Here is a 71714-nt window from a genome sequence, read left to right as displayed (position 1 = left end):
GACTGGTCAGATCCATGGGGTTGACAGGGTTCTGTTCTCCCTTTCTGAGCTTGGGGACTGACCATTCACATACCTGGGAGTGAGGGGCTCTGCCTCCTGGGCCGGGGACTATTTGCATTCCTAGGGGAGAGGTGCTCCTGTCTGCCACAACAACCGCCATCACCATCATCACCATCACCATCATCTGTCACCACCACATTCATAACCCCTGTCATTACCATCCCTTCCATAACCACCGCCTTCACCATTATCATCCCCACTGGCGGCGTCATCATCACCGTCATCATCATCACTGTACTGGTGTCCTAACGTGCACAAAACTTTCTATTAGGCCCACGGGAACATAAAATAAAGGTAATATATTCAGTTCCTGTCGCCAAGGTTTCTGTAATCTAATGAGGGAGATGGACAGACAGACACAACTAGAATGCAGACGATGGCAATAAGGTGGAAAACACAGATGTGGCCGTTAAACAATAGGTAAGGCTTTCTGTCCCCTGGGGCTCCTAAGGTGCCCCAGATTGATGATAGAGTGAAGGGATGGCATCACAGTTTTGGTCCAAGACACACTGTGGACCAGTTCCCACTTCACCATCCCTGGATCTTGGTCCAGGAGGATATGAAGAAAGGATCTCTGATCCCTCAACGGAGGAGTCTGTGTCTCTGGGGGGAGTCTCCTCTGCAGACTACCCTGTGACATTGGCTTTAATCTTGGCTCACAGTTCATTTTTCTGGCAGAATCTCACGGCGTTGTTTTCAGAACTGGTTTGGTCATGGCCGTGTCCACTGTGCGGGAGGAGGTGGTTTCATTACCAAAGTGTGAATGTCTTATTTCCTCCTTGCGTGCCACTCCTGCTCCCAGAGTTCCAGCTGTCAGAGCTGAAAGCCACTTGTCAAAAGGAAGAAGGACATTTTTTATCACTGATGCTTCACCTTGAAGTCTGAGTTTACGCCTCTGGTTTCCACACCTGATGATTCAGGAAGAAACCCTTTCAGCAGTGAAATAACAATAAGAATTTAGCCCAGGGCATTGATGATCAAATGGGAGGAACTCTTGGCCTCAAAAACCCAACTGCAAGCAAGTAATGCCCCACGCAGAGGTCAGGTCCCTGCCCTGGGATCTCCATGCGACCAGGTGCCTTTGGGGAAATGGAGAAGTGGGGAGATTGGATGGGTAATTCAGGGATGAAAAATCTGTGGGCTGAAGTGCCCAGGCAACTGTTTCTGATTGTCACTGATAGCCAGGAGACACCGAGGAGCGGCCGGGCTTAGTCTGCCGGTAACTGCTCCCCTTTCCAAATCTGACAGACGACCACACTCCCCACCTACAAAACTTTATTAAAAAGTACTTTTTCTCCAAGAGGTCTTTCCTAAGACCTCATTTCTTCTTCCACTCCCTTCTTTGCCACCCTTACAGATGGATTTGCACCCTTTAATCGTCCCCCCTGCAGCCCCACAGTACCACGTAGCCATAATTCATTCATTTATATCAATGCCTGTCTTGCCCTCTTGGCTGTAAGCTAATTGTGGGCAGCGCTTAGTACAGTAAATGTGCAGTAATCAATGTGCAGATTGATCGATTGAAAGAGCATGGACCTGGGAGTCAGAGGACCTGGGTTCCAATCTCTGCTCCTCCAGTAGTCTGTTGTGAGATCTTGGGCCAGTCTCTTCACTTCTCTGTGCCTCGGTTACCTCATCGGTAAAATAGATATCAAATTTATGTGGGACAGGGACTGTGACCAATCTGATTGTCTCAGTACAATATATACAACATAGTATAATGAGATTATCTGATTATCCAGCACTCAGTACAGAGTTTAGCACATAGCATATGCTTAGCAAGTATCATTAAAAAAAAAAAAATGGAGTGGGTTCCCGAGGAATGTTTCGGCATCTTCTTGTGTCATGGGATTCTTCCATTTCGTATGAAACATATTCTTTGCTTGTATCAGCCCTGCCCTTCAATATGCAGATGCCACCCTGAGAGCCAGCTCAGGTGAGAAGAGAGTAGATTAGGGAAAGATGACAAGCGAATCAGGGTGGTTTACTGGAAAGAGCATAGGACTGGAAGTCAGATTACCTGGGTTCTACTCCTGGCCTCATCGCTTGCCTGCTGTGTGACCTTGGGCAAGTCATTTAAATTCTCTGGATCTCAGTTACCTCATCTCTAAAATGGGGATTGAATTCCTGTTCTCCCTCCCCCTTAGCCTGCTCTTTTTTTCTCACTGGTCCTCGTTAAATGCTTAGTATATGCCAAGCGCTGTACTAAATGCCGGGGTGGGTACAAGATAATCAGGTTGGATACAGTCCCCTTCCCAGATGGGGTTCACAGTCTACGTAGGAGGGAGTAGGATTGAATCCCCATTTTACAGATGAGGAAACTGAGGCATAGAGAAGTTGAGCGACTTGCCCAAAGTCACACAGCAGACAGGTCCTCTGATTCCCAGGCTGGCGGCCTTGCCATCTTTGTATCTAGCTCAGCTGTGCTCCCATTAGCATCATTTCAATGCTTGTGGTCCCACAGCAAAGCAGGACGGTGGTGTTCATGATGCCATCCTGCCATTTTATCTGGACTGTCTGCCTTAGAACAGGTGAAACTGGATGAGTTGCCTTACCCGCCACTCATGTGGTGCCTTGCCTCAGAATGGAGACCTCGTCGGTTTTGGGAGTTAGGCTGACTCCCCTCTCTCTCCAGAGCTCAGGGTCTGTCCACGGTGGTCATACCGAGGCCTCTTGAGACATAATCATCGATGATATTATGATGTCATTATGACATTATTGTATTTCTTAAGCACTTACTACTTGTCAAGCATTATTCTAAGCGCTCGGTTATATGCAAGTTAACTGGGTGGAACACAGTCCCTGTCCTATATGGGAGCACACAGTCTAAGTAGGAGTGAGACCTGATAATAAATCCCCGCTTTTCAGTCGAGTAAACTGAGGCACAGAGAAGTTCGGTGACTTCCCAACGTCACACAGCAGACAAGTGGCAGACTTAGGATTTGAACCCAGGCCCTATGACTCTCTCAGGTCCGTGCTTTATCCACTAGGCTACTTAGCTTCCATTTTGTGAAAATGGCCTGTGGCTGCACACCATCGGTGGACACCGTGGGAGCAGAAACTCTGATTGAAGCAGGACTTCTTCAGGCCGGTAGTCAGAGCTCCACATACCATCTTTATTTGGATGATGCCCAGATCCACATCCCCAGCCCTGAACTCTCTCCAGTCTCGCATCGCCTCCTGCCTTCAAGGCATCTGGACTTGGATGTCCTCCTGTCATCTCAAACTTAACGTGTCCAAAACAGAGCACTCTATCTTCCCACCCAAACCTTGTCCTCTCCCTGATTTTCCCATCATTGTAGACAGCACCACCATCTTTCTGTCTCACAAGCCTGTACCCTTGGTGTTATCCTAGACTCTTCTATCTCATTCGACCCACATAGTCAATCCATCACTAAATCCCGTCGGTTCCACCTTCACAACGTCACTAAAAGCCGCCCTTTCCTCTCCATCCAAACTGCTTCCACATCAATCCAATCACTTATCCTATCCTGTCTTGATCACTGCGTCAGCCCCATGCTGACCTCCATGCCTCCTCTCTCCCCACTCCAGTCCATATTTCACTCTGCTGCCTGACTCGTTTTTCTACAGAAACGTTCAGGCCATGTTTCCTTACTCCTCAAGAACCCCCAGTTGTTGCCCATCTATCTCCGCATCCAACAGAAGCTCCTCACCATCAGATTGAAAACACTCAATCACCTTGAAATCACCTTGCCCCTTCCTCCCTCACCTCGCTTGATCTTCTTTTACAACCCAGCTAGCACACTTCACTTCTCTAATGCTAATTTTCTCACTGAACCTCAATCTCATCTATCTCCGACCCCTCACCCACGTCCTTCCGGCCTCTGGCCTGGAATGCCCGCCCTTCCCATATCTGACAGACAATTACTCTCCCCACCTTCAAAGCCTTACTGAAGGTACATGTCTTCCAAGACACCCCCTTTTCTCTTCTCCCACTCCCTTCTGGGTCACCCTGACTTACTTGTGGTGTAGTAAATAGAGGACAGGCCTGGGAGTCAGAAGGTCATGGGTTCTAATCCCAGCTCCACTACTTGTCTGCTGTGTGACAAGTCACTTAATTTCTCTGTGCTTCAGTTGCCTCATTAAAAAAAAAAAGAGGTTTAAGAGTGTGAGCCCAATGTGGGACAGGGACTGTGTCCAACCTGATTAATGTGTATCTACCCCAGTGCTTAAAACAGTGCTTGACACATAGTAAGCACTTAAGTACCACAGTTATGATTTTATTATCATTCATTCATCCCCCCTCCCAGCCCCACAGCACTTATGCATATATCTGTAATTTCTTTATTTATATCAGTGTCTGTCTCCCCTCTAAATTGTAAACTCGCTGTGGGCAGGGAATGTGTTTGTTTATTGTCACATTGTACTCTCCCAAGCGCTTAATACAGTGTTCTGCACACAGAAAGCACTCAATAAATAGGACTGAATGAATGAATGAACTTATGGACATATCTGTAATTCATTTTAATGTTTGTCTCCCCCTCTAGACTGTAAGCTCCTCCTGAGCAGGGAACGTGTGTACCGATTCCATTTTATTGTACTCTCCCAAGAGTTCTGCACACAGTAAGCACTCAAATATGATTGATTGATTAATTGATTGGACAGTTCACCATAACCCATGCATTCCAGCAGTGGCCAGGTGAGCTAACCTGTACATTATAACCATCACACACAGCACACTGACCCCTTTTCTTGTACAGGCAGACAGGTGTGACGTAATGGAAAGAGCACGGGCTTAAGAGTCAGAGGATCTGGGTTCTAAACGCAGCTTCGCCAACTACCTGCGGTGTGTCCTTAGGTAAGTCGCTGTGCCTTAGTTCCCTTATCTGCAAAAGGGAGATTCAATACCTTTGCTCGCTCTTATTTAAACTGTGAGCCTTATGTGGTATCTGATTATCTTGTGTCTGCCCCAGCGTTTAGTTTCCAACATTTACAGTGCTTGGCACATAGTAAGCACTTAACAATCACCACTATTAATATTATTATTACTATTATATCAGGGAACTCCGGTAGCATTCTTCCCATTCCCCATTTGTCTGCAGTGGATCATCGAGCTTCCTGATGAGCTTATATCCACCCCCTTCACAGGAACATCATCTAGGCTTTTCCTACTGAGTTTTAGCCTTAAGGGTTCTTTTTTTATGGTATCTGTTAAGTGTTTACTATGTGCCAAGTAGGCTTCAAGGTTGTCCATCACCTTGCCCCCTCCTACCTCTCCTCCCTTATCTCTTTCCACTGCCCACCCCACTAGTTCCACTCTTCTGCCGCCCATCTCCTCACTGTCCCCATTCTCGTCTATCCCGCCGTCGACCCCTGGACCACATCCTCCCGCGGTCCTGGAATGCCCTCCCTCCTCACCTCCGCCAAACTAATTCTCTTCCCCTCTTCAAAACCCTACTTAAAGCTCACCTCCTCCAAGAGGCCTTCCCAGACTGAGCTCCCCTTTTCCCTCTGCTTCCTCTACCCCCCCCTTCACCTCTCCGCAGCTAAACCCTCTTTTCCCCCCTTTCCCTCTGCTCCTTCCCCTCTCCCTTCCCCTCCCCTCAGCACTCTACTCATCCGCTCAACTATATATATTTTCATTACCCTATTTATTTTGTTAATGAGATGTACATCACCTTGATTCTATTTATTTGCTATTGTTTTAATAAGATGTTCACCCCCTCGATTCTATTTATTGCTATTGTTCTTGTCTGTCAATCTCCCCCGATTAGATTGTAAGCCCTTCAAAGGGCAGGGACTGTCTCTATCTGTTGCCCATTTGCACATTCCAAGCGCTTAGTACAGTGCTCTGCACATAGTAAGCGCTCAATAAATACTATTGAATGAATGAATACGAGATTTTGCATAAAGTCCATGTCCCGCAGTCTTAATCCTCATTTTGCAGATGAGCAAACTGAGGCCCAGAGAAATAAAGTGATTTGCCCAGGGTCACGTATCGGGCAAGTGGCAGAGCCGGGATTAGACTCCCGGGCTCATGCTCTATCTAGGCCACACTGCTTTCCCTGTCATGACTGGCAGAAATGCACGAGGGTGAAATGTAGGAAACTTCTCTGGATCACTTAGATTGGAGTCTGAGGGCGGGGTTGGGCGATCAAGAAGGTTGATGATGTGCGTGGTGCACCTTTCTGGGCCCACAAACCGTAGCAGGTCGGCAGTTGTGATGCCTCAGCATTTCATATGAGCTTAGCATCATTGGCGTTAGTCAGTGACCCATTTAGAGCCCTTACAAAACTTGCAGTGAATCCGGTCAGCTGTTGTCGGCAGCTCCTCGGCTTTTGCCATCTATCACTTCTCCTCCATCTGGCATGGTCTAGCTGGGGGCCAGCTATTTGGTGTGCGGGGAGGCCTCTCTTTTCCCAGCAGAGCTTCTGTCACCGATCCACACTCGATGCTGATTCTGCACGGTCTCCGCCAGCTGCTCGGCTTCACGATCATTTTCATCGAACCGCCCTTAGGGTTTTCTCTCGACAAAGCCAAGAATGTCTGCTGCCGCCTCATCTGGGCCGATTGTTGAAGCTCAACCGTATTGTCTCGAGATCTGTTTCATTTGGCGTATGAGAGCGAAACGAGATCCTATTCCGTTCTGTTGGCTGGCTCGCTCCATTTGGTGGCCAGACTCAAAGCTCACATGTTGACGTCTTTGTAGAGGGTTTGTGATAGTGGTGAAGTGATGACCCCAGTTTACTGCTGGCCACAAGATAATGATCAGATGGCAAGGCTGTCTCCTTCACAGAACACGTGACCACGACGTCTTGTCTATCCTACTACCTCGTAATGATCTCTTGGTTGCCAGCGAAGGGATTTTGGGTGTGTCCGTGTGGGCAGAGCTGCCGATGATCCATCCTGTGGGCCTTCCCCAGCCCGGCAGCCAAGACTAACCTCCCCTTCAGACCACACTTGGTGGAGAGACCTTCCTCCTCTCTCAAGTGGAGAGGAGAGCCTTGGTTTCCTTGCCATCTGGTCTCCCTGCTGGAAAGTTGGCCAGGGAAATAGGTGCTGTGCTGTGGAGAGAATTATTTTGTCGGGGCGGTGGGGGTGGGCTGCGGGGTGCCGCCGCTTCAGCTGGTGAGAGTGATGGCACCCCGCCTATGTGAGCTAGAGGTGGGGAAGGTCTGTGGTGCCCAGCCCCACCCACAGGCCACACCTTGGCCATCTTTGCTCACCGCTGCCCCTCACTACTACCTCCCTGACCTCTCACTGCAGCGCAGTGGAGGAGTGAGAGGAGGTGGGCTGCAGAAGGAGCAGCGGGAACATTCACATGGATATTGAAGTCCCTGAGGACCAGTGTAATAATGTTAATAATAATGTTGGTATTTGTTAAGCGCTTACTATGTGCCGAGCACTGTTCTAAGCGCTGGGGTAGACACAGGGGAATCAGGTTGTCCCACGTGGGGCTCACAGTCTTAATCCCCATTTTACAAATGAGGTAACTGAGGCACCGAGAAGTTAAGTGACTTGCCCAAAGTCACACAGCTGACAAGTGGCCGAGCCGGGATTCGAACCCATGACCTCTGACTCCAAAGCCCATGCTCTTTCCACTGAGCCACGCTATTTCTCAGTGTATGGAAGGAGAAGGAAAGAAGGAATGTGAGAAATGGATCAAAATGGTTCAGAAAGTTGGAGTTGGGCCTGGTGGTGGTAGATGATGCCTTCTCAGCCCTAAAGATAATTAAGACCAAAAAAAAAAAAAAGTTCATTCTTTACGGACTTCTGTTGAACGCCTGTGATGGACAGAGAACTACGGTGATAGTGAAGTTTTTGAGAATAATAATACTGATAATGGTATTTGTTAAGCGCTTCTATGTGCCAGGCACTGTACTAAGCACTGGAGTGGATACAAGCACGTCGGGTTGGACACAGTCCCTGTCCCACGTGGGGCTCACAGTCTCACTCCCCATTTTACAGATGAGGGAACTGAGGCCCAGAGAATAATAATAATAATAATAATAATAATGTTGGTATTTGTTAAGCGCTTACTATGTGCAGGCACTGTTCTAAGCATTGGGGTAGATACAGGGTAATCAGGTTGTCCCACATGAGGCTCACAGTCTTAATCCCCATTTTACAGATGAGGTAACTGAGGCCCAGAGAAGTGAAGTGACTTGCCTAAGGTCACACAGCAGACAAGTGGCAGAGCCACTCGAGACCCACTCCACATTTTCTCCAAGAGGGAGACAAAACTAACAGGAGCCAGTAACAGGCTTCACATGCATATAGCCACCCTTCATATTTGAGGATAGTAATAATAATAATGATGATGGCATTTGTTAAGCGCTTGCTATGTGCAAAGCACTGTTCTAATGATAATAATAATAATAATAATGTTGGTATTTGTTAAGCACTTACTATGTGCAGAGCACTGTTCTAAGCGCTGGGGTAGACACAGGGGAATCAGGTTGTCCCATCTGGGGTTCGCAGTCTTAATTTCTCTGTGTCTCAGTTACCTCATCTATAAAATGGGAATTAAGTGACTTGCCCACAGTCACACAGCTGACAAGTGGCAGAGCTGGAATTCGAACTCATGACCTATTTATTTTGTTAATGAATTGTACATCGCCTTGATTCTATTTAGTTGCCATTGTTTTTACGAGATGTTCTTCCCCTTGACTCTATTTATTGCCATTGTTCTTGGCTGTCCATCTCCCCCGATTAGACTGTAAGCCCGTCAGACGGCAGGGACTGTCTCTATCTGTTGGCGACTTGTTCATCCCAAGCGCTTAGTACAGTGCTCTGCACATAGTAAGCGCTCAATAAATACTATTGAATGAATTGAATGAATGACCTCTGACTCCGAAGCCCGTGCTCTTTCCACTGAGCCACGCTGCTTCTCTACACTCCTGATGGTGAGTGAGGTCCTATATTCTTCCGAGAGGGTGTGACTGACAGAATCTCTGGGTATAACGGACAGTTCGATCCCTACTGGGATTGGGAAAACGTGGACATCTGCAACCCAGATACGCTCCCCACTTGGCCCCTCCAGCCAAGATCCCTGAATCTGTGCCTTGGCATTGTAGTTTTCCTGAAACCTCTATACAAGAATGGGAAAATGAATGAATAGACGATTGCAAAAACGGTTTAGAGCTGGGACAGCTCTGAGTGGCTACTTGGAAGCTGAAATTCCCAGTTCTGCCTTCCAGTGGATAGTACAGTGCTTTGCACACATAAAGGACTCAGTAAATACCATTTATTGACGGATTGATTGATTTCAATGCTGAGCACGGTTCCCGTGACTGCTTGGGGCAAGGAAGGAAGAGTGGAATTGGGCTGGAAAGAAGAAATGATGGAACAGGTGAGGGCATTTCCTGTGCCACAACAACTGAGCCATTGTCCTTGTCCCCCACCTTCTCTTCAGCCCCACCCTGTGCTTGGCTCAGCTCCCAGGGCACACTGAGGGAAAGGTTTTACTGTGTCAGCTGCTACTGCGAGCTCCCAGAGAAGCAACAGGCAGGTCGTGGCTTTGACCGTTTCAAAACCGACGACGTACAGGAACAAAAAGCAGTCAAGGCACTGCGTGACTGTACTGAGGAGCTGAGCCTTCCCTGCGGAAGAGATGATTTAAAATGGGCATCTCTCAGGTCATGACCTGATTCGTCCTCTTCTGCCACCGTGGGGGTCCGTGCCAATCACACTGGCATCTGGGACTTAACTCTTTGGGATCCAGAAAGAACAGCCAGACGTGTAACTTCCTCCTGGCTCGGCTTCCCGGTTTTGGGACTCACCCGTCCCACCGTTCCTTGCTCTGGTGTCTCCAGACACACTGCTCTACCTGTGTGGGGGGATTACGTGGAGGAGGAAAGAATGCTGTATGGTGGGAAGGAAGTGGCTTCTTTTGATCCGCGATGAGGCAGCAAGGACATTCAGAACCAGGGGTGGAAATCCGGGCTGGTGGGCTGATATTAGTCCAACAAGTGTCACCTACTGGACAGAGAACTTCCTCCAGATCACTTTCCACCAGCTTTATAAGGGAATTCCTTCTCACAGCAAAGGACTGGGCACTTTCAGGCCTAAAGACCTGAACAATCAAGGGCCCAAGGTCACCTTTCTCCCTCTGGTTCACCGCTCTATCCCAAAGAGTTCATGGGAGAAAGACGGGTTTGAGACGCTCACCTGAATTTTCGGCTTTGGCTTGGAGGTTTGCAAGACAATTAATGCTTTTTGGTAGATTTTATTTTTCTTTTCTCATCATAGTGCTTTCTTATTGGTTTTAAAAGATTTACTGACCTGAAAGGGAAAAGTGTCAGAAGCCGAAGGCCTACAGTGCCTTGGAAAGACACTGAGGCTTATCCAAGTGCCTGACTGCTGTCTGGTAAGGGGGAAGAGCCCTGCTCAGAGCTTCTAATAATACTAATGTCGGTATTTGTTAAGCGCTTACTAAGTGCAGAGCACTGTTCTAAGCACTGGGGTAGATACAGGGTAATCGGGTTGTCCCACGTGAAGCTCACAGTCTTCATCCCCATTTTACAGATGAGATCACTGAGGCCCAGAGGAGTGAAGTGACTTGCCCACAGTCACACAGCTGACAAGTGGCAGAGCTGGGATTCGAACCCATGACCTCTGACTCCCAAGCCCGGGCTCTTTCCACCGAGCCACGCTGCTTCTCTAATGCTCTGCTCCTCACTCTTGACAGAAGACACACTGTCTGAGAATTCTCCTTCCCTCCTCTTCTCCTAACTCTCAAGCTTAATTCCATGACATTAATCAGTCGATCAGATTTATTGAGTGCTTACTGTGTGCAGAGCACTGTCCTAAGCATCTGGGAGAGTACAATATAACAATACAACGGACACATCCCCTGTCCACAAAGAGCTTACCGTTTAGAGGGGGTGACAGACACTAATATAAATATTCATTCGTTCAGTTGTATTTATTGAGTGCTCATTGTGTGCAGAGCACTATATTAAGCGCTTGGAAAGTAGAGAAGCAGTGTGGCTCAGTGGAAAGAGCATGGGTTTAAGAGTCAGAGGACATGGGTTCTAATCCCTGCTCCGCCACTTGCCTGCTGGGTGACTTTGGGCAAGTCGCTTAACTTCTCGGTGCCTCAGTTACCTCATCTGTAGAACGGGGATTAAGACTGTGAGCCTCACCCAATTACCCTGTGCTTACTACTGTCTACCCCAGTGCTTAGAACAGTGCTAGGCACATAGTAAGCGCTTAACAAATACCAACGTTATTATTATTATTATTGTTACAATCTGGCAACAGATAGAGACAATCCCTACCCAACAATGGGCTCACATTCTAGAAGAGGGGAGACAGACAACAAAACAAAACAAGTAAACGGGCATCAATAACATCAATATAAATAAATAGAATTATAGATATATACACATCATTAATAAAATATATAGAATAATAAATATGTACATATATCTATATATACAAGTGCCGTGGGGTGGGGAGGAGGGTAGAGCAGAGGGAGGGAGTCGGGGAGATGGGGAGGGGAGGAGGAGCAGAAGAAAAGGGGGCCTCAGTCTGGGAAGGCTTCCTGGAGGAGGTGAGCTTTCAGTAGGGATAAATAAAATTACAGATTTGGACATAAGTGCTATGGGGCAGGGATGGGGGGGTGGTGAATAAAAGGAGCAAGTCAAGGCGATGCAGAAGGGAGTGGGAGAAGAAGAAAGGAAAAAAAAATACCATTGATTGATTGACAGTCTCCACCTGAAAGTAATCTGTCTGCTTCTCTCTGTCTAGCAATCTGTGGCTCTTTGGCAAGCCCAGAGGAAGATGGGACTTTGGGGAGAAATGCATTGCAAAACTGGGCATTTAACCACCCCTTTGCAGTGATCACTCTTTTGTAGGAGTGAAGTCTTACTGGAGATGAAGTGCAGGTGGGAAACAGTGTGGCAGGAAACAGAGAGAGCACGGGCCTGAGAGAAAGGGGATCTGGGTTCTAATCTCACACATCTCTGTTCAGATGTCCACCTGTCACCTCAAGCTTAACCATGTCCAAAGCAGGACTCCTCATCTTCCCATCCAAACCCCATCCTCCCCCTGACTTTCCCATCTCTATAGACGGCACCACCATCTTTCTTGTCTCATAAGCTGTCGGTCCCACCTTCACAACATCGCTAAAGTCTGCCCTTTCCTCTCTATCCAAACTGCTATGACATAAATACAATTACTAATCCTATCTCACCTGGATTATTGCATCGGCCTCCTACCTCACCTCCCAGGCTCCTGCCTCTCCCCACTCCAGTCCATACTTCACTCAGCTGCCCAGATTTTTCTACAAAAACGTTTAGGACATGTCACCCCACTCCTCAAACATTCCATGGTTGTCCATCCACCCCTGCATCAAACAAAAACTCCTCACCATTGGTTTTAAAGCACTCAATTACCTTGCCCCCTCCTACCTCACCTCACTACTCTCCTCCTACAACCAGCCCACACACTTTACTCCTCCAATGCTAACCTTCTCACTCTTCCCCGATCCCGCCGACCCTTCGCTCAAGTACTGTCTCTGGATGTTCTTTCTCAAATACAGGAGGCTACACAGTTGCTTTGCAAAGCAGGTTTGGGCCTTAGCCTCGGATGACCACTCTTTGAGGGAAACAGAGTACCCCACGGGTACTAAGATGGCTCTGGTGCTCCTGCTTTTCAAGGAACCGAACCTCTCTCAGGCTGATGTGGAATTTGACGAAGCCCACAAAATTCACCCCTAAGTGGACACACACAGTTGTGACCGCCAAGTCCACATTCGGTCAAGTCCATAAAAGATTCATGGACGTCCTTATGACAGAGTGGTTTTCTGAAGCAGGAGGTAAGGTAGTGCCCTGGAAAGGACTTTCATGAGAGCCAAGATTGCTCTATAGTAACCAAGGTGTGGGTGGTTGGCTGCCATAAGTCTTGAGCTCCGTCTTCCCCCCCGAGAGGCCGCTACTACATGCATATAGAGTCACATCGTCCAATAGCTGCACGTGCTCTGACACATCAGGCAAGTTTGAACTTCTCAAATTCCCTTCACGGAACAACATCCACATGATTTCTTTGGACGACGGTTGTTCGACGGTGACTTGGGCAGCTTTTATGCTGCGGTCAAGATTCCACGGTGGCTCTGAACGAGGTTGTTTGATGGGATCCACGATTCCTTAGGCCCATCTCGTCCTGCAGAAGATGATGCCACATATCCGCTGTCAGGGATCGAGTGGCGGAATATTTTTCCTCAAATCAGGAGGCAGCCCAGTCGCTTTGCGTGACGGGTTGCTCGGCAGACACTGGACAACCCTGCGCCCGAAGCCAAGCTAACTGCAGTGGCTCTGTTGTTGTTTTCAAAGATGTTGAGCCTTGAGAACTGTCCGTGTTTTTCTGGAACAAGTTAAAGACGTGGTTTCTTTGGATGTGGGTGTTGGAGGGGGACGTGGGTAGCCCTGATCATGCAGCAAAGATATGTTGGTGCCCCCGGATGGGGATGAGATTCATGGGAGTCCCGATTCTTTACGCTGATCTTGCCAATACAGAAGACGATGCCACCTGTCTAGGGTCCAGGATAGAGGGACTGAATAGTTTTCCTTCAATCAGGGAGTCTGCACGTTTGCTTTCTATGGCTGGTTGTTCGACAAAGACTTGGACAACACTGCCTAAGGCCAAGCTTAAAGGGTGGCTCTGGTGTTGTGGTTTTCAAAGATGTTGAGCCTCGAGATCTGTTCATGTTTCTTTGGAGTAAGGGAAGGACATGACTTTTATGGATGCGGGTGTTGGATGTTTACTATCCATACAAAATCTATAGATGATATATTTTTGAAAATCCCCCCCCCCCCCCGCCTTCACCTCCCACACTGGAGGACTCAAAGCAGAGATTTGGGCACTCTCTTGGGCACTCTAAAGCCAAGCTACCCTCCCTGCCAGTTGTGGTGAAGACTCTAGTGTTGTTGTTGTTGGCAAAGACCCTGTACCTCTCTCACATCTCTGAGCTGGAAAATGGATGGATTCCTCAAGTTGTGATCCAGCCTCCCCTGCGCAGATATCGCCGGCAGGGGAAGACAGTAGAGACCGTCAGTGGTTCCTTGGCTTCTGTAAAACAGGGTGATGGTGTAGGTGCTTTTCATGGTGGGATGTGCAGCAGAGATTTGGACGTTCCTTTCCCTGAAGTCAAGTAATGCCATATTGCCCAAGATTCATGTGGAAGCTGTTGGCTGCCACAAGTCTGTGTCTTGTTCACAAAGAGGCCACTGTTCCGATAAAGCAGCCTCCTCGTGTGAGATGTGAACATCCTTAACACCATCAGGTAAGTTTGAATTTCTAAATTCACATTGAAAATCTAAAGTTCTGTTTAAATATAGTTTGACAAAAAATGTTTCTCTTCCTGCAGCAGGAGGTATGTTAAAGATCTGGGCACTTTCTTGTCTGAAGCCTAGTTACTTTGTGTTCAACAAGACCAAATGTGAAGTGCATGAGCACCCACTAGTCTTTAGCCCAGGGTTCGTCACCCAGAGGCCACTGCCAGGTGCTCAATCTCAGGGTTTTCAAGGAATGGATGTGTTTCCTTCCAGCAGAGGAGGACTCTGGTTTCTTGGATGGTCCTGATCCTTCATTGGAATCAGCCTGGTGTCTGTGACTGAAGATGAGTTTTATGGGAGCCACAATTCTTCATCTCGATCCCCTCGTGTAGAAGACGGTGCCACGTGTCTACAGGCTGGGACGAAAGTAGTGCATATGCCCCTTCAGATCAGGGAGGAGACATGGTGGCTTTTTCTGGCAGGGTTATTCAGGGCAGATTAGGCACCACTTTTCCTCAATTCAACTAATTTGTTCCCCAAAGGAATGTGCTGGTTCTGGGGTTGTTTTCTGTGGGGTAGATACCGTCTTGGCTTAATGTCGATCTTCCATACTTTAATTCAGTTTTTCAACCACAGACATCAATACCAGCTGCATTTAATAGAGGCTTGAATAAAATGAGGTACTTTCTGAAACCTGGGAGTCATCCTAGTTGCTTTTCTTGGCAAGATGTGGAGCAAAAACTTGGACAGAGCCCTGAATGAAGCCAAGGTAGTCCATGTGGGCCAAGACTAAGATGGACTTTGGTGATTCCCAAAAGACTTTATCCTTTCTCTTCCTCACAAAGAGACCGCTGTCATACGAAGAGAGTATTGTCTTCAAGGACCCAACTGCGCTTCATTAAATCAGGCAAATTCAAATTTCTGAATGTCCATTCACAATATAAGAGCTTTGTTAGAAGACAATTTTGCAAAATGCTTATTCATTTTTTCCTTCTGAGGTAGAAGGTGTGGTAGGGATCTGGGCTTCTGGTCCCTGAGGCCAAGTTACATTGTGTTAACAAAATTTATTGTGGAGTTTGTTGGCTCCAAAATTTCTCCATCCTGGTCTCTGCCACATAGTGTCCACCATCAGGGCTTTCAAGGCCTGAATGCTTCCTCTAAAGCAGGAAAGCAACAGGATATCTTCTCACGGTGGGTCTTTGGCAGACACTTGGGCAGCTCTTTTCCTGCAGCCAAGTTACCTTGTGCCCCAGACCAATGTGGAATTTTTTGGCACCCAAAGGTCTTTACCCTTGTCTTATCTCACTGGAGATATTCCCCGTTTTTTTCATCCCACCTTTAAGGATGGAGTATTCTTCTACGAATCAGGGAGGCCAAGCAGTCATTTTCCCTGTGCCTCAGTTTTCTTATGTGGAAAATGGGGATGAAGACTGTGAGCCCTTTTCCCTGTTCCTCAGTTTTCTCATGTGGAAAATGGGGTTGAAGACTGTGAGCCTTATGTGGAACAGGGACTCTTTGTCCATCCCGATTATCTTTAATCTCCCTCAGCACTTTTATCTACCCCAGTGCTTAGTACATTCCCTGGCACACTTGACGAATACCACTAAACGAAAACCCAAACCACAGGAAAACCCTCAAAGGGGGTGTCATACTCGGAATTCCTTGGGGTACATGTCCGTCACACCACCCTGTCAGTCACGGGCAGCAGGTTAAATGATTACATATAGATAGCAGAAATGACTGTGTGCCTGCTGTGTGCAGAGCACTGTTCTTATTACAGTGCTCTGCACATAGTAAGCACTCAATAGAGAAGCCACGTGGCTCAGTGGAAAGAGCCCGGCCTTGGGAGTCAGAGGTCATGGGTTCGAATCTCGCTCTGCCACTTGTCAGCTGTGTGACTGTGGGCATGTCACTTCACTTCTCTCTGTCTCAGTTACCTCATCTGTAAAATGGGGATTAAGACTGTGAGCCTCACGTGGGACAACCTGATTACCCTGTATCTACCCCAGCGCTTAGAACGGTGCTTTGCACATAGTAAGCGCTTAACGAATACCAACATTATTATTATTATTAATAAATACTATTGAATGAATGCTCTGATTCTCAGGCCTGCTGTAAGGGTGTTCACACCAGAAGTGGCCATAGGGGGCGCACGAGCTAAGAATTCGACTCAAGGGGGCGGGCGCCTGGCCGTGGGGTGGGGGGGGGGGTGGGGGGCAGGCAGGTCAGTGATGGACCCAGAGAAAGAGGATGAAATGATTAAAAACCATAGTACAAAATTGGCGAGAGGGTGCTACAGCTGAAAAAGCAGACCTGGAAGCTACACACCATTTCGTCGGGGTCACTGAGAAGCCGACTGTTGGCCACACCAGCCAGAATTCCAAAGGTTGGGCTGGTAAACTGTCGCTTCAGTTTCTCTCAGACCTCCTCCAGAGACAAGGGCGGGTGTTTTCCTGAATACCTGAATAGGTTCCAGCAAATCAGGTGAGTTTGAATTTCTAAATGGATGTTCACCATCGAAGGTTTTATGAAATTTATCTTCGGGAAAAGTTCATTCGTTCGGTCATATTTATCGAGTGCTCACTGGGTGCCGAGCACTGTACTAAGTGCTCGGAAAGTACAATTCAGCAATAAAGAGAGATAATCCCTGCCCACACGGGGTTTAAAGTCTAGAAGAGGGGAGACAGGCAACAAAACAAGTAAACAGACATCAGTATGAATACATAGAATTATAGATATATAATAATAATAATAATGTTGCTATTTGTTAAGTGCTTACTATGTGCAGAGCACTGTTCTAAGCACTGGGGTAGATACAGGGTAATCAGGTTGCCCCACGTGAGGCTCACAGTTAATCCCCATTTTACAGATGAGGGAACTGAGGCACAGATAAGTTAAGTGACTTGCCCACAGTCACTTAACTGCCAAGTGGCAGAGCCGGGAAATATATATATATATATGTCGAAACAAATAAATAGGTATCAATATAAATAAATAGAATTATAGATATATACATAATTGCTGTGGGCTGGGATGGGGAGAGCAAAGGGAGCGAGTTTTTGTTGTCGTTTTGTCTCGTGGAAGAACTTAAAGCAGAGATTTGGGCCCCCTCTTGACTGAATCTAAAGGTATTCTTACCTCAGGTCAGCGAGTTGGCCCTGGTGTCACTCTTTTCCAAGAAGCTGAACCTCTCTCAGACTAAGGCGGAAAATTGATGGATCCCTCAAATGTTCACCTAAAGATAGAGTCAGGCCTCTAATGGACTTCCTTCGAACAGGGTGGCATCGTAGTTGCGTTTCACCATGGGATCTATGGCAGAGACTAGGGCATGCCATCCCATGAAATCAAGTGACACTGCTTTCCCCAAGATTCATGGGGAAGCTGTTTGGGGCCACAAGTGTCTTCCTTCCACAGGGCTCACTACCATGTCCATTCTGTCACATTATCTAAAACTCGAATGTGCTCCAACAAATCTGATAAATTTGAATTCTTAATTTCCACTGAACATGGTATCTTTTCCACAGGAGGGTATATGGCACAGACTTGGGCTCTCTCCTGCCTGAAGCCAAATTTATTCTATGTTCATGATGATGAATGAGGAGTCGGTCAGCTGCCGAGCATCTTTATCCGTATCTTCCTCAAAGAGAGGCCGCTATCCCATGTGCACAGTCCCGCCTTCCGAAACCCCAGTGGACTTCGTCAAATCAGGTCGGTTTGACTTTCTAAATTTATGTTCCTTATCGAAGGTTTTAGGGAATGTATTTTGGCAAACTTTTTTTACAGTGTTTTATTTTTTCCCCACGGAAGGACTCAGAGGGATTGGGGCAACCCCTTGCCTGAATCCAAGGGAGTCTTACCTCACGTTGCTGAGTTGGCTCTGGTGTTGTTGTTTTCGAAGAAGCTGAACCTCTCTCAGACTAGAGTTGAAAATTTTTCCCCAGGGATGTCACTGGCAAGTGCATTCAGACAAGCCTCTACAGGCTTCATGTACTTCCTAAAAATGGGGTGACATCGGAGTGGCTTTTCCAAGTCAGGATGTGTGGCAGAGACTTGGACTTGCCTTTCCCTAAGGTCCAGTGACGTTTTGTTTCCCAAGATGAATGGGGAATTTGTTGGTTGGTCCCAGCATCGATGGGTGTTGTCCACACACGGAGGCCATGGCCACATGTGTACAGTCACATAATAATAATTATGGTATTGGTTAAACTATTACTATGTGCCAGGCACTGAAATAAGCACTGGTGTAGATACAAGCTAATCAGGTTGAACACAGTTCCTGTCCCACACAGTGCTCACAGTCTTAATCCCCATTTCACAGATGAGGTAACTGAGGCCCAGAGAAGTGAAGTGACTTGCCCAAGGTCACACAGGAGACAAGTGGCAGAGCTGGGATTAGAACCCAGGTCCTTCTGACTCCCAGGCCCGTGCTCTAGCCACGAGCCCGTTTTGCTTCCCATTGCCAGAGACCGGAATGTCCCTCATGTAGTCAGTAAAATTAACTGAATTTTTAAATTTACATGGAAAATCTCAAGTTTGGTAAAAATATGTTTTCGCCAATATTTTTCTGATTTCCACAACTGAAGGTATGTTAGAGATCCGGGCAGTCTCTCATCTGAAGCCTAGTTACTCTACGTTAAGTGAGGCTTAACCTGGAGTGAATGGACTCCTTTTGGTCTATATCTCAGGGTTCCTTGCCCAGAGGCCACTGCCAGGAGGTCACCCTCAGAGTATTTGAGGAATGGATGTGTTTCCTTCAAGCAGGGAAGGACTGTGGTCTGTTGGATGGCGTGTGTTTGCCAGGGACACAGGCAGCCCTGATCCTGGAGCGGAGTCAGCCTGGTGCCTGTGACTGAAGAGGAGTTTGGTAGGATGCACAGTTCTTTACCCCGATCCCCTCGTATAAAAGATGGTGCCAAGTGTCTACAGGCAAGCGACATAAGTAGTGAATATTCTTTCTCAAATCAGGGAGGTGGCATGGTGGCTCTTCCCGGCGGTGTATTCAGCACCCACTTCCTCAACCCAAGATATTTATGATTGTGAATGTTCATTCACAATTTAGAACTTTGTTAGAAGACTTTATTGCACAGTGCATGGCCTCTTTTTTCTTCTTGTGGTGAGCAGGGATTTGGACCTCTGTCCCCTGAAGCAGAGTTACCTTATGTTGACCAAGATTATCGTGGAGTTTGTTGGCTCTCAAAAGTCTCCATCCCGGTCTCTGCCATGCAGGAGCCCCTGCCAGGAGAATCACAGTCATGGCTTTAGAGACCTAAATGTTCTTCCTCAAAGCAAGGAGGCAATATGGTTTCTGCTGACAGCGGTGTTTGGCAGAGCCATGGGAAGCTCTTAACCTGCAGCTAAGTTCCTGGGGTACCCTGGACGAAGGTGGAGCTTTTCAGGCACCCACATGTCTTTACCCCCACCTTGTCTCACCGGAGGTTTTCCACATGGCTTTGGTCACACCTTTAAAGGCAGAATATTCTTTCTCAAATCAGGGTGGCCTCACAGTCTCTTTGCAAAGCAGGTTATTGGGCAAAGAATTGGACTGAGCCGAGAGGCAAGTTACCCTTCTGACCAACATGTGCCATGGCTCTGGTGGTGTTTTCAAAGAACTGAACCTCTCTCACTCTGATAGGGAATTTGATGGATCCCACAAAAGGCACCCCTAACTTTGCCCCGACACACCCAAGTGTGAGGCTGTAAACGAGGCACAGACTTGGCCAAATCAGTGTGGCACCTAGTCAGTTTTCACGCCACCAGGTACAGCTGTTTTGTGGACACCCCATTTAGTGAAGTGAAGAAACTCTGCATCATCCAAGATTAATATGAAAGTATTTGATTCCCATGTGTTTTTGCCCTGGACTTCCTCACACAGAGGCCACGACTACAGGAATACCGTAATGGCACCTTAGACTTCAGTGCACATTGACAGATTGGGGAGGTGTCAAAATATGTTTTTACAAAATGGCTTCTTCCCTGCAGAGGATGTATTGCAGAAATCTGGGGTGCCTCTTGCCTGAAAGCAAGGTCCTTCTTTGGTACCAAGACTATAGGGAGTTTGCTGTCTACTACAAGTCTCTTTCCCACTCTCCTTCCCTCCGAGGCCACTTCCAGGCCATTCCTGGCTGTTCTGGGCCAACTGGGTTTCCTTGAAGCAAAGGAACAATATTGTTTGTTTGGGAGTCGTGTGTCTGACAGGGACATGAGGAATGATGCACCATTTCTTTGGACGGCAGATGTTCGATGGTAACTTGGGCAGCATTTAGACTGCAGCCAAGATTCCCCAGTGGCTCCAAACGAGGCTGTTTCATGGGATACACAATTCCTTAGCCACCTCTGCTTCTGCAGAAGATTATGGTGCATGTCCACCGTCAGGCATCTAGTGGCGGAATATTTTTCCTCAAATCAGGGAAGTGGCAGGGTCGCTTTGCATGACAGGTTGCTCAGCAAAGACTTGGACAAGCCTGTGCCCGAAGCCAAGCTACCTGCGGTGACTTTGGGGTTGTTGTTTTCAAAGAAGTCGAGCCACTAAGACTGTCCTTGTTTCTCTGGAGCAAGTTAACGTCACAGTTTCCTTGGTTGTGAGTGTCGGATGGGGATGTGGTCATGCAAGATGAGTTGGTGCTCCTGGACGGGGATGAGTTTCATGGGAGCCCCAATACCTTTCCTCGATCTCACTATACGGAAGACGATGCCATGCTTCTAGGGTCAGGGAGAGAGGGACTGAACAGTTTTCCTTCAATCAGGGATGCTGCACCCTTGCTTTCTGTGGCTGGTTGTTAGGCAGAGACTTGAACAACAATGTGCCTGACACCAAGCTAACTGCGTGGCTCCCTTATTGTTGTTTTCAAAGATGATGAGCCTCAAGGTCTTTCCCTGTTTCTTTGGAATAAGGGAAGGACATGACTTCTATGGATGTGGGTGTTGGACGTCCACTATCCATATACAATGTATAGATGCTGTATTTTTGAAAATCCCCTCCCTCTCCACCCCCCACATCCAAGGACTCAAAGCAGAGAGGTGGACACTTCCTTGCCTAAAGCCAAGCTACCCTGACTGGCTGTTGCTGGGAAGGTTTTAGTTTTGTTGCTGGCAAAGATCCTGGGCCGCTCTTGGGTCTCTGAGCTGGAAAATTGGATGGATCCCTCAGGTTGTGACCTAGCCTCGCACTCACAGATATCTCCAGGAGGTGAGGACGGAAGAGACTGTCAACGGTTCCTTGGCTTCCATAAAACAGGGTGGTGTCGTAGTGGCTTTTCACGGAGGGTTGTATGGCAGAGACTTGGACCCATCTTTCCCTGAGGTACAGTAATGCCCTATTGCCCAAGATTCACATGGAATCCATTGGCTACCACAAGTCTTTATCTGTGCCTCGCTTGTCCAGAGGCTCCTGACGGTTTAAGGTGGCCTCATCGTATGAGACGTGATCATCGGGAACATGATCGGATAAGTTTGGATTTCTAAATTTGTATTGAAAATCTATCTTGGAATAAATCTAGTTTTGCAAAAATATGTTTCTCTACCCACGGCAGGAGGTATGTTAGAGATCTGGGTGCTGTCTTGAATGAAACGCAGTTACTGTGTGGTCCACAAGGCAAAATGTGAAGTTTATGAGCTCTCAAAAGTCTTGATCCCAGGGTAGAGGCCCCTGCCCGGTGCTCACCCTCAGAGTTTCCAAGGAATAATAATGATCCTAATAATTACGGTATATGTTAAACACTCACTATGTGCCAAGTAATGTATGAATGGTACAGGCGAGGGATGTAAGTACTGAATTTTCTTCTTCAAATCCGGGAGGGGGCATGGTGGCTTTTCCCAGAGGTGGATTCAACCCCACTTCATCTACCCAAGATATTTATTCCCCAGTTCAAATTTCGGGACTGTCCATTCACTGTTTATAACATTGTGAGAAATCAATGTTGAACATTGGGATGAATGGCTGAGAACTGGTCACGCCTTTCTCCGAGTTCCAGTGACGCTGTGTTTCCCAAGATGAAGGGGGAATTTGTTCATTCATTCATTCATTCATTCATTCATTCATTCATTCGGTCCACTGTATTGATTGAGCGCTTTCTGTGTGCAGAGCACTGTACTGAGCGATTGGAAAGTACGGTTCAGCAATAAAGAGAGACAGTCCCTGCCCACACTGGGCTTACAGTCTAGAAGGGGGGAGACAGACATCCACAGAAGTAAAGAGGCAACCGTATAAATGAATAGAATTAGAGATCTGTGCACATGAAAACGAGTAAGGGGGTATCAATATAAATAAATGGAATTATAGATCTATACACATAACCATCTATACGTATGTGCCGCGAGGCGGGGAGAGGTGGGGAAGGGAAAAGGGAGCAAGTGGAGGTGACGAGGAAGGGAGGGGGAGCTGAGGAACTGGGGGGCTTATTCTGGAAAGGCCTCTTGGTGGAAGTGAGCCTTCAGTAGGGCTTTGAAGAGGACAGGAGTGAACGTTTCGCAGATCTGATGGTCGGCCCAGGCGTCGATACGTGTCCTCCTCTCCGGGAGGCCATGGCCACGTGCGTACGGTCCCATAATAATGATAATGATGGTATTTGTTAAGCTATTACTATGTGACAGGCACTGTTCTAAGCGCTAGTGTAGATACAAGCTAATCAGGTTGGACACAGTCCCTGTCCCACATAGGGCTCACGGTCTTAATCCCCATTTCACAGATGAGGTGACTGAGGCCCAGAGAAGCAAAGTGTCTTGCCCAAAGTCACAAAGGAGACAAGTGGCGGAGCTGGGATTAGAACCCCGTCGTTCTGGCCCCCCGGGCCCGTGTTCTAGCCACGAGGCGATGCTGCTTCCCCTGGCCAGAGACCGGGATGTCCTCCAAGTCGTCAGGTTAGTTTGACTTCCTAGATTTACCTGGAAAATCTCAAGTTTTGTGAAAATAGATTTTCTCCACACCTTTTCTGATTTCCACAACTGAAGGTATGTTGGAGATCTGGGCGGCCTCTCATCTAAGGTCTAGTTACTCCACGATAACTGAGGCTTAATGTGGAGAGAGTGGGCACCCACTGGTCTATAGCTCAGGGTTCCTGACCCAGAGGCCACTGCCAGATGGCCACCCTCAGGGTGTTGAAGGAATGGATGTGTTTCCTTCCAGCAGGGAAGGCGAGTGGTTTCTTGGATGGCAGGCGTTTGCCATGGACAGAGGCGGCCCCGATCCTGAAGCAGAGTCGGCCCGGTGCGCGTGTCTGAAGATGAGTTGGGTGGCGTGCGTGACACTTTCTCCCGATCTGCTCATATAGATGACGGTGCCAAGTGTCTACAGGCGAGGGATGTAAGTAGTGAATTTTCTTCCTCAAATCCGGGAGGGGGCATGGTGGCTTTTCCCGGAGGTGGATTCAACCCCAACTTCCTCTACCCAAGACATTTATTCCCCAGTTCAAATTCGGGACCGTCCATTCACAGTTTATAGCTTTGTCAGAAATCAACGTTGGACAATGCGTGTCCTCTGTTTTCTTCTCGTTGTGTGCAGGGAATCGGTCCTCTCTCCCGTGAAGCCAAGTTACCTTACGTTAACGGAGATTATGGTGACTCTGAAATGTCTCCGTCCCGATCTCTGCCAACGCAGAGGCCCCTGCATGGAGGATCACAGTCACGGCTTTAGAAGCCTAATTGCTCTTCCTCAAAGCCGGGAGGCCACAATGGTTTCTGCCGACGGCGGGTGTTTGACAGAACCATGGGCGGCTCTTATCCGGCAGCCAGGTTCCCGGGATACCCTGGACGAAAGTGGAGTTTTTTTTGGCACCCACGTGTGTTTACCCCACCCCCAACCTCCCGTGGCTTTGGTCACCCCTTTAAGGATGGAATATTCATTCAGTAGCATTTACTCAGCGGCTGAGTGTACTGAGTGCTTGGAAAGCAATCAGGGAGGCACCAGACTCTTTGCAGAGCAGGTTATTAGGCAAAGCCTTAGAGTGGGCTGAGAGGCAAGTTTCTCCTTCTACCAAATGCCATGGTTCTGGTGGTGTTTTCACAAAAGCTGACCCTCTCTCCCTCTGATGGGGAATTTGATAGATCCCACAAAATGCACCCATAACTCTGCACCGACCGATGGCACGCCCGAGTGCGAGGCTGTAAACGACGTACAGAACTTGGCCAAAATCTAGTCGGTTTTCAGGGCACCAGGTACGGCCGTTATGTGGGTCCGCCTTTTAGTGAAGGGAAGAAACTCTGCATCGTCCAAGATTAATATGAAATGATTAGATTCCCACGTGTTTTTGCCTTGGCCTCCCTCACCCGGAGGCCACGACCACGGGGATACCGTTATGGCGCCTTCGACTTCAGTGGACGTTGACAGATTGGGGAGGTGTCAAAACTGTTTTTATAAAATGGCTTCTTCCTTGTGCTAGATGAATTGCTGAAATCTGGATGCCTCTTGCCTGAAAAACAGTTCTTTCCTTGGCACCAAGACTATCGGGGAGCTTGTTGTCGACGGCAAGTCTCTTTCCCAGTCTCCTGCCCTCAGAGGCCACTTCCAGAAGGTCACAGTCCTGGCTGTCCTGGGCCAGTTGGGCTTCCTTGAAGCACAGGAACAGCCCTGTTTCTTTGGGGGTCGTGGGTCTGACAGGGACAAGAGGAAAGATACCTAATTTCTTTGGACTGCAGACGCTCGATGGTAACTTGGACTGGATTTAGGCTACAGCCAAGATTCCCCAGTGGCTCTGAACGAGGCTGTTTCAGGGGATACACAATTCCTTAGCCCCATCTCGCCCCGCAGAAGAGGGAGGGCAGGGATCCGCCATCAGGGATCGAGTGGCGGGATATTTTTCCTCAAATCCGGGAGGAGGCAGGGTCGCTTTGTGTGACAGGTTGCTCCTCAATGGCTTGGACAGCCCCGGGCCCGCAGGCAAGCTCACTGCGGTGGCCCTGGTGCTGTTGCTTTCAGAGGTGTTGAGCCTCGAGGACGGCCCTTGTTTCCCTGGAGCAAATTAATGACACGGTTTCTTTGGATATGCGTGTTGGATGGGGACGTGGGCAGCCCCGATCGGGCAGCGAAGCTACGTCGGTGCCCCTGGACGGGGATGACTTTCAGTTCCTTTCCCCGATCTTGTCACACAGAAGACGGTGCCGTGTTTTTAGGGTCAGGGAGAGAGGGATTGAAGAGTTTTCCTTGGGTCAGGGTGGCCGCACCCTCGCTTTCTGTGGCTGGTTGGTAGGCGGAGAGTTGGACAACGCTGTGCCTGACACCAAGCTAACTGCGTGGCTCCTTTATTGTTGTTCTCGAAGACGATGAGCCTCGAAGTCTTTCCCCGTTTCTTTGGAGTAAGGGAAGGACGTGGCTTCTGTGGGCGTGAGTGTTGGACATCCACTCTCCATATACAATGTCTAGACGCCGTATTTTTGAAAATCCCCTCCCTCTCCGCCCCCCCACATCCAAGGACTCCAAGCAGAGATCTGGACACCCTACCCCGACTGGCAGTTGCTGCAAAGGCGCTAGTATTTTTTTTTTGGGCAAAGATTCTGGGCCTCTCTCAGGTCTCTGACCAGGAAAATGGGATGGATCCCTCAGTTTGTGACCCAGCCTCGCCTACACAGATATCACCAGCCCGTGAAGACGGTAGAGACTGTCATCGTAAAGCAGGCTGGTGTCGTAGTGGCTTTTCACGGCGGGATGTATGGCAGAGACTTGGACACGTCTTCCCCTGAGGTCCGGTAACGCCGTATTGCCCCAGATTCACGTGGAATCCATTGGCTGCCACAAGTCTTTATCTGTGCCTCGCTCATCCAGAGACTCCTGATGGTTTAAGGCGGCCTCATCGTACGAGACGTGATCGTCGGGAATGTGAACGGGTAAGTTTGGATTTCTAAATTCGTATTCAAAATTTAGTTTGGTTTAAATCTAGTTTTGCAAAAATATGTTTCTCTACCCACGACAGGAGGTATGTTAGAGGTCTGGGTGCTCTCCTGAATGAAGCCCAGTTACTGTGTGTTCCACAAGGCAAAATGTGAAGTTTATGAGCTCTCACTAGTCTTGCTCCCGGGGTTCCTCACCCAGAGGCCCCTGCCCGGTGCTCACCCTCAGGGTTTCCAAGGAATAATAATAATCCTAATAATTGCGGTATATGTTAAACACTCACTGCGTGCCAAGCAGTGTACAAAGCGCTGAGGTGGATACGAGCAAATGGAGTTGGACGGTCCCTGTCCCACGTCTGGCTCACAGACTTAATGCCCATTTTACAGATGAGGGAAGTGAGGCCCGGAGAAGTGAAGTGACTTGCCCAAAGTCGCACAGCAGACAAGTAGCGTAACTGGGATTTGAATCCATGACCTTCTGACTCCCGGGGAGTGCTCCATCCACTACGACATGCAGCAGGGAAGGATTGCGGTTTCTTGGACGGCACATGTTTGCCGGGGAACCCGGCAGCCTTGATCCTTGGACTTGGACAAATAAACTTGGACAGTCCTCTGAATGAAGCCAAGGTAGTCCATGTGAGCCAAGACTAAGGGTGGGCTGTGGTGATTCCCAACAGACTTTATCCTTCCTCTTCCTCACTGAGAGACCACTGTCACATGAAGAGTGCATTGTCTTCAAGGACCCAAATGCACATCATGAAATCAGGTAAGTTCAAATTTCTGGATATCCATTCACAATTTGGAGCTTGGTTAGATGACAGTTTTGCCCAATGCCTGTTCTTTCGTACCTTCCCGCGGTAGGGCGAGTCGCAGGGATTTGGGCTTCTGGTTCCCGAAGCCAAGTTACGCCGTGTTAACGGACATTATCGTGGAGGTCTTGGGTTCCACAGCGTCTCCGTCCGGGTCTCTGCCACGCAGTGTCCACTTCTGGGAGGATCACCATCGGGGCTTTAAAGACCTGAATCTGCTCCCTTCAAGCAGATTCCCCTTTGTGTTGTTTTCTTTTTTTCCCCAAGGAAGGACTCCTAGAGATCGGGGCATCCTCTTGCCCGAATGCAAGGGATTCTTATCTCCCATGACTGAGTTGGCTCTGGTGTCGTGGTTATCAAAGAAGCCGAACCTCCCTTAGGCTATGGTTGAAAATCTTCCCCCAGAGATGTCACTGGCAAGTGCCTTCAGACATCCCTGTACAGGCTTCCCAGGCTTCCTCAAAATGGGGTGGCATCGGAGTGGCTTTTCCACAGTGGGATGAACGGATGAGAACAGGTCACGCCTTTCTCCGAGTTCCAGTGACGCTGTGTTTCCCAAGATGGAGGGGGAATTTGTTCGTTCGTGCATTCATTCATTCATTCATTCATTCATTCATTCGGTCCACTGTATTGATTGAGCGCTTTCTGTGTGCAGAGCACTGTACTGAGCGATTGGAAAGTAAATAGAGAGAGACAGTCCCTGCCCACACTGGGCTTACAGTCTAGAAGGGGGGAGACAGACATCCACAGAAGTAAAGAGGCAACCGTATAAATGAATAGAATTAGAGATCTGTGCACATGAAAACGAGTAAGGGGGTATCAATATAAATAAATGGAATTATAGATCTATACACATAACCATCTATACGTATGTGCCGCGAGGCGGGGAGAGGTGGGGAAGGGAAAAGGGAGCAAGTGGAGGTGACGAGGAAGGGAGGGGGAGCTGAGGAACTGGGGGGCTTATTCTGGAAAGGCCTCTTGGTGGAAGTGAGCCTTCAGTAGGGCTTTGAAGAGGACAGGAGTGAACGTTTCGCAGATCTGATGGTCGGCCCAGGCGTCGATACGTGTCCTCCTCTCCGGGAGGCCATGGCCACGTGCGTACGGTCCCATAATAATGATAATGATGGTATTTGTTAAGCTATTACTATGTGACAGGCACTGTTCTAAGTGCTAGTGTAGATACAAGCTAATCAGGTTGGACACAGTCCCTGTCCCACATAGGGCTCACGGTCTTAATCCCCATTTCACAGATGAGGTGACTGAGGCCCAGAGAAGCAAAGTGTCTTGCCCAAAGTCACAAAGGAGACAAGTGGCGGAGCTGGGATTAGAACCCCGTCGTTCTGGCCCCCCGGGCCCGTGTTCTAGCCACGAGGCGATGCTGCTTCCCCTGGCCAGAGACCGGGATGTCCTCCAAGTCGTCAGGTTAGTTTGACTTCCTAGATTTACCTGGAAAATCTCAAGTTTTGTGAAAATAGATTTTCTCCACACCTTTTCTGATTTCCACAACTGAAGGTATGTTGGAGATCTGGGCGGCCTCTCATCTAAGGTCTAGTTACTCCACGATAACTGAGGCTTAATGTGGAGAGAGTGGGCACCCACTGGTCTATAGCTCAGGGTTCCTGACCCAGAGGCCACTGCCAGATGGCCACCCTCAGGGTGTTGAAGGAATGGATGTGTTTCCTTCCAGCAGGGAAGGCGAGTGGTTTCTTGGATGGCAGGCGTTTGCCATGGACAGAGGCGGCCCCGATCCTGAAGCAGAGTCGGCCCGGTGCGCGTGTCTGAAGATGAGTTGGGTGGCGTGCGTGACACTTTCTCCCGATCTGCTCATATAGATGACGGTGCCAAGTGTCTACAGGCGAGGGATGTAAGTAGTGAATTTTCTTCCTCAAATCCGGGAGGGGGCATGGTGGCTTTTCCCGGAGGTGGATTCAACCCCAACTTCCTCTACCCAAGACATTTATTCCCCAGTTCAAATTTCGGGACCGTCCATTCACAGTTTATAGCTTTGTCAGAAATCAACGTTGGACAATGCGTGTCCTCTGTTTTCTTCTCGTTGTGTGCAGGGAATCGGTCCTCTCTCCCGTGAAGCCAAGTTACCTTACGTTAACGGAGATTATGGTGACTCTGAAATGTCTCCGTCCCGATCTCTGCCAACGCAGAGGCCCCTGCATGGAGGATCACAGTCACGGCTTTAGAAGCCTAATTGCTCTTCCTCAAAGCCGGGAGGCCACATGGTTTCTGCCGACGGCGGGTGTTTGACAGAACCATGGGCGGCTCTTATCCGGCAGCCAGGTTCCCGGGATACCCTGGACGAAAGTGGAGTTTTTTTTGGCACCCACGTGTGTTTACCCCACCCCCAACCTCCCGTGGCTTTGGTCACCCCTTTAAGGATGGAATATTCATTCAGTAGCATTTACTCAGCGGCTGAGTGTACTGAGTGCTTGGAAAGCAATCAGGGAGGCACCAGACTCTTTGCAGAGCAGGTTATTAGGCAAAGCCTTAGAGTGGGCTGAGAGGCAAGTTTCTCCTTCTACCAAATGCCATGGTTCTGGTGGTGTTTTCACAAAAGCTGACCCTCTCTCCCTCTGATGGGGAATTTGATAGATCCCACAAAATGCACCCATAACTCTGCACCGACCGATGGCACGCCCGAGTGCGAGGCTGTAAACGACGTACAGACTTGGCCAAAATCTAGTCGGTTTTCAGGGCACCAGGTACGGCCGTTATGTGGGTCCGCCTTTTAGTGAAGGGAAGAAACTCTGCATCGTCCAAGATTAATATGAAATGATTAGATTCCCACGTGTTTTTGCCTTGGCCTCCCTCACCCGGAGGCCACGACCACGGGGATACCGTTATGGCGCCTTCGACTTCAGTGGACGTTGACAGATTGGGGAGGTGTCAAAACTGTTTTATAAAATGGCTTCTTCCTTGTGCTAGATGAATTGCTGAAATCTGGATGCCTCTTGCCTGAAAAACAGTTCTTTCCTTGGCACCAAGACTATCGGGGAGCTTGTTGTCGACGGCAAGTCTCTTTCCCAGTCTCCTGCCCTCAGAGGCCACTTCCAGAAGGTCACAGTCCTGGCTGTCCTGGGCCAGTTGGGCTTCCTTGAAGCACAGGAACAGCCCTGTTTCTTTGGGGGTCGTGGGTCTGACAGGGACAAGAGGAAAGATACCTAATTTCTTTGGACTGCAGACGCTCGATGGTAACTTGGACTGGATTTAGGCTACAGCCAAGATTCCCCAGTGGCTCTGAACGAGGCTGTTTCAGGGGATACACAATTCCTTAGCCCCATCTCGCCCCGCAGAAGAGGAGGGCAGGGATCCGCCATCAGGGATCGAGTGGCGGGATATTTTTCCTCAAATCCGGGAGGAGGCAGGGTCGCTTTGTGTGACAGGTTGCTCCTCAATGGCTTGGACAGCCCCGGGCCCGCAGGCAAGCTCACTGCGGTGGCCCTGGTGCTGTTGCTTTCAGAGGTGTTGAGCCTCGAGGACGGCCCTTGTTTCCCTGGAGCAAATTAATGACACGGTTTCTTTGGATATGCGTGTTGGATGGGGACGTGGGCAGCCCCGATCGGGCGGCGAAGCTACGTCGGTGCCCCTGGACGGGGATGACTTTCAGTTCCTTTCCCCGATCTTGTCACACAGAAGACGGTGCCGTGTTTTTAGGGTCAGGGAGAGAGGGATTGAAGAGTTTTCCTTGGGTCAGGGTGGCCGCACCCTCGCTTTCTGTGGCTGGTTGGTAGGCGGAGAGTTGGACAACGCTGTGCCTGACACCAAGCTAACTGCGTGGCTCCTTTATTGTTGTTCTCGAAGACGATGAGCCTCGAAGTCTTTCCCCGTTTCTTTGGAGTAAGGGAAGGACGTGGCTTCTGTGGGCGTGAGTGTTGGACATCCACTCTCCATATACAATGTCTAGACGCCGTATTTTTGAAAATCCCCTCCCTCTCCGCCCCCCACATCCAAGGACTCCAAGCAGAGATCTGGACACCCTACCCCGACTGGCAGTTGCTGCAAAGGCGCTAGTATTTTTTTTTTGGGCAAAGATTCTGGGCCTCTCTCAGGTCTCTGACCAGGAAAATGGGATGGATCCCTCAGTTTGTGACCCAGCCTCGCCTACACAGATATCACCAGCCCGTGAAGACAGTAGAGACTGTCATCGTAAAGCAGGCTGGTGTCGTAGTGGCTTTTCACGGCGGGATGTATGGCAGAGACTTGGACACGTCTTCCCCTGAGGTCCGGTAACGCCGTATTGCCCCAGATTCACGTGGAATCCATTGGCTGCCACAAGTCTTTATCTGTGCCTCGCTCATCCAGAGACTCCTGATGGTTTAAGGCGGCCTCATCGTACGAGACGTGATCGTCGGGAATGTGAACGGGTAAGTTTGGATTTCTAAATTCGTATTCAAAATTTAGTTTGGTTTTAAATCTAGTTTTGCAAAAATATGTTTCTCTACCCACGACAGGAGGTATGTTAGAGGTCTGGGTGCTCTCCTGAATGAAGCCCAGTTACTGTGTGTTCCACAAGGCAAAATGTGAAGTTTATGAGCTCTCACTAGTCTTGCTCCCGGGGTTCCTCACCCAGAGGCCCCTGCCCGGTGCTCACCCTCAGGGTTTCCAAGGAATAATAATAATCCTAATAATTGCGGTATATGTTAAACACTCACTGCGTGCCAAGCAGTGTACAAAGCGCTGGGGTGGATACGAGCAAATGGAGTTGGACGGTCCCTGTCCCACGTCTGGCTCACAGACTTAATGCCCATTTTACAGATGAGGGAAATGAGGCCCGGAGAAGTGAAGTGATTTACCCAAAGTTGCACAGCAGATAAGTAGCAGAGCTGGGATCAAAACCCATAACTTTCTGACTCCCGGGGCCGTGCTTCATCCACTACACCATGCACCAGAGAAGGACTGTGGTTTCTTGGATGGCGCACATTTGCCGGGGACCCCGGCAGCCTTGCTCCTTCAGCAGAGTCAGCCTGGCGCTTGTGACTGAAGATGAGCTTTGTGGGTGCCCCGATGCTCTATCCCGATTTCCTCATCTAAAAGACGGTGCCACGTGTCTACTGGCAGGGATGTAAGTAGTGCATATTCCTCCTCAAATCAGGGAGGCAGCACGGTGGGCTTTTGAGGCAGGGTTATTCAGCATAGATTAGGCATCACTTTTCCTCAATCTGACTAATTTGTTTCCCAACGGAATGCGCTGGTTCTGGTGGTATTTTCTGTGGGGTAGATACTGTCTTGGACTAATGTCGATCCTCCATATTTCAATTCGGTCTTTCAACCACAGATGTCAATACCAACTGCATTTAATAGAGCCTTGAATGAAACGAGGTCCCTGTGGTCCAAGACTGAGGGTGGACTGTGGTGATTCCCAAAAGACTTTATCCTTCCTCTTCCTCACAGAGAGAACCCTGTCGTATGAAGAGTTTATTGTCTTCACGGACCCAAATGCACATCATGAAATCAGGTAAGTTCAAATTTTTGAATGTGCATTCACAACCTAGAGCTTAGTTACAAGACATTTTTCCACAATTCTTGTTGTTTTGGTCCTTTCTTGTGGTAGGGCGAGTGGCAGGGATTTAGGCCTCTGGTCCCTGAAGCCTGGTTACGTTGTGTTAACAAAGATTAGCATGGAGTTCTTTGGCTCTGCAATGTCTCCATCTGGCTCTTTGCCATGCAGTGTCCACTTTCCAAAGAATCACTATCTGGGCTTTAAAGGCCTGATTCTACTCCCGTCAAAGCAGATTCCCTTTTGTATTGATTTATTTTTTCCCCACAGAAAGACTCAGAGGGATTGGGGCATCCTCTCACCTGAATCCAAGGGTTTCTTATGTCACATAACTGAGTTGGTTCTGGTGTTGTGGCTTTCAAAGAAGCTGAACCTCCCTCAGACTATGGTGGAAAATTTTCCCCCAGAGATGTCACTGGCAAGTGCGTTCAGACAACCCTTCATGGACTTCTTAAAAATGGGTTGGCATTGTGACTTTCCCCAGTGGGATGTACGGCAGAGAACTGGACACGCCTTTCTCTGAGGTCCAGTGACACTGTGTTTCCCAAGATGAATGGGGAATTTGTTCATTCATTCATTCATTAATTCATTCATATTTATTGAGAGCTTACTGTTTGCAGAGCACTGTACTAAGCTACTGGAATGTACAATTTAGCAAAATAGAGACAATCTCTGCCCACACCGGGCTCACCGTCTAAAATGGGGGAGACAGACCTCCAAACAAGTAAACAGGCATCAGTATAAATATATAGAATTATAGATATATAGACATCAAAACAAGTGAACAGGTATCAATATGAATAAATAGAATTACTGATATCTACACATATACATATATGCTTAAGAGCTGTGGGACGGGAACAGGTGGGGAAAGGCAAAGAGAGTGAATCGAAGTGATGCGGAAGGGAGGGTGAGCTGAGGAAAAGGGGGGCTTAGTCTGAGAAGGCCTCTTGGAGGAGGTGAGCCTTCATTAGGGCTTTGAAGAGGGGGAAGAGTGATTGCTTGGCAGAATTGATGGTTGGCCCCATCGTCGATGGGTGTCTTCCTTACATAGAGACCATGGCCACATGAGTACAGTCACATCATCATCATCATCATCATAATAATAATGGTGTCTGCTAAGCTCTAACTATGAGCAAGGCACTGTTCTAAGCGCTGGTGTAGATACAAGCTAATCAGATTGGATACAGTCCCTGTCTCACATAGGGCTCACAGTCTTAATCCCCACTTCACAGATGAGGTAACTGAGGCCCAGTGAAGTGACTTGCCCAAGGTCATACAGGAGACAAGTGACTGAGCAGGGATTAGAACCCAGGTCCTTCTGACTCTAGCCACGAGGCCATTATGCTTCCCATTGCCAGAGACCAGAATGTCCTTCATGTAGTGAGGTAAGTTTGAATTTCTAAATTTACATGGAAAATCTCAAGCTTTGTGAAAATCTTTTTTTGCCTAAATTTATCTGATTTCCACAACCTAAGTTATGTTAGAGATCTGGGCAATCTCTCATCTGAAGCCAAAGTTACTCTATGTCACCTGAGGCTTAATGTGGAGTGAGTGGGCTCCCACTGGTCTATTTCTCAGGGTTCCTCACCCAGAGACCACCGCCAGGTGGTCACCTTCAGGGTTTTCAAGGAATGGTTGTGTTTCGTTCCAACAGGGAAGGACTGTGGTTTCTTGGATGGCGGGCATTTGCCAGGGGCGCAGGCAACCCTGATCCTGGAGCGGAGTCATCCTGGTGCCCGTGACTGCACATGGGTTTGGTGGGAGGCACAGTACTTTATCCTCATCTCCTCATATGTCAATGAGAAGATATCCTCATATCCTCGATGTCCCTTGTCTACAGGCAAGGGATGTAAATAGTGAATTCTCTTCCTCAAATCAGAGAGGTGGCATGGTGGCTTTTCCCAGTGGTGTATTCAACACCCACTTCCTCAACCCAAGCTACTCATCCCTCAATTCCACGTGTTCATTCGGCCATTGTTTACAGTGGAGTAGATACTGTCTCATGCCAATGTGGACCTTCTAAATTTTAATTCAGTCTTTCAACTTCAGAGGTCAATATCAACGTCATGCAATAAAGATGTCGATGAAAGGAGGTATTTCTTAAAAACCGGGTGTCATAAGAGTTGTTTTACATGCCAGAAACTTGGACAGACCTTTGACTGAAGCCAGGGTAGTCTGTGTTGTACAAGACTAGGGTGGACCTTAGTGATCCCCCCCGAAAATTATCCTTTCTCTTCCTCGCCAAGAGACCGCTGTCTCATGACTAGAGTATGACCTTCAGTGACATGACCGCATTTCATGAAATTAGGTAAATTCAAATTTTAGAATGTCTATTCATAATTTAGAGCTTTGTTGGAAGACATTATTGCACCATGCGTGTCGTCTTTTTTCTTTTCATGGTTTATAGGGATTTGGACCTCTGTCACCTGAAGCCAAGTTACCTTACGTTACCTGAGATTATCGTGGAGTGGGTTGGCTTTGAAATGTCTCTGTTCCGGTCTCTGCCATGCAGAGACCCCTGCCAGGAAGATCACAGTCATGGCTTTAGAGGCCTAAATGCTCTTCCTCAAAGCAGGGAGGCAACATGGTTTCTTCTGACGGCGGGTGTTTGACAGAGAAATGGGCAGCTCTTATCCCGCAGCCCAGTTCCTGGGATAGCCTGGACAAAGGTGGAGTTTCTCAGCACCCACCTTTTCTCACCGGAGGTTTTCCACATGGCTTTGGTCACACCTTTAAGGACGGAATATTCTTCCTAAATCAGGGTGGCCTCATAGTCTCTTTGCAAAGCAGGTAATTGAGCAAAACCTTGGACTGAGCTGAGAGGCAAGTTATCCTTCCTACCAACACATGCACTGATGTTGTTTTAAAAGAAGCTGAACCTCTCTCACTCTGATGGGGAATTTGATGGAACCCACAAAATGAACCCCTAACTTTGCATCGACAGATGGCATACCCTAGTGTAAGGCTGTAAATGATTCATAGACTTGGCCAAAACAGTGTGGCACCTAGTCGGTTTTTATGGCACCAGGTACAGCTGTTATGTGGGCATGCATTTTAGTGAAGTGAAGATGCTCTGTGTCATCCAAGATTAATATGAAATTGTTTGATTCCCACATGTTTTTGTCTTCCTCACACAGAGGCCATGACCAAGGGGATACTGTAATGGCGCCTTCGGCTTCAGTGCATGTTGACAGATTGGGGAGATGTCAAAATGTAATTTTACAAAATGGCTTCTTCCCCACGGAGGATGTGTTGTAGAAATCTGGGGTGCCTCTTGCCTGAAAACAAGGTCCTTCCTTGGCACCAAGACTAATAGGGAGTTTATTGTCTATTACAAGTCTCTTTCCCACTCTCCTTCCCTCAGAGGCTACATCCAGGGGCTCACACTCCTGGCTGTCACGGGCCAATTTGGCTTCCTTGAAGCAAGGAAGCAACATGGTTTCTTTGGGTGTCATGTGTTTGACAGGGAATTGGAAGGCCCTTGTGCTGTTGCCACCTTACCCTGGTGGCCCTGACCAAGGTTTATTCTCTTTGGAATAAGCTCTCACGTCATTCAGAATATGATGACACATTTCTATAGATGGGGATTGAAGGACCGAATAACCTTCCTTCAATTAGGGAGACATCACGGGTGCATCACAAAGCAGGTTTTTGGACAAAGACTTGGACACCCTTGTGCCCGAAGCCAAGTTATCCTTCCTTTCAAAATTTCGGATGGCTCGGGTGTTCTTATTTCCAAAAAATGGAACCTCTTGAGGGGCTGCAGTGGAATCTGATGGATGTTCAAAGCCAGTGTTCTTTCCTCCCCATAGGTGGCATCTTCGTTGCCTTTCACGACAGGATATTGAGCGGAGTCTTGGCCGTGCCCTGGAGGAAAACCAAGCTACTCGGTGTTAACTGAGGTGAACGTTCAGTTTGCTGATTCCCACCAGCCTTCAACCTAGGGTTCGCCACACCAAGGCCCCGACGGGATGATCAACGCCGGGGCTTTCAAAAACTGCAGCTGATTTTCCAGAGCAGCGAAGTCTACACTGATTCTTTAGCTTGAGAGACTGAATGTTTTACCTTAAACCGGAGAGGCATTACGGTGGCTTTCCAAGACAGGTAGCTTGATAAACTCTTGAACGATGATGTGCCTGAAGCCAAGCTATTCCTCCTTCAGATGACTGGGTTGGCTGTACTCTGTTTTTTGTTTTTAAAGAAGTTGAACCTCAACGGCAAAATGCATTTCCTTGAACCGAGGAAGTGGCATGGTTTATTTGGTGGAGGGTGTTTTCTCCACACATTTGGCACACGCGAGTGCAAGGCTGTGAGCAACTCATGGACTTTGTTGAAATAGTGTGATACACAGTTGGTTTTCATGGCACTCCTTATAGCAGAGACCTGGACTTACCCTTTAGTGAAGTAAAGAAAGTCTGCGTCGTCTGTGATAAATATTCAATTACTTGACTCCCACGTGTCTTTGCCCTGGTTTTCCTCACACAGAGGCCACAATCACGTGGAGATGGTAACCTCATCCAAGACTTCATTGTGCTCTGACAGTTCGGGTCCGTGTCTAAATCTATTTTTACATAACGGCTTCTTCCCTGGGGAGGATGTATTGCAGAAATTTGGGGAGCTTCTTCCCTGAAGAGAAGGTACTTGAGTTTCGGCAAGACTTCAGCTAGTGTGTTGTCTACAAGTCTCTTTCTCCAGACTCCTTTCCTCAGAGGCCACTTCCAGAAGCTTACACTCATGGCTGTCTTGGGCCAAATGGGCTTCCTTGAAACATGGAAGCAGCATGGTTTTTATGGGTGTTGGGCATCTGACAGAGATTTGGATAGTCCTCATGCTGCAGCAAAGTTTTTTGGCAAAGACTTGGACAATCCCCTTCCAGAAAAAAATGACCTTTTCGCCAGTCACTGTGATGGCTCTGGTGTTTTTTTCAAAGACGCTGAACCACTGCCTTAGACAGATGGGGAATTCGACAGATCTCACAAAATTTACCCCGAACTTTGCAGACACGGATGTTACTCCCAAGTGCCCGTACAGTCACGACTATAACGGCTTTTGGATTTTCTTAATGCAGTGTGGCACATAGTGGCAGCCGATTGCCCCAAGCGCCTTGAACTAAGGAAGATTTTTGTGGGGTTGGAGTTCTTCACCTCTGTCTCATCCTACAGGAGAAGATGATGAGTGTGAAGATGATGTTTGTCTACAGGTGGGGAGCGAAGGAAAAAATGACCATCCTCCGATTAGGGAGGTAGCACAGTTGCATTGCAAAGCAGGTTTGAGGGCAAAGCTTTGGGCAACATTGTACTCAAAGCCACGCTATCTTTCTCTTCTGCAACTTGGATGGTTCGGGTGGTCTTATTCCCAAAAAAGTGAACCTTGGGTGGGCTGCTCTAGAATTCTGGTAGCCACTTGCCTGAAGAATAGGTAGTTGATCCTCGCCAAGACTACCAGGGAATTTGTTATCTACTATGAATCTATTTCCCAGTCTTCTTCCCTCAGAGTCCAACCTTGTACCCTAGGTCAGGTTATCCTTCCCTTCAATAGCTCAGATGGCTCGGGTGTTCTTATTTCCACAAAACTGAACCTCTGGAGGGGCTGCAGTGGAATTTGATGGATCCCCCCAAATGAACCCCTAACTTTGGATTTACAGAGAGAGCATACCCTAGCGCGAAGCTGTACATGACTCATGGAACTGGTTTAAACTGTGTGACATGATTCCAGGGCATCAGGTTCAGCTGAGACATGGACAGGCCAATGAGTGAAGTAAAGAACCTTAGAAATTAAAGGACCTAACAGTCTTCCTCATTGCAGAAATGCAGCACAGTGGCTTTCCAAAGCCAGATTTTGGGAAAAGACTTGGATATGGACAGCTCTGGTATTTTTTTTTTTATCAAAGAAGCTGAACCTCTCTTGCAAACGGATGGATAATTTGAGGGATCCCTCAAAATTTACCCCGAGCTTTGCAGACACAGGTGCCTCCACCAAGTGATTTTGGAAGCACTTTGGCCAAAGCCAAATTTCTTTTCCCCAGACCACCGACCATGCACATGCTCATGGTCATGTTTCCAGTAGAGCAGGTACAGTCTTAGGCAAAGTTGGAATTGCATGGAGCGCCACAATTTCAATCCATTCCTCCAAACGCAGATGTCACTGCTGACGCAAGCGAATGAGCCCTTGAAATGTCAGTGTTCTTTCTTCCTTCGGGTGGCATCTTCGTTGCCTTTCATGACAGGATATAGAGCTGAGTCTTGGTCGTGTCTTGGAGTGAAACCAAGGTACTCAGTGTTAACCGAGACGAAAGTGCAGTTTATTGGCTCTCACCAGCCTTCATCCTAGAATTCGCCACACAAAGACCCCAACGGGATGATCAACACCAAAGCTTTCAAAAACTGCAGAAGCTTTCCCTGAGCAGTGAAGTGTGCACTGATTCTTTGGCTTGAGAGATTGAATGTTCTTCTCAAACCTGGGAGGCAGTATGGTGGCTTTCCACGACAGGTGTCTCGGCAAAGGTTTGAATGATGACGTGCCTGAAGCTGAGCTATTCCTTCTTCAGATGACTGAGTTGGCTCCGCTGTGGTTGTTGCTTTTAAAGAAGTCGAACCTCAATGACAAACTGTGTTTCCTTCAACCGAGGAAGTAACATGGTTTCTTTGGTGGAGGGTGTTTGCCCCACGCAGTTGGCACACCCGAGTGCAAGGCTGTGAGCGACTCATGGACTTTGTTGAAATAGTGTGATACACGGTTGGTTTTCACGGCACTCCGTACAACAGAGACCTGGACTTACCTTTTAGTGAAGTAAAGAAACTCTACGTCGTCTGAGATTAATATTTAATTACTTGACTCCCACATGACTTTGCCCTGGTTTTCCTCACACAGAGGCCACGATAACGTGGAGATGGTAACCTCATTCAAGACTTCATTGTGCTTTGACAGTTCAGGTCTGTGTCTAAATCTATTTTTACATAACGGCTTCTTCCCTGGGGAGGATGTATTGCAGAAATTTTGGGAGCCTCTTTCCTGAAGACAAGGCACTTGAGGTTCTCCAGGACTTCAGGGAGTTTGTTGTCTACAAATCTCTTTCCCAGGCTCCATCCCTCAGAGGTCAATCCCAGGAGCTCACACTCATGGCTGTCTTGGGCCAAATGGGCTTCCTTGAAACATGGAAGCAACACTTTTTTGGGGGTGTCCGTCTTCTGACAGGAACTTGGAGAGCCCTCATGCTGCAGCCAAGTTTACCTTGGTAAATTGGGGAGACAGCAGAGTTTCATTCCCAAGGAGATTTTTAGGCAAAGACTTGGACAATTCCCTTTCAGAAGAAAATGACCTGACCGCCAGTCACTGTGATGGCTCTGTTATGGTGGTGTTTTCAAAGATGCCAAACCTCTATCTTTGATTGATGGGTAATTCGACAGATCCACAAAGTATACCCTGAACTTTGTAGACACAGGTGTCACTCCCTAGTGTGTGTACAGTCAAGACTGTAACGATGTCTGGATTTTCCTAATAGAGCGTGGCATGTAGTGGCAGCCGATTGCGCCGATCATGTTGAACTAAGGAAGATTTCTGTGGGGTCCTGAGTTCTTCACCAGTGTCTCATCATGCAAGAGAAGATGACAAGTGTGAAGATGACGTGTCTGCAGGCGGGGATCGAAGGACCAATTAACCTTAGTCCAATCAGAGAGGTGGCACAGCTGCATTGCAAAGCAGGTTTTGGGTCAAAGATTATCCTTCTCTTCACAAAACTAGGATGGCTCAGGTGGGCTTAGTCCCCCCAAACTGAATTCCTGGTAGCCTTCTGTCGAATTTTGGGAGCCTCTTGCCTGTTGACCAGGTACTTTCCCTTGGCAGCGACATGGACTTTCTTGACAGGATGTAGCGCCTTGGAGGGAAACCAAGCTACTCGGTCTGAATAGAGACGAATGTGCAGTTTATTGGCACCAACCACTTTTCACCCCAGTTATCGCTACACAAAGGCCTCGACCTAATGATCACGACCAGGACTTGGAAGAACCGTAGATGCTTTCCCAGAGCAGCGACGTCCACCCCAATTCGTGTGTTTAATTTAATCAGGTCAGTTGGAATTTCTAAATTTCTTTGCACAATCTAATGGTGTGTCAAAATCTGTTACTATTACCTTCTTTTCCAAAGCATAACAGAGTCAGAGGTTTAGGCATTCTTTTTCCTGAAATTCAGTTAGTTTATTTTTATCGTCATGACTTTTTAGTGGTAATTTGTTGAAGCACTTACTATGTGCCCGAAACTGTACTCATCGCTTGGCTTGATATAAGATATTTATTTGGGACATGCTCCCGATCCCATATAGGGCTCACAGTCTAAATCCCTATTTCACAGATGAGGTAACTGAGGCACAGAGAAGTGAAGTGATTTGCCCGAGCTCACATAACAGACAAGTGGCATAGCCAGGATCTGAAGCCAGGCCCGAGCTCTTCCCATTAGGCCACGCTGCTTGACCCAGACGACGGGTGAGTTTGTTTTCAATCACTAGAGATTTTCCCAGTCTATGTGACTTTAAGGTCAATTCCAGGAGCTCTCACTCAGGACTGTCTAGGACTGAATGTATTTCCTTGGAGCAAGGAAGCGTGATGATTTCCTTGATTGTTGGGCATTTGACGGGACCTTGGGCAGCCCCCTGTCCTGACGCCAAGGTACCTGCATGCCCCAACCTGAGCAACAGTTTTGTGTCACCTATAGTTCTTCACCCCTGTCTCCAGTCTGGGGTTGAAAGACTGAAGCTTCTTCCTCAAATCCCAGAGGCTACTCAGTTGCATGGCAAAGCTGGGTTTAGGGCAAAGCCTCCGACGCCCGCCCTCCTTCGGAAGCAGAGTTATCCTTCCCTCCGGTTACTGAGATGGCTCTGGTGCTAATGTACTCCAAGGACCTGAACCTCTTATTATTATTATTTATGGTATTTGTTAAGTACTTACTGTGTGCTAAGCGCTGGAGTAGATACAAGATAATCAGGTTGTCCCACGTGGGGCTCACAGTCTTAATTCCTATTTTCCAGAAGAGATAACTGAGGCATAGAGAAGTTAAGTGACTTGCCCAAGGTCACACAGCAGAAAAGTGGCAGACAACAGGTGACCTACGTCCTCTGACTCCCAAGCCTGTGCCCTTTCCACTGAGCCACGCTGCTTCTCACCTTCTCACGTTGCTTCAGACACATTTTGCTTTCTGATTTGGAATTTGATAAATCCCTCAAAATCAACCGCTAACCACGGACTCCCCTGTGCACAGTCAGAGCTGTAAACGACTCACCGGTTTCCTTAAAACCAGATTGCATGACAGTCATTTTTTAGAGTGGGTGGTACCGTAGAGATAGATTAAATTGGGGCCCGGTGAGTAAGCTGGCACTAGAGGAGTGAAGAGTGCGGGCTGGGCTGTAAGAGAAGACAGGTGAGGTAGCTTGGGGAAAGTTGTTTGAGTGATGTAAAGCTGATGGTTAAGGGGTTTCTGTTGGATGTGGAGCTGGATGGGCGGCCATTGGAGGTTCTTGAGGATGGAGAGATGTGGACTGAATTTTCTTTTTTAGAAAATGATCCATGCAGCAGAGGACAAGGTGGGATAAGATAAGTGCTTGGATCAGCGTATTAGCTGTTTGATGGAGATTTTAAAAAGGCATATTTTAGTAATGTTGTGAAGGTAGTACCAACAGGATTTGGTGACAGATCGAATAATATGAGGGTGGAATTGGAGAGATGAACGCCAAGATTTTGGGCTCATCAATCAGTCTGTCAGTCAGTCGTATTCACTGAGTGCTTAATGTGTGCAGAGTTCTTTAATAAGAGCTTGGGAGGCTGTACTAGATCAATATAACAGACATGTTCCCTGCCTACAACGAGCTTACAGTCTAGAAGGGGAGACAGACACATATATTAATAAATGAATTGCAGAGCAGCATGGCGTAGTAGATAGGCCACAAGCGTGCAAGTCATGGGTTCTAGTTTCAGATCTGCCACTTGTCTGCTGTTTGACCTTATGCAAATCACTTCACTTCTGTGGGCCTCAGTTCCTCATCTGGAAAATGGGGATTGAGGCCATGAGCCTTACCTTGGACAGGGACTGTGTCCAACCCTATTTGCCTATATCCACCCCAGTGCTTAGTACAGTGCCTGGCACATAGGAAGCACTTAACGAATACCACAATTTTTATTATTATTATTATTATTATTGTTAAGTGCTATGGGACTGAGAGGGGAGATGAATAAAGGGAGCAAGACATGGCGATGCAGAACAGTGTGTGAGAAAATGAAAAGAGGGCTCAGATAGGCAAGGCCACTTGGAGGAGATGTATCTTCAATATGAGGAAGGAGGGTGTTCAAGGCCAGAGGCGGAATGTGGGTGAGAAATTGGCGGTGGCGAGGTAGATGAGATAGACATGCAGCGAGAAGGTTAGCATTAATAATAATAATAATGTTGGTATTTGTTAAGCACTTACTATGTGCCGAGCACTGTTCTAAGCGCTGGGGTAGACACAGGGGAATCAGGATGTCCCATGTGGGGCTCACAGTCTTAATCCCCATTTGAAAGATGAGGTAACTGAGGTACAGAGAAGTGAAGTGACTCACCCAAGACCATACAACAGACAAGTGCTGGAGCTGGGATTAGACCCGAAGGCCTTCTGACTCCCAATCCCGTACTCTGGTAGGAGTTTGGATGGAGAGGACAGGGAAGATTTTAGCAATGTCGTGATGGTAGAACTGACAGGATTTAGTGATGGATGGAATCTGTGGGTTGAGTGAGAGAGAGGAGTAGAGGATAAAGAGAAGCTTATGATCTTGTGAGGTAGGAAGGATGGTGTTGCCTTCTACCATGATGAGAAGGTAAGGGGGAGGGCAGGGTTTTGGCAGAAAGATGAGAAGTCTACTTGGGACATCTTTAGTTTGAGATAGTTTGAATAGTTATGGCCCTTACCTATTGGACCCCATTGCTCATTTGATCCCATTTCAAGCGCTTAGTACAGTGCTCTGCACATAGTAAGTGCTCAATAAATACTATTGAATGAATTTCTTTTTGATAGGGTATTTCAAAGAGCAATCTATGAACACACCGTGTTTCTTTGTAGGAGCAAGCCCTAAGAATCACAGTCCAATTCCAGCCATAAATTATGGCATAATGAAATTAACTCTAAATTGCTCCTACTGCTTGTTTGGGAGACAATTTTGAATCCTTGGGTGGTGGCGGTGGGAAAGCCTGTCCCGACCTGATGCACTGCTCAGGAGAAATGAAATCAAGGTTTAGGACCCCGAATTCTAAAATTTCCTGATGTGGTTTATTCAGATGAGAGCCAGGTTTGGGAGAGACACACACCAGAAGAGTGTGGCCTAGTGGAAAGGGCTCGTGCCCGGGAGTCAGGGGACCTGGGGTCTAATGGTCACTCTGCCAATGATCTGCTGTGTGACCCGGAGCAAGTCACTTCACTTCCCTGTGCTTCAGTTTCCTCATGTGGAAAATGGGGATGATGACTGTGAGCCCTATGTGGGACAGGCACTGTTTGTACAAACCAATTATCTTATATCTTATATACGGCTTCAACTATCATCTCTATGCAGATGACACACAAATCTACATCTCTGCCCCTGTCCTCTCCCCCTCCCTTCAGGCTCGTATCTCCTCCTCCCTCCAGGACGTCTCTACCTGGATGTCTGCCCGCCACCTAAAATTCAACATGTCTAAAACTGAGCTCTTTATCTTCTCTCCCAAGCCCTGTCCTCTTCCTGACTTGCCTATCACCGTGGATGGTACGACCATCCTTCCCATATCTCAAGCCCACAACCTCGGTGTCATCTTTGACTCGGCTCTCTCGTTCACCCCACACATCCAATCCGTCACCAAGACCTGCCGGTCTCACCTTTATAATATCACCAAGATCCGCCCTTTCCTCTCCACCCAAACGGCTATCTTAACGGTACGGGCTCTCATAATATCCCGGCTGGATTATTGTGTCAGCCTTCTCTCTGATCTCCCTTCCTCCTTTCTCTCCCCGCTCCAGTATATTCTTCATTCCGCTGCCCGGCTCATCTTCCTGTGGAAACGCTCTGGGCATGTCACTCCCCTTCTTAAAAACCTCCAGTGGTTGCCTATCAACCTCCGCATGAAACAAAAACTTCTCACTCTAGGCTATGAGGCTCTCCATCACCTTGCCCCCTCCTACCTCTCCTCCCTTCTCTCTTTCTACTGCCCACCCCGTAGGCTCCGCTCCTCTGCCACCCACCTCCTCACCGTCCCCCGTTCTTGCCTATCCTGCCGTTGACCCCTGGGCCACGTCCTCCTGCTGTCCTGGAATGCCCTCCCTCCTCACCTCAGCCAAGCTAACACTCTTCCCCTCTTCAAACCCCTACTCAGAGCCCACCTCCTCCAAGAGGCCTTCCCAAACTGAGCTCCTTTTCCCTCTGCTCCCTCTGCTGCCTCTCTGCCCCCCGTTTCACCTCCCATCAGCTAAGCCTCCTTTTTCCCCCCATTTCCCTCTGCTCCTCCCCCTCTCCCTTCCCCTCCCCTCAGCACTGTGCTCATCCGCTCATTTGTATATATTTTTATTACCGTATTTATTTTGTTAATGAGATGTACATGCCCTTGATTCTATTTATTGCTATTTTAATGAGATGTACATCCCCTTGATTCTATTTATTGCTATTGTTTTTGTCTGTCTGTCTCCCCTGATTAGACTGTAAGCCCATCAATGGGCAGGGACTGTCTCTATCTGTTGCCAATTTGTACATTCCAAGCGCTTAGCACAGTGCTCTGCACATAGTAAGAGCTCAATAAATACTATTGAATGAATAAATCCCCCAGCACTTCTGTCTACCCCAGCGCTTGGTACAGTCCCCAGCACATCATAAATACAGGAGGAATACCAATAGATGAAATCCCAAACCACGGGAAAGCCCTGACGGGGGTATCATGCTGGTAATTCCTCAGGGTACATGTCCATCACACCACCCTGTCAACCAAGGACAGCAAGTTACATGATTACTTAAAGATAGCAGAAGTGATTGTGTGCCATTTGGGTGCAGAACATTGTTCTGATTGTGAGGCCTGCCATAAGGATGATCCTGCCCGAAGTGGCCACAGGGGGCGCACGAGCTAAGCACGTGACTCAAGGGAGTGCGAGGCAGGCAGGTCGGTACTGGACTCAGAAAGAGGATGAAATGATAAAAACCATCATCCAAAATTAGCAAGAGAGTGTTACAGCTGATAAAGCAGAACTGGAAGCTACACACCATTTAGTCGGGATCACTGAGAATCCGACTGTTGGCTGCACCAGCCAGAATTCTAAAAGGTTGGCTGGTAAACTGCCACTTTGACTTTTCTCAGGCCTTCTCCAGGGACCCTGGCAGGTGTTTTCCTGAAGACCTGAATATGCTCCAACAAATCAGGTGAGTTAGAATTTCTAAAAGGATGTTCACCATCTAAAGTTTTATAAAATATATTTTTGGGAAAGGTTGTTTTCGTTGTTGTTGTTTGGTCTCCCAGGAAGGACCTGCAGCAGAGATTTGGGTCTCCTCTTACCTGAATCCGAGTTATACTTACCTCAGATCAGTGAGTTGGCTCTGGTGCCGTTCCTTTCCAAGAGTCTGGTCCTCTCTGACACTAAGTTGGAAAATGGTTGGATCCCTCAAATGCTCACCTAAAGATGTCACTGACAAGTGCAGAGTCAGGCCTCTAATGGACTTCCTTCAAACAGGGCAGCATCGTAGTTGCATTTCACTGGTTGATGTAAGGCAGAGATTAGGACATGGCATTCTGTGAAGTCAAGAGACACTGTTTTTCCCTAGATTCATGGGGAATCTGTTTGTGGCCACAAGTGTCTTCCTCCCACAGGGGTCACTACCATATGCATACATCATCCGCGACCCAAATGGGCTCTGACAAATATAAGTGTGAATTCTTAATTTCTATTGAAAATGTTTGAGAAAATGGTATCTTTTCCACAGGAGGTCATATGGCTGAGGTTTGTGGCCTCTCCTGCTTGTAGCAAGGTTTACTGTATGTTCATGAGGACAAATGAGGAGTCGGTTGTCTCCCCAGCATTCTTTTCTGCATCTTCCTCGAAGAGAGGCCGCTACCCCATGCCTAAAGTCTCGCCTTCCCAAACGCCAATGGGCTTCAACAAATCAGGTCGCTTTGATTTTCTAAATTTCTGTTCTTTATCGAAAGATTTCTGAATTGTGTTTTGGCAAAAGTTTTGTGTGTTCTTTCATTTTTTCCCACCGAAGGACTCAGAGGGATTGGGGCACCCTCTAGCCTGAATCCAAGGGAGTCTTGCCTCACATAATTGAGTTGCTTCTGTTGTTGTGGTTTTCAAAGGCACTGAACCTCCCTCAGGCTATGGTTGAAAATTTTCCCCCAGAGATGTCATTGGTAAGTGCATTCGGACAAGCTTTTAGAGGCTTCGTGGACTTCCTGAAAATGGGGGGGCATCGGAATTGCTTTTCCATGTACGGCAGAGACCTGGACATGCCTTTCCCTAAGCTCCAGTGATGCTGTGTTTCCCATGATGAATGGGGAATTTATTTGTCGTTTGCAGCGTCAAATGGGCGCTTTCCTCAAACGGAGGTACAGTCACATAATAACAATTATGATGGTATTTGTTCAGCTATGACTGTGTTCCAGGCACTCTTCTAAGACCTGGTGTAGATAACAGGCTAATCAGGCGGGACACAGTCCCTGTCTCACATATGGCTCACAGTTTTAATCCCCATTTCGCAGATGAGGTAACTGAGGCCCGGAGAAGCTAAGTGACTTGCCCAAGGTCACACAGCAGACAAGTGGCGGAGCTGGGATTAGAACCGAGGTCTTTCTGACTCCCAGGCCCGTGCTCTAGCCACGAGGCGATGCTGATTCCCATTGCCGGAGACAGGAATGTCCTCCAAGTGGTCAGGTAAGTTTGAATTGCTAAATTTACTTGGAAAATCTTAAGTGTTGTGAAAATAGGTTTTCTCCAAAATTTTTCTGATTTCCACCACCTAAAGTATGTTAGAAATCTGGGCAGTCTCTCATCTAAAGCATATGTACTCTATGATAACTAAGGCTTAATGTGGAGTGAGTGGAAACTCACTGGTCCATATTTCAGTGTTCCTCACCCAGAGGCTACTGCCAGGTGGTCACCCTCAGGGTTTCCAAGGAATGGATGTGTTTCCTTCCAACAGGGAAGGCGAGTGGTTTCTTGGATGGCAGGCGTTTGCCATGGGCAGATGCAGCCCCGATCCTGGAGCAGAGTCAGCCCGGTGCTCGTGACTGAAGGTGAGTTGGATGGCGTGTGTGATACTTTATCCCCATCTGCTCATATAGATGACAGTGTCAGGTGTCTACAAGCAGGGACGTAAGTAGTGAAAATTCTTCCTCAAATCCGGGAGGGAGCATGGTGGCTTTTCCTGGAGGTGGATTCAACCCCCACTTCCTCTCCCCAAGATATTTATTCCCCAATTCAAATTTCTGAACTGTCCATTCACAGCTTCTAGCTTTGTCAGAAGACAATGTTGGACAATGTGTGTCCTCTGTTTTCTTCTCGTTGTGTGCAGGGAATTGGTCGTCTGTCCCGTGAAGTCAAGTTACCTAACGTTCACCGAGATTACTGTGGACTGTGTTGACTCTGAAATGTCTCTGAAGCAGTGTTTGCCACACAGAGGCCCCTGCTAGGAGGATCAAAGTCATGGCTTTGGAGGCCTAAATGCTCTTCCTCAAAGCTGGGAGGCAAAATGGTTTCTGCTGACGGCAGGTGTTTGACAGAGCCATGGGTGGCTCTTATTTCACGGCCAAGTACCCGGGGTACCATGGCCAAAGGTGGAGTTTTTTGGCACCCAGATATCTTTACCCCCACAGTTACTCACCGGAGGTTTTCCACATGGCTCTGGTCACACATTTCAGGACAGAATATTCTTCCTCAAATCGGAGTGGCCTCACAGTCTCTGAAAAACAGGTTATTGGGCAAAGCATTGGACTGAGCCGAGAGGCAAGTAAGTCTTCTGACTTACACGTGCCATGGCTCTGGTGTTGGGATGAGTGATACTTTATCCCGATCTGATCATATAGATGACAGTGCCAGGTGTCTAAAGGCAAGGGATTTAAGTAGTGAATTTCCTTCCTCAAATCAGGGAGGGTGCATGGTGGCTTTTTCCAGAGCTGGATTCAACCCCTACTTCCTCTCCCCAAGATATTTGTTCCACAATTCGAATTTTGGGACTGTCCATTCACAGTTTATAGCTTTGTTAGAAGACAGTGTTGGACAATGGGTGTCCTCTGTTTTCTTCTCATGTGCAGGGATTTGGTCCTCTGTCCCCAGAAGCCAAGTTACCTTTCGTTAACCGAGATAATAGTGGAGTGTGGGACTCTCAAATGTCTCCGTCCCAATCTCTGCCAACGCAGAGGCCCCTGCCAGGAGAATCACAGTCATGGCTTTAGAGGCCTAAATGCTCTTCCTCAGTGCTTTTAGTGAGCATCGTCCTGCATCGTCGACTCTGCGTCGTCCAAGATTAATATGAAATGATTAGATTCCCACATGTTTTTGCCTTGGCCGCCCTTACACGGAGGCCACGACCACGGGGATACCGTTATGGCGCCTTCGACTTCAGTGGATGTTGACAGATTGGGGAGGTGTCAAAATTGTTTTTACAAAATGGCTTCTTCCTTGTGCTAGATGTATTGCTGAAATCTGGATGCCTCCTGCCTGAAAACCAGGTCTTTCCTTGGCACCAAGACTATCGGGGAGCTTGTTGTCTACGGCAAGTCTCTTTCCCAGTCTCCTGCCCTCAGAGGCCACTTCCAGAAGGTCACAGTCCTGGCTGTCCTGGGCCAGTTGGGCTTCCTTGAAGCAAAGGAACAGCCCTGTTTCTTTGGGAGTCGTGGGTCTGACAGGGACAAGAGGAAAGATACATAATTTCTTTGGACTGCAGACTTTCGATGGTAACTTGGACTGCATTTAGGCTACAGCCAAGATTCCCCAGTGGCTCTGAACGAGGCTGTTTCAGGGGATACACAATTTCTTAGCCCCATCTCACCCCGCAGAAAAGGAGGGCAGGGATCCACCATCAGGGATCGAGTGGCGGGATATTTTTCCTCAAATCCAGGAGGAGGCAGGGTCGCTTTGTGTGACAGGTTGCTCCTCAATGGCTTGGACAGCCCCGGGCCCGCAGCCAAGCTCACTGCGGTGACCCTGGTGCTGTTGTTTTCAGAGGTGTTGAGCCTCGAGGACGGCCCTTGTTTCCCTGGAGCAAATTAATGACACGGTTTCTTTGGATATGCGTGTTGGATGGGGACATGGACAGCCCCGATAGTGTGGCGAAGCTACGTCGGTGCCCCTGGATGGGTATGACTTTCAATTCCTTTCCCCGATCTTGTCACACAGAAGACGATGCCGTGTTTTTAGGGTCAGGGAGAGAGGGATTGAAGAGTTTTCCTTGGGTCAGGGTGGCCGCATCCTCGCTTTCTGTGGCTGGTTGGTAGGCAGAGAGTTGGACAACGCTGTGCCTGACACCAAGCTAACTGCGTGGCTCCTTTATTGTTGTTCTCGAAGACGATGAGCCTCGAAGTCTTTCCCCGTTTCTTTGGAGTAAGGGAAGGACGTGGCTTCTGTGGACGTGGGTGTTGGACATCCACTCTCCATATACAATGTCTGAACGCCGTATTTTTGAAAATCCCCTCCCTCTCCACCCCCCACATCCAAGGACTCCAAGCAGAGATTTGGGCACTGTATCCCGACTGGCAGTTGCTGCGAAGGCACTAGTATTTTTTTTTGGCAAAGATTCTGGGCCTCTCTCAGGTCTCTGACCAGGAAAATGGGATGGATCCCTCAAGTCGTGACCCAGCCTCGCATACGCAGATATCACCAGCAGGTGAGGACAGTAGAGACTGTCAACGTAAAGTAGGGTGGTGTCGTAGTGGCTTTTCACGGCGGGATGTATGGCAGAGACTTGGACGCGCCTTTCCCTGAAGTCCAGCGACGCCGTATTGCCCAAGATTCACGTGGAATCTGTTGGCTGCCACAAGTCTTCATCTGTGCCTCGCTCATCCAGAGACTCCTGATGGTTTAAGGCAGCCTCATCTTATGAGATGTGATCGTGATGGCGTAAGTTTGTATTTCTAAATTCGTATTGAAAATCTAGTTTGATTTAAATCTCGTTTTGCAACAATATGTTTCTCTACTCACGGCAGGAGGTATGTTAGAGATCTTGGCTCTCTCTTAAATGAAGCCCAATTACTGTATGTTCCACAAGACAAAATGTGAAGTGTGTGAGCTCTCACTAGTCTTGCTCCCAGGGTTTCTCACCCAGAGGCCCCTGCCCGGTGCTCACTCTCAGGATTTTGAAGGAATAAAAATAATCCTAATAATTACAGTATATGGTAAGCACTCACTATTGTGCCAAGCAGTGTACAAAGCACTGGGGTGGATACGAGCATATGGGATAGGACGGTCCCCGTCCCATGTCAGACTCACAGACTCAATGCCCATTTTTCAGATGAGGGAAGTGAAGCCTGAAGAAGTGAAGTGACTTACCCAAGGCCGCACAGCCGACCAGTAGCAGAGCTGGGATTAGAACCCATGACCTTTTGACCCTCCCCCCCCCCCGGGGGTGTGCTCCATCCACTACGCCATGCTCCAGGGAAGGACTGTGGTTTCTTGGATGGCGCATGTTTGCTGGGGTTGCCGGTAGCCTTGATCTTTCAGCAGAGTGTCAGCCTGGCGCCCGTGACTGAAAATGAGTTTTGTGGGAGCCATGATGCTTTATCCTAATCTCCTCATCTAGAAGACGGTGCCGCATGTCTACTGGCAGGGATGCAAGTAGTGCATGTGCCTCCTTAAATCAGGGAGGCAGCATGGTGGGTTTTTCAGGCAGGGTTATTCAGCACAGATTAGGCACCACTTTTCCTCAATCTGACTAATTTGTTCCCCCAATGGAATACGCCACTTCTGGTGTTGTTTTCTGTGGGGTAGATGTTGTCTTGGACCAGTGTCGATCCTCCATCTATGAACTCGCTCCTCCAACCACAGGCATCAATACTAACTGCATTTAATAGAGGCTTGAATGAACCGAGTTCTTTCTTGAAAACTGGGCATCATTGACGGGATGTAGAGCAAAAACTTGGGCAGACCTCTGAATGAAGCCAAGGTAGTCCACGTGGGCTAAGACTAAGGGTGGACTGTGGGGATTCCAAAAAGACTTTATCCTTCCTCTTCCTCACAGAGAGACCACTGTCACATGAAGAGTGTATTGTCTTCAAAGACCCAAATGCACATCATGAAATCAGGTAAGTTCAAATTTCTGAATGTCCATTCACAGTTTAAAGCTTGGTTAGAAGACAGTTTTGCCCAATGCCTATTCTTTTGTTCCTTTCTGCGGTAGGGCAAGTGGCAGGGATTTGGGTCTCTGGTTCCCGAAGCCAAATTACGCCATGTTAGCGTAGATTATTGTGGAGGTCTTGGGCTCCACAGTGTCTCCGTCCGGGTCTCTGCCACACAGTGTCCGCTTCCAGGAGGATCACCATCGGGGCTTTAAAGGCCTGAACCTGCTCCCTTCAAGCAAATTCCCCTTTGTGTTGTTTTCTTTTTTCCCCATGGAAGGACTCCTAGAGATCGGGGCACCCTCTTGCCTGAATGCAAGGGATTCTTATCTCCCATAACTGAGTTGGCTCTGGGGTCATGGTTTTCAAAGAAGCCGAACCTCCCTTAGGCTACGGTTGAAAATCTTCCCCCAGAGATGTCACTGGCAAGTGCCTTCAGTCAACCCTTTCCAGGCTTCCCAGACTTCCTCAAAACGGGGTGGCATCGGAGTGGCTTTTCCACAGTGGGATGTATGGCTGAGAACTGGTCACGCCTTTCCCTGCGTTTCAGTGACGCTGTGTTTCCCAAGACGAATGGGGAATTTGTTCATTCATTCATTCATTCGGTCCATTGTATTTATTGAGCGCTTTCTGTGTGCAGAGCACTGTACTAGGCGATTGGAAAGTACAGTCCAGCAATAAAGAGAGACAATCCCTACCCACACCAGGCTTACAGTCTAGAAGGTGGGCAGACAGACATCCACAGAAGTATAAATAGAATTAGAGATCTATGCACCTGAAAACAAGTAAGGAGGTATCAATACAACCAAATAGAATTATAGATCTTTACACATAACCATCTATACATATATGCTGTGGGGCGGGGAGAGATGGGGAAGGGCAAAGGGAGCAAGTCGAGATGACGGGGAAGGGAGGGGAAGCTGAGATACAGGGAGGCTTAGTCTGTGAAGGCCTCCTGGAGGAGGTTAGGGCTTTGAAGAGGACAAGAGTGAGCATTTCTCGGATCTGATGGTTGGCCCAGGCATCGAAACATGTCCTCCTCTCCGGGAGGCCATGGCCCCATGGATACAGTCACATAATAATGATAATGATGGTATTGGTTAAGCTATGACTATGTTCCAGGCACTCTTCTAAGAGCTGGTGTAGATAACAAGCTAATCAGGTTGGGCACAGTCCCTGTCCCTCATAAGGCTCACAGTCTTAATGCCTATTTCACAGATGAGGTAACAGAGGCCCAGAGAAGCTAAGTGACCTGCCCAAGGTCACACAGCAAAGTGGCGGACCTGGGATTAGAACCCAGGTCCTTCTTACTCCCAGGCCTGTGCTCTAGCCACGAGGCGATCCTGATTCCCATTGCCAGAGATGGGAATGTCCTCCAAGTGGTCAGGTAAGTTTGAATTGCTAAATTTACTTGGAAAATCTTAAGTGTTGTGAAAATAGGTTTTCTCCCAAATTTTTCTGATTTCCACCACCTAAAGTATGTTAGAAATCTGGGCAGTCTCTCATCTAATGCCTCGTTACTCTCTGTTACCTGAGGCTTAATGTGGAGTGAGTGGGCACCCACTGGTCTATAGCTTAGGGTTCCTGACCCAGAGGCCACTGCCAGAAGGTCACTCTCAGGATATTCAAGGAATGGATGTGTTTCCTTCCAACAGGGAAGGCGAGTGGTTTCTTGGATGGCAGGCATTTACAATGGACAGAGGTGGCCCTGATCCTGGAACAGAGTTGGCCCGGTGCCCGTGACTGACTGTTAGCTGGATGGCGTGCTTGATATTTTACCCCGATCTGCTCATGTAGATGATGGTGCCAAGTATCTACAAGCAGGGACGTAAGTAGTGAATATTCTTCCTCAAATCAGGGAGAGGGCATGGTCTTTTCCCAGAGGTGGATTCAACCCCCACTTCCTCTCCCCAAGATATTTATTCCCCAATTCAAATTTCGGGATTGTCCATTCACAGTTTATAGCTTTGTCAGAAATCAGTGTTGGAGAATGCATATCCTCTGTTTTCTTCTCGTTGTGCGCAGGGAATCGGTCCTCTTTCCCGTGATGCCAAGTTACCTTATGTTAACGGAGAATATGGTGACTCTGCAATGTCTCCATCCCAATCTCTGCCAACGCAGAGACCCCTGCATGGAGGATCACAGTCATGGCTGTAGAAGCCTAAATGCTCTTCCTCAAAGCCGGGAGGCCACATGGTTTCTACCGACGGCGGGTGTTTGACAGAGCCATGGGCGGCTCTTATCCGGCAGCCAAGTTCCCGGGATACCCTGGAAGAAAGTGGAGTTTTTTTGGCACCCACGTGTGTTTACCCCACCCCCAACCTCCCATGGCTTTGGTCACACCTTTAAGGGTGGAATATTCACTGATTCAACTGAACGGCTGACTGTGTGCAGAGCATTCTAATGAGAGCTTGGAAAGTAATCAGGGAGGCACCACAGTCTTCTTGCAGAGCAGGTTATTGGGCAAAGCCTCCGTTGCTTTTCATGACAGGATATAGAGCAGATTCTTGGTCGTGCCTTGGAGGGAAACCAAGCTACTCAATGTTAACCGAGGTGAACGTGCAGTTTGTTGGCTCCACCAGCCTTCATCCTAGTGTTCGCCACACAAAGGCCCCGATGGGATGATCAGTACCAGGGATTTTGAAAACTGCAGATCCCTTCCCAGACCAGCAAAGTCCACACTGATTCTTTGGCTTGAGAGACTGAATGTTTTTCCTCAAACCACGAGGCAGCCGGTGGCTTTCCATGACGGGTTGCTCGGCAGAAGCTTGAAAGACGACGTGCCTGAAGCAAAGCTGTTCCTCCTTCAGATGACTGGGTTGGCTCTGCTGTGGTTGTTGCTTTTAAAGAAGTCGAACCTCGACGGTGAAATCTGTTCCCTTGAACCGAGGAAGTAACATGGTTTCTCTGGCAGGTGTTTGCCCCATGCTGTGGGCACACCCCAGTGCAAGGCTGTGATCGACCCATGGACTTATTAGCTCGGTGTTCTTTTTACCCAAAAACTGAACCTCTGTGTGGGCTGCTGTAGATTTTTGGGAGCCTCTTGGCTGAAGACCAGGTAGTTTGTCTTCACCGAGACTACCAGGGAATTTGTTGTCTACTACAAGTCTCTTCCCCAGTCTTCTTCCCTCGGAGGGCACTTTCAGGAGCTCACACTCGAGGCTGCCCCGGGCCACATAGGCTGCCTTGAAACAAGGAAGCAGCATGGCTTCTTTGGTTGTCGGGTGTTTTAGAGGGACATGGACAGCCCAAATGCAGCCAATTGACTCTCTTGTCCCTGACCAAGGTTTATTCTTCTGGGGAATCTATGATTTTTTTATCCCTGTCTCATACTATAGGAGAAGATGATAATAATAATCATCATCATCATCATTCTGGTACTTAAGTGCTCACAATGCACCAGGTACTGTACTAAGCGCTGGAGTGGCTACAAGCAAGTCGGGTTGGACACAGTCTCTGCCCCACATGGGGCTCACAGCCTCGAACCCCATTTTACAGATGAGGTAACTGAGTCTCAGAGAAGTGAAGGGACTTGCCCAAGATCACACAGCAAACAAGTGGTGGAGTTGGGATCCACAATTTTTTATCACTTTCTCATCAGAGAGAAGATGCCCTGTCTTAACAGGCGGGAATTTAAGGACCGAATAGTCCTCCTCAGATAAGGGAGGCAGCAGGGTCGCTTTCCATAGCAGGATTTTGGACAAAAGACATGGACAATCCTGTGCCGGTGTAAAAGTAAAAGCATCACTCGGATGCCTCTGGTGTTACTGTTGTTTTCAAAGAAGCTGAACCTCTCAGACAAGTGGGAAATCTAATGGATCCCACAGAATTCACCCCAAACTTTGCAGACCCAGGGGTCACACCCTAGCGCATAGGCAGTCAAGACGGTAACGGCTCCTGGACTCTCCTAAAGCTGTCTGGCACCTAGCTGCAGCCAAGTGATCCGAGCTCTCAAAACTAAGGAGGGAATTTTGGGGATCCACAATTCTCCACCCTCTTTTATCATATGGAAGAATATGTGGTATGTCTACTGTTAGGGATCGAAGGGTTGAATAGGCTTCCTCAAACAGGGGAGGCTGCACAGGTTGAATGCAAAGGGGGTGCCTTGGCAAAGCCTCGGACGACCCCCCTTTGCCGGAACGAGGCTTATCCTTTCCTCCATTTATCACAACAGGTCTGATCCTCCTGTTTTCCAAAGAGCTGAACCTCCTTCCGGCTCAAGTGGATTTGATGAATCCCACAAAATTTACTCCTAACCGTGCACACACAGATGTCCCTGCCAAGTGCACAATCGGCCAGGGCCGTAAACGACTTACGGACTGCCTTCCAACAGGGTTTGGGCTCTCCCCAGCTTTCACCCCGGGCTTTGTCCCACAAAGTCCATGACCAGATAATCGTGGCCAGGACTTTAAAGAACTGTAACTGCGTTCCCAAAGCACTGAAGTCCACACCGATTCTGTGGGTGGACCTTAATGTGCCGCTAGCCAAAGAAGAGTTTTGTGGAATCCACAGTTTTGGGTCCTCGTCCCGTCATACAGGAGAAGATGCCATGCTTCTACACTCAGGAGTTTCTCTACTGAACTTTCTTCTTCAAATCAGGGACAAGGCATTGTTGCCTTGCGTGGCAGGCTGTGGGGAGAAGATTCAGATATTTGCGTGTGTTCCTGAAGCCAAGTTATCCTTACCTCAAGTCACTGCAGTGGGACTGGTGGGTTTGTGTTTCAAAGAAGGTGAACCTCTCTCTGATGGATGTGGATTTTATGGATCCCATAAGATTTACCCCAGACTCGGCACAGAGATGTCCCAACCCAGGGCTTATATGGTCGAGGCTGGTGACGACACAGGGACTTGATCAAAGCAGTTAAGCCCCGTGTTGCTTTACATAGCGGGTTTTTGCCTCAGAGACTTGGACATGCCTTTGACCGAATTCAAGTGACTCCGAGTCATCCCAGATGAACGTGCAGTTTGTTGGCAGCCACGAGGCTTTTTCTCCGATTCCCTCTCTGACGGAGGCTGCGACCACATACCTCCGCTCTCATCATCCAGGACCTTCGTGAGCTTCAACAAATCAATTAAGTGTGAACTTCTACAATTACGTTCACCATCAAGAGCTCGGCTGAAATACTTTTTTTTACAAAATGTCTAGTTTTTCAAGCAGGAGGTACGGCTGAGGTTTCGGCAAGCCTCTCACCTGCAGCCAATTTGGCTGGTTTTGCTAAGGATGAAATGGGAGTTTCTACTCCCTGTCTCTTTAACAATAATAATAATAATGATGATGGTATTTGTAAGCGCTTACTATGTGCCAAGCACTGTTCTAAGCGCTGGGGTAGATACAAGGTAATCAGGTTGTCCAACGTGGGGGTCACAGTCTTAAACCCCATTTTCCAGATAAGGGAACAGATTTTACAGATAAGGCACAGAGAAGTTGTGACTCGCCCAAAGTCACACAACTGACAAGTGGTGGAGCTGGGATTAGAACCCACGTCCTCTGACTCCCGAGCCCGGGCTCTTTCTGCTAAGCCACGCTGCCTCTCTTTCCCAGTCTCCTTCCCTCAGAGGCCACAACCAGGAGCTCCGAGTGCTGGCAAGAACTGGGTGGACTTTCTTGAAGCAGGAAAGCAGCATGGTTTCTTTGGTTGGCAGATGTTTGCCAAGGACTTGGAAAGTCCTTATCCTGCAGCCCAGATATCCTGGTGCCTCTGTAGGACGGTGTTTCGTCAGATCCACGATTCTTTATTTCTATCACGTCATACAATGGTGAGGCCCTGTCTCTGCCATCAGGGATTGAAAGACTGAATGTTTTTCCTCAAATCTGGGAAGCAGCAGGTTTGCTTTAGATGGCAGACTGTTCGGCAAAGTCTTGAATGACCCCGTGCCTGAATCCACATTATTTCTACCTCAAGTAACTGCCATGGCTCGCATGGCGTTGTTTTCAAAGAAGTTGGATCTCATGGACCCAAAATGTTTACTCGCGCTAAGGGAACAGCACAGATTCTTTGGATGTGGGTGTTTAAGCCGAAGTTGGGCAGCCTTGATCCTGCAGCCACGTTACCCTGTTGGCCCTGACTGAGGGAGTGTTTAAGGGTTTATCCGACTCTTTACCTCCCTCTAGTCTAAGGAGAGACTGTGGCAAGTGCCTCCAGTCAGGGATCGAAGGACCCAACTGTCTGCCTCTAATCTGGGAGACAGCAGGGTTGATTTGACAAGGCAAGTTTTTCTACCCCGACTTGGACTTCCCTAGGCCTGACTGCAAGTGTTGCCTACCTTGAATGACTGTGGTGGCTCTGGTGGTATTGTTTTCAAAGAAGGTGAACCTCAAGGAATGAAGGTTTTTCCCAGAAGTACGAAAGCAACGTGGTTTTGTGCAGCCAAGTGAGCCTGGTGGCCCCGACCGAGGATGAGTTATTTGGGATCTCCTGTTGCTTCCCCCGTCTCATCCTACAGAAGATGATGCCTCGTATCTAGTCATGGATTTAAGGAATGACACTTCTTGCTCTAATTAGGGAGTCCAAATGGTGGATCTGCCCAGCCGGGTATTCAGCCGGGATTTGGGCAGCACTTTGGCCGAAGCCAAGTTTCCTTTCCCCACACCACCCGCCATGCAGATGCTCGTGGTGGCATTTCCAGTGGAGGTGGTTCTGTCTTGAGACAGACAGGAAATTGGATGGATCCCCCCAATTTCAATCCAGTCTTCTGAACTCAGACGTCAGTGCTTGGGTTTTGCTGTTTTGCCTTGAAAGGGAAGGTTTCTGGGTTCTGATCATCATCGTCATCATCATAATCATCATTATTTTTAAATGGGTGGAGAGAGTAAGGAAAAACATTTTTTAATGATTTCCCTGGACCACAGCTGCCATGATGGAGATTTTCCATGACAACCTGTCAATACAAATCTCTGACAAGGAGCCACTTCTAGCCTGTGAACTCTAAACTGCAAAGCCTCTCTCTGTAAACATGGTGAAAATGAAAAAGGAAATTGTACATGTGTTTTCTATTTGGAACCTGTAAGTCTTGAAGAAAATGTCAGTGGTAATGAAAATAAAGATACAATGATCTTTGATGATGCATCCCATGACTAAGTGGCTTCTTTAAATGGAGTGAGTCCAGGGATTCCATTCCCATCTTTGTCCTCAATTCTCTACTCTGTGAACTAAGGCTCATCTATTTACCACTTGGGCCTTAGTAGCATAACAGTAAGAGTAGTTGATAAAATTCTCTGCAATCTTCCCATGGAAGGGCAAATTAAAATTGATTTGCCTCTGATTGTGCAGCACGGTCTAATGGATAGAGCACAGGCCTGGGAGTCAGAAGGACCTGGGTTCTAATACCAACTCCACCGCTTGTCTGGTCTGTGACCTTGGGCAAGTCACTTCATTTCTCTGTGCCTTGGTTACCTCATCTGTAAAATGGGGGTTAAAACTGTGATCCCCCTATGGGGCAGGGACTGTGTCCAATCCAATTTGCTTGGATTTACCCCAGCAGTCAGTACAGTGCCTGGCACATAGTAAGCTCTTTAACAAATACCACAATTAGTATCATAAATCCCAAGTATTGAAGGACGGCACTTCATCTGTCTCTTAATTTATGCCCTGTTTCACTTTTACGGCACTGAGTCCGACTTTAGAGGTTGAGGTCGGTGCTCTGTAATCCTGCACCTCCCTCCTCGGGGATTTCCATACCTCTAACCCCCTCCCCTCCGCTCCACCTTCCCCCCGCCTCACATCTGTCCACTCCACCTTAATGTTCAATGATGTTTTCGGCCCGGCTGCTGGCCCAGTGGGGAATGGGAAGGAGGCTGGAGGGGTCAGGAGTGGCATTAGCCCACCCTGGTCTGGCCCATCCTCTGGCTTCACAACCTTGGGTGTAGGGAGTTGCAGGCAGGCAAAGGGACCTGGCAGTGTCATGAGCCCCATCCCAGGGATTGCCACCCTGTAACCACCCCCATCCCGTGCTTATTCCCCCATGGGCATAGACCCATCCGGCATCTTTTTTCCTGTCCAGCAGAGCAATTTAGCCCCGCCTCAAGCCCTCTGCAGAACAATTCGGTTCCTCGCCAACAATTCAGGTCCTCCAAACTCCTCAGAAAGATAATACAATTTCTCCTCAGTTCTTCCTTTGGCCTCTTTGCTCCCAGGTTCAAATAATACAAGATGGAGTCACTCTTCCTCACCACAGGCAGCAGTGGCGATGGCGTGGCCAGAGCGAGGGCAGCAGCAGCAGTGGCAGAGGTCACTCTTCTCAGTGGCCGGCCATTCCTGACCTCCAGCTCCACGGCCTGGGCGAGCGGAGGTCCGGGGTCCCGGAAGTGCCCGACAGCAGGAGGGAAAGAGGGACTGGAGGAGGAGAGCCGAGTGGCTGCTGGTTGGGCCAGCTCCCGGCTTCAGCAGGCTGCAGTGGCCTGGGAAGGGGCTCCCAAAGGGAGGTTAGGGCACAGGGGTTTGGGGGTGGAGACGGGGGTGGGGAAACACAACTATCTGCCGTGACAGTGGGGTCTCAGGTCCTCCTCCGGCCTCCGGGCAGCCCTGCTGCCTGATCCAGCTCAGCTTGGCTGGGGGGTCCCCTCAACTGCTCCTGGCAGGGGGCCCGGATGCCCCCTGACCCTGATAGGTATAGCAATGTCCCAGTGAGCTCCTGCCACAAGTGATAGGTCCCTCTATTCCTTGTCTCTCTGCATCTGGCTCCTGGCTGCTTTCCTGGGCCTCCCCTCTGCCGCCCTCCCCGACACACACACACTTTCCTCTACCACTGTTGGCTTGGATCCTCAGGGATTTCTCAGAGAAAATACTCAGCTTCACTTGACAGATGTTTCAACTGGCCAGTTGTTCTGCTCTCCTTAAAGGGATAGGCAACCCCTGGGGAGCTACAGCAGACGGATGGATGATGGAGGAAGTGCTGATTGCTTTTAGAAAACTTCTGTCGGGCGCACTCCTGCCCTAACTCTACTCAGATGCACGAGAAGTAGCGTGGCTTAGCGGAAAGAGCATGGGTTTGGGAGGCCGTGGGTTCTAATCCCAGCTCCACCGCTTGTCAGCTATGAGACTTTGGGGAAGTCACTTAACTTCTCTGGGCCTCAGTTACCTCATCTGTAAAATGGGGATTAAGACTGTGAGCCTCACGTGGAACAACCTGATTAGCTTGTATCTACCCCGGTGCTTAGAACAGTGCTTGGCACATAGTAAGCGCTTGACAAATGCCATCATCATCATGCTCAGCCTGCGCCTGGGGAGGGACTGGGCTCCAATACACTCTGAATAACAGCAGGAAAGGATGGGGGCAAGGGTAACAGAGGGCAAGAGAAACAGTTACTTATTGCATGCCTTTTCTCTCTGTCGTTGTGTCAGGTCACTCAGCTCATCACTAGAATTACTGCAGGGATCATCACCAGCTCATTCTCTGACATTTTCAGTCTTTCACCAAATCCTTCACAACATCTCCCAAACCCGCCCCTTCCTCTCATCAAAACGGCCACCAGGCTGGTCCAAGCACTTCTTCGATTACTGAATAAGCCTCCCTGCTATCTCCCTGATTCCAGTCAGCTTTCCCCCTCCTTCTGATCTCCGCTCCTCTCAACGCTACAATCCTTCTTCATAATCTTCCTTCCCTTTCTTAGCCAATAGACCAGTCTTCAAAGCTACACTAAAATCACATTTCCTCCAGGAAGCCTTCCTGACTACTGTCTCCTCTTCCCACCTTGTTTCTCCCTCTACTGCATTACCTATGCTCTAGAACCCTAACTCTACAAGCACCTAAGTACTCAGCCCACCCCTCTAACCACAGCACTAAACACATCTCTAAACTTGGTTGCTTCCCCTACATGTAAATTAGGCTCTCCCAGGCACTTAGTAGAGGGCTCTGCACAGAGTAAACATATATTGATTGATTTCTCTTTCTACTGTCCTTACCAATCCGTCGATAGTATTTGCTGAGAGCTTTCTCTGTGCAGAGCCCTGTACTAAATTCTTGGGAAAACACAATAGAGTGGCAGATGACACGATCACTGCCGACAAGGAGCTTATAATTAACTGGGAAAACAGACATTAAAATAAATTACAGGTAGAGGAAGCAACAGAGTATATGAACTTGGACAGTAAGTACTATGGGGATGGGGTGCGTATCCAAGTGCTTAGTGGGTACAGACCTAAGGACATAGGCGATGCAGAAGAGAATAAAAGTAGTGTGAGGAGATGAGAAGTTAGTCAGAGAAACCTTCCTGGAGGAGCTATGATTTTAGTAGGGGCTTGAAGATGAGGAGGGTGGTAGTCTGTCGGATATGAAGGGGGAGGGATTTCCGGAGGGGAGGTTGTGAGCAAGGGGTCGACAGTGAGAGAGACAAGTAGGTTGGTGTTAGAGGAATAAAGAGTGTGAGCTGGGTTGTAGTTGGAGAGCAATGAGTATAAGTAGGAGGGAGAGCTGACGAATTGTATGCCTTAAAGATGACGGTGAGGAGAGGGAGTAGAAATTTGGCCTGACGGAAAGATGGATAGGCAACTATTGAAGGTTTCTGAGGAATGGAGAGACATGGACTGAGTGTTTTTTGAGAAAAATGACCTGAGCAGCAGAGCAAATAATAATAATGATAATGACTGTGGTATTTGTTAAAGATTTATTTTGTAACAGGCACTGTACTAAGCACTAGGGTAGGAACAAGGTAATTGGGTTGGACAGTTCTTGTGCCACATGGAGCTCACTGTTTTCATCCCCATTTTACAGATGAGGTAACTGAGGCACAGAGAAGTGAAGTAACTTGCCCCAGGTCACACAGGAGATGAGTGGCAGAGCCGGGATTAGAACCCAGGACCTTCTAACTCCCAGGCCCGGGGTCTAGCCACTAGACCACACTGCTGGTCTGGTACGGACTGGAGAGCGATGAGACAGAAGCCAGGGAGGTGAGTGAGGAGGCTGATGCAGTAGTCAAAGCAGGATATGAGAAGAGCTAGGATTAGCATGGAAGCAGTTTGGATGTAGAGGAAGGGGCAGATTCTAGAGATATCGTGAAGGTGGAACCGCGGTATTTGGAGACAGACCGAATACGCAGGTTGAACGACAGTGACGAGTCGAAGGTAATGTCAAGGTTACAGGCTTGTGATATATGGGGGATAATGGGAGTGTCAGTGTCTCTCCCCTAGGCATGTAGAATTTGTTTGGAACAATTTGGTAGCTGAATACTCAGAGAGGGACACCTCTGTGATTCTGAGCTCCAGGGAAACCAACAGCCAAGAATCCCGAGAAGACCCCTGATAAGAACCCTTGGAAAAATCCCTCCTAATTACCTCAAAATCCCTTAGAAACCTCATCCAATTATTCCTGTTCATGAGTCTATTTATTGAGAAAGAAAAAAGGGTTTAAATTTTCTTCGTGGTTTTGGATAATTTGAGGTGAGTAATGCACATTGTGCATTTCTTCATTTGTCATATTTTTATTCTATCTTCTATCTTTATATCTTTTTATTTTTATGTCCACATATGATTGCAATTTACAATACAAATACATTAATATAACTCTGTTTCTCATCTAGGGTAATTAGCCTTGGTTCAGGAACGTTTCCCTCATTTTTCAAATTGCCTGGGATGGGAAAGTTTCTTCTAACTTACAACATCTCAGTTTGAAATGCAGTTTTCAGAAACCAATTGATTCATCAATGTGAGGACTGCCTGTATCATATTTATCATCCTCATTTCACCTGCCTTTGACATGCAGTCACCATGCTCTGGCATAAGAAGAAAACCCAATAAATATAGAGTTTTCTGGCTGTTGCTCAACACTGATTAAAGAAAGGCTACTGGTAGGGCGTTGCAGTACACTTTTGAGACTGGAAGAGAAAAGTTATGTGATTCTTAGTGGCAATTTACATAACAAATTGTAGAGGGATCATAACTGGGATTAGATAAGTCACCGGTCCCCAAATGGTTGTCATGATTTTGTAGACGGTTGTTGGGGTACTTTGGTCTTCCCATTTGTACAGGCTAATACCGCTTCGCTTGGAGGGTTGAAAGCTAAATGTGACAATTACTGCGGGCTGAAATTTCCTACTAGTTGCTTTGCTTCCTTTAATTTCCTTCGTTTCCTGGTCCCCGGTTCTCTTCCTCCTTTGCTCTCTTTCCCGCCGGCTTCATCCCTCAGAGGGGGTTGTCAACTTGCAGACCATCCTTTTTCCCATCTAGACTGGAAGAAGGCGAGGACTTGATGGGAGGCTTTTTGAAGGGGAGTGTGTGGGTTTGGGAGATGACAAGGGGGAGACTGTTTCAGGCATAGAGGGCAGTGGGAAAGAATGCACAGATGGAAGAGTGGGAGAAGACAAAGGGAATAGTCAGACAACAAGCCCAGGCAAAGCAGGAGGAGTTGGAGCGGGAAATAAATGAGATAGAGGCTTGAAGAAAGCAGTAGAGTCGTTTGGGGCCTGGATCTTTTACATGTGATGAGGGGGGCAAATAGGGAACGAGCTAGAAAAAAGAAAAGTGTGAGATGGTGGGGCACGTAGTTAAGTGGATAGGCTCCATCTTCTCTGGCCTGACATTGGTGGCCGAAGGGCCTGATTCTCCTTCCCTTCCTGTGGGGTTGAAATACCTGTTCTTGCTCCTTTTAGGCTGTGATCACAATGTGGGATGAGGACTGTTTCCAATCTGTTTATCTTGTAGCTACCCTAGTTCTTGGAACATAGTAAGTGCTTAATAAATACAATTTTTACCACTGAAGTCTAAACCTCATGATGCTAAAGCTGCATGACCTAGTGAAAAGAGCCCAAATCTGGAAGGACCTGGATTCTAATCCTGGCTCTGCTACTTGATCTTGGGCAAATTACTTAACTTCTCTGGGCCTCAGTTACCTCATCTGCAAAATGGGGATTCAGTACCTGTTCTCTTTGTACTTAGATGGGGCCTGATTATCTTGTAGCTACCCCAGCATTTAATACAGTGCTTAGCACAGAGTCAGTCCTTAACAAATGCCACTATTATCATTATCATCATCATTTTAACAAGTCTGGGTATGAAATTCAGGCTTCTCAAAAATCCAGAGTTCCCTTCTTCCCTTCAGGACTGGAGAAAGAACACAAAGCTAATTCTTGCTGTTTTTGCCCTCACGCTCTGCCAATTTCCGGGGTGAAACTTGCAGATAACATCTCCTCCCAGGTAATAACAATAATAATTTTGCTTACCAGGCATCAAGTACTGGGTAGATACAAAAGAACTAGATTGAATACAGTCCCTGTCCCACATGGGGCTCAAAATTTAAGCAGTAGGGAAAGCAGATATCTTATCCCCATTTTCCAGAGGGGGAAACAGATTTACAGGGACTGAGTGACTTGCCCAAGGTCAGTCAGCAGTTCAGTGGCAGAGCCTGGGTCTCCTGACTCTTCCCACTTTGACAGATTGCCTTTAATTTTCAACTCCCTTTCCTCCCTTCAGAAAAATATTTCATTTGCAAATCAAGACAAATCAAAAGTTAGTCAATGTCAGATTCTGAATATTTCAGATTTTTGAGGTAGCCACTTGATTATCCAAGGGCTGGTTTTGCCCATTGCTGGCTTATCCGGGCCCCTTGCTTCTGTTTCTCTTGCTGGCTGCTTTCCTTTCAGCTATTTCTCCATGCAGGGAAAAAGGGGAGAGAAAAATGAAAATCCAATCGATTTTGCTACCTATGAGCTGTGTCAGAAAAAGGTATAATAAAGAAGAGTTTGCCACTTTGGGATAACTAGGGTCTGGGAATGTCCTTGAGCTTCATTTACTGATGCCAAATATCATATCGGTGCATTTGTTAAGCACCAGATCTTGTACTAAATACAAGATCTCCAGGTCAGATACAGTCCATGTCCCACATGCGGCTCACAGTCTAACTAGGAGGGAGGACAGATATCGAATTCCCGTTTTACAGGAGAGGATTCTGAGGCAGAGAGAAGGTAAGTGATTTGCCCAAGGTCATACACCAGGGCAAATGGCAGATTCAGAATTAGAACCTAGATCCTCTGACACCCCCCGGCCCCAGACCAGTGGACTTTCCACCAGACCACACTGCTTTTCTGATGCTGTCCCTGTCTGTTAGTATGGTTAGCCCAGGATGGGGTGGAGGGACATGCTAAGAGGGTATCTTCTCCTCCCTCTCTCCCCTAGCTCTTCAGCAATAGAAATGTCATTTCAAAGAACGAACCAAGCACTCTAGAGCCTTCCAATGCCCCTCTCAGATTGTTCCCGTGGAGAAAACCTAGACTGTGTCTCTTCTGCACAACTCCACACTGGAGGTCGCCCTTGAAGTGCTTCCATTACTTTGTGGAAGAGGATCATTGCCTGTCCCCATTGCAGCAGGGAGGAGGGAAGGAGGGAAGTAAAATAGGCCCCCTGAAGTAAAGCCTCCCAGCCGGGCTGAAGGTTCACCAGTGAGGCAATTTCCAGCCACACAAAGGCAAAAGTAAGATGACTCTCATGTGACTGAACCACAGGCAAAAACCCTACAACTTGGCACCAGGACCTCGATCCCCGGACGCTGCATCTCTCTTGTAGTCTGTGACTCACAAGTTGATGATGCCAGAAACCTTTTAAGGGGAGTCTGCTGCCAGTGATGGGGAAAACAAGCCATCACAATGCACTACCTGATCTTCAGAAATGTTTCGAAATCTCTAAGGAAAATTTATCTTCATCGTTTTGGAACCAACATAATATTCCCGTCCCAATACCTTCATCCACAAAATCATCATCATAAGCATTTATGGAGCACTGATCTGCTAAAAGCCTGGTGCCGAGGACCTTCCAAAATGGGAAGCAGTATGGCCTAATGGAAAGAAACTCAGAAGGCCTAGGTCGAATCCCAGCTCTGTCACTTTTCTGCTGTGGAACCTGGGGCAAGTCACAGCTTCTCTGTGCCTCAGTTTCCTCATCTGTAAAAGAGGATTAAATACCCATCCCCTTTCCCCTTTAAAGCCTGATGAGGGACAGGGACTGTGTCTGACCTGATTATCTTATGTCTACCCAGAGCTTGGCACACAGCACTTGGGAAATGCCATAAGCATTATTAATCCACTAGTCCATTTGGTCCCTTTAGGTGCTTTCTGTTGCTTCTGTAGACCTCCAGCAGGTTCATCAAGTCACAAGGGCTACCTTAGTTGTTCGGCGACGGTGGCATCAACAGGTCCCTGGGCTAACTGAATAGTGCCTGCCCTTGTGGGCGCCAAGCATCCTGGTGGCGGGTCACTCTCTCATGCTTAATTTTTCATACCAAAGTTAGCCTGCGACCCCCATGTGGGACAGAGACAGTGTCCAATTTTTTTAATAGCATTTATTAAGCACTTACTATGTGCCAGGCACTGTACCTGGGGTAGAAACAAGCTAGTTAGATTGGACTTAGTCCCTGTCCCACATGGGGCTCACAAATCTTAATCTCCATTTTACAGATGGGGTAAATGAGGCACAGAGACATTAAGTGACTTGCCCAAGGTCACACAGAAGACAAGCGGCGGAGGCGGGATTGGAACGCAGATCCTTCTGACTCCCAGTCCAGTGCTCCATCCACACTAGGCCATGCTGTTTCTCTACAAGAGAACTTGATTATCTTTATCTAGCCCAGCCCTTAGTGCTTGACACGTACAAAAAACCCCACCCTCAGCCTATGAAACATGTCTCTCTAGCCTTCCTTGGATCTTCTAACATCCCCAACTAATTGCTTCCTCTTCAAGACCCACACAAAGATGTTCAATAAAGCCCCCAACCTCCAAGTTCTGAAGGTCCCCACTATTTCCACTTTTCCATCCAGAAAAGTGGCTCTCCATCCCTCCCTCTCTTTCCTATTGTGTTAGTCCATTTTCTAATCACGAAAGAATTTTCCCTTTAATCTCATTAATCCTCAGTTTTCTAAAGGCCCTGGAGTAGAATCTGGTCAAAGTTTTTTGGAAAATTCACATATTACGTTCACTGCTTCTCTCTCTCCTCATGCTTACCGCTCTCTTTCAAAGACCTGCAGCAAATTTGTGATGCACCATTGCTCCTAGAGAAACACAACCCATTGGGGAAAGGACCAAGGTGCTTATTTAATTCTAAATCCAGGGCCAGAGAAGAGAAGCAGCGGGGCCTAATGGAAAGAGCACAGGGACCTGGCTTCTAATCCCGACTCTGTCAATTGCTTGCTCTGTGACCCTGGGCAAGTCGCTCAACTTCTCTGTTCCTCGGTTTTCCTGTTCTCCCTCCTACTTAGACTGTGAGTCCCGTGTGGGTCAGGGACTGTGTCCAACCGCATTAATTTGTATCTTCCCCAACACTTAGAACAATGTTGGGCACAAAGTAAGGGCTTAACCAACACCATTTAAACAGAGTTATTATTATTGTTTCTGTTATTGTTGTTATTGAAAAATTTTGGGGCTTACTGGTCTTGACTCCCAGGATCACTTTGGGAACCCGGATGGGTGATCCTCTAGATCAGGGGCCAGTTGTAATGGGAGGTTATTCCATCTGGCAGGAAGATGCTGAGATTTTCCCTTGACCTTCCTTCTGAACTATGTCGGGGCACCCTCCTGCTCCTGGGCGTTCTTTGAACCTAATTTCTGATCAATCTAGTATGTTTTACTCCTGTGCTAAGAAAAACAGCTGGGTGTGGGACCTCTCCAGCATTTTCCTCACTAAAGACCTCATAAAGAATACAATGAGCTTTGTTTCTGTCTCCTGTGTACTTCCTAGTGTCCCCGTTCCCCCTGATCGGCAAGGGTCCCATTGATTCCCTAGCCAGCTTCTTGCTCTGGATATAAATGAATACTTTTTTCATTATTATTGTTGGTTTTGGCATTCTTGGAAAGATGCTCTTCCAGTTTCTGTTTGGCTTATTTGATTTCCCAATTTCCTGTTTGCACCTGATCTGCACACTCTATGTGCTTTCCTATGCGCGTGCAGGTGAACTTTCCATTTCCTCTCATGCCTTTTAACTCCTCGGTCAGGTAGCCCCACAGAATTCCTCTTTCCTGCTTTTCTGTCCTGAGTCTCTACATGTTTTTAACAGCTTCCAAGTTTCTTTCAGCATTCTTATTTGTGTGGTATTCCTTTCAGTGATTTTCTAATAAAGATTTCCCTTTTCTAAAGTGAAAATATCTGCATATCTTCATTCCCATCAAGATTTTGCAGAGTGACTCTCTCTCCCCAGTATCTCCTGCACTGGGCCCCGTCCAATACACAGGAGTAAATTCTTTACATGATTTTTACCAATTTTTTACCAAGTGCCTACTATGAGCCAAGCACTGCGGGAAATGTTGCTATAGATACAGAAAGCAGTCATTTACTCAATCCAAAGCCCTTTTCTCCGTTGTCCCATTTTGATGCACAATCGATCGTATTCATCTAACACTGTACTGAACTGTGACATGGAGAAGTCAAATGACTTGCTCAAGGTCACACAGCAGGTCAGTGCCCTGGTTGGGATTAGTACCCAGGGCTCCAAAACAACTCAGACAGACCTTGCCCCTCTTGACTACTGGTGTCTGATCAGTGCTCGGCTGAAGGTCCAGGGATAATAATAATGATGACATCTGTTAAGCGCTCACTATGTGCAGAGCACTATTTTAAGCGCTGGAGAGGATACAAGGTGATCAGGTTGTCCCACTTGGGGCTCACAGTCTTCATCCCCATTTGACAGATGAGGGAACTGGGGCACAGAGAAGTGAAGTGACTTGCTCAAAGTGCCACAGCTGACAAGCGGCAGAGCCAGGATTAGAGCCCATGCCCTCTGACGCCCAAGCCCGGGCTCTTTCCACTGAGCCACGCTGCTTCTCTGCATCACGGCTTCCTCATCCCTCTCAGACTACAAACGCTGCCTTTCCCCTGTGAGCCCGTCATTGGGCAGGGATTGTCTCTATCTGTTGCTGACTTGGACATTCCAAGAGCTCAGTACAGTGCTCTGCACATAGTAAGCGCTCAATCAATACTATTGAATGAATGAACGAATCGATTGATTGCCTGGAATCATCAGCATTTCAGAGTGGGCTTTCACCGATACTGGACTCTGGGGTCAATCGATCAGTGATATTTATTAAGTTCTTACTGCGTGCAGAGCGCTCTACTAAATGCTTGGGAGAGTACAATCCAACAGAGTCCGTAGGGACGTCCCCTGTCCATAAGGAGCTCGACCCAGCGACCTCCATCTGACCTCCGGGGCTTCCCTGAAGTTACTGCCATCGATGTCAGTGGCACCAAAATGCTTCGTGACCTCAGGCTCCTCCTGGCCCTCCTTCCTCTCGAGTTGCCTCATTGTGCAGCTGGCTGGTAAGTCTCAAAGCAACCCTCTCAGACATCACAAACGCAGCTGTCCGTGAGCCTAATGATAAAAATCTCCCACTACCACCACCTGCCTCTGCCTCTCTTGTGAGGCTCCATCCCAGACGAGGGGTCTGGGATAGCGGCTGGAGGGTGGGCCTCATCTGAGCCCTTGTTTCCTTAGAGAGGCAGCGTGGCCTGGTGGAGAGAGCAATGGAATGGGAGCCCGGAGAGCTGGATTCTAATCTCTGCTCTGCTGTTTACCAGCTGTGTGACTTTAGGCAAGTTACTCAACTTCCCTGTGCCTCAACTTCCTCATCTGGTAAAGGGGGATTAACTACCAATTCGCCTTATACCTTAGACGGTGAGGCCCTTGTGGACTAAGGATTCCTGATCGGATCTATCCTCTAGGCTGTAAGCTTGTTGCGGGCAGGGAATGAGTCTGTTTGTTGTTATATTGCACTTTCCCATGTGTTTAGTACAGTGCTCTGAGAACAGTAAGTAAGCTCTCAATAAATGCGACTGACTGACTGACTTTCTCAGCGCTTGGCACATAGGAAGCATCTAACAAATACCATGATTATCTCTTTCCAGCTGGATGTTGCCTTCTCCCAGAGCTCCCTCGCTAGTGCTGAGGCCAGGCCAAATGGCTCCACCACGTCCCTGCCCCATCTGGTCCTCCAGCTCGGCCTCTGAGCCGAGAGTGGACGGAAGTCCAGAGACACGCAGCACTGAGCATTTTTCCCACTGACTGATGAATGGATCGAGCAGGGCTCCATACATGGCCACACGAACCTCCTTCCTCTTATCTGATGCCAGCCCCGAAGAAACGGAGGGTGGGGCGGCCTCTGATATTGCTCACAGACACTCTTCGCCCTTCGCCAACCCGGAAGTAATTGCACGTGGTGGATTACACGACATAATGCACTGACATCATATGCAACCTTTTATGGAGAGTCGCAGAACCCAGAGTAGGGTACCCCGATCTCCATCCCTGTCCAAGATCCAGCAGGTCTCCCCACCCAGGTCCCCGTAAACTGGGGGCTGCTTCCACGTAGTGGGATCGGTACCGGGCTGAAACCCACCCACCCGAGGGGCCGCTTCCCCAGCTGGGAAATTATTAGCAAGCAGGATAGCCGCTAATGGCACTCGGCAGCACCAGACACAGAGACACGTGTGACAGCCCATGCGATACCCTGGGCATGCAGACTGTTGTCATCTGTGACATGTACGTAGCGTTTGCTCCAACCAATTTCTCCGGGGGGACTCCAGTGTTTACTCAAGAGCCTTGAGGTTTCCCTCCCAGATCTCTGAACATCGGCACCCCTTCTGAGCTGGAGAAAGAGAAGCTGCAAGGGTGGGGGACTGGGTGGGTTTATTTTTTATTTTAAGGAATTTGTTAAGCACTTACTATGTGCCAGGCACTGTAGTAAGCACCGGTAATCTGGTAGTCAGGTCGAGCCCAGTCCATATTCCATCGTCTTAAATACCAATTTTACAGATGGAGCAACCGAGGCCCAGCAAAATTAAGTTATCCGCCCAAGGTTACACAGCAGACGAGTGGCAGAGTTGGAAATAGAACCCGGGGCCGTCTCACTCCCTGGCCCGCCCTCCACCTGGTAGGCAAAATTGCTTCTCGAGAAAAACCTTCAAATAGACAAAAAAAATGTAAAGGTGTTTGGGCCTGTATTCGTTTTGGAAGGCGACTGGATATACAGGTGTGATGGTATTGGGCGGGGGATGGGATAGAAACAGGTTTGAGGCGGTG

The 71714-nt window shown here is 48.1% G+C and overlaps 3 long non-coding RNA genes across 3 annotated transcripts; all 3 read left to right on the top strand.

Annotated features, from left to right (window-relative positions):
• The first annotated feature begins 23064 nt into the window (after positions 1 to 23064).
• On the top strand, positions 23065 to 23922 carry LOC114807563. The gene is made up of 3 exons (XR_003755620.2): positions 23065 to 23156; positions 23422 to 23598; positions 23797 to 23922. It is a non-coding gene; the product is annotated as an uncharacterized LOC114807563 (long non-coding RNA).
• Positions 23923 to 28256: 4334 nt separating this feature from the next.
• LOC114807660 lies at positions 28257 to 29813 on the top strand. The gene is made up of 3 exons (XR_003755722.1): positions 28257 to 28348; positions 28614 to 28790; positions 28990 to 29813. It is a non-coding gene; the product is annotated as an uncharacterized LOC114807660 (long non-coding RNA).
• Positions 29814 to 47246: 17433 nt separating this feature from the next.
• LOC114807575 lies at positions 47247 to 55141 on the top strand. Its single transcript, XR_003755635.2, has 6 exons — positions 47247 to 47331; positions 47600 to 47693; positions 47972 to 50514; positions 51632 to 51695; positions 53384 to 53556; positions 53754 to 55141. It is a non-coding gene; the product is annotated as an uncharacterized LOC114807575 (long non-coding RNA).
• Positions 55142 to 71714: the final 16573 nt, after the last annotated feature.

The sequence above is a fragment of the Ornithorhynchus anatinus genome, chromosome X3 (assembly GCF_004115215.2).
Source record: "Ornithorhynchus anatinus isolate Pmale09 chromosome X3, mOrnAna1.pri.v4, whole genome shotgun sequence".
Classification (NCBI taxonomy): Eukaryota; Metazoa; Chordata; class Mammalia; order Monotremata; family Ornithorhynchidae; genus Ornithorhynchus; species Ornithorhynchus anatinus.
The sequence above is the reverse complement of the archived record's forward strand: the minus strand, read 5'-3'. Positions and strand labels throughout refer to the sequence as shown.